General features: G+C 42.8%; 1 protein-coding gene across 2 annotated transcripts; it reads left to right on the forward strand.

The window, feature by feature from the left end:
- The first annotated feature begins 25,490 nt into the window (after window positions 1-25,490).
- Window positions 25,491-59,055, forward strand: GNA11 (G protein subunit alpha 11). Of its 2 annotated transcripts, none has more exons than XM_056518060.1 (7): window positions 25,491-25,512; window positions 49,142-49,326; window positions 52,196-52,350; window positions 52,719-52,847; window positions 54,602-54,731; window positions 54,989-55,142; window positions 56,608-59,055. In XM_056518060.1, the coding sequence occupies exons 2-7, from the start codon at window positions 49,180-49,182 to the stop codon at window positions 56,796-56,798; spliced, it is 906 nt and encodes a 301-aa protein (XP_056374035.1). In that variant the 5' UTR covers window positions 25,491-25,512; window positions 49,142-49,179; the 3' UTR covers window positions 56,799-59,055. The 2 variants fall into 2 exon arrangements, with proteins under 2 accessions (XP_056374035.1, XP_056374034.1); XM_056518059.1 differs by lacking the exon at window positions 25,491-25,512 and adding an exon at window positions 25,546-25,982.
- Window positions 59,056-72,089: the final 13,034 nt, after the last annotated feature.

Consider the following 72,089-nt stretch of genomic DNA (forward strand, 5'->3'; position numbering starts at 1 on the left):
GCCCATAAGTCCCAGCATGCCCATGCCCATAAGGGAATGCTGGGAGTTGTGGTGGTCTGCCTCCTGCTGTTGCATAACTACAGCTCCCAGCATGCCCTTTTTGCATGCTGGTAGCTGTTGCTAAGCAACAGCAGGAGGCTGTCACTCACCTCCTACTGCTGCTCCGGGACACAGGTCAGTCCCTCGCCGCCGTCGCTGCTCCTGGGGCCCCGATCCGAACATTGACGCCGGGGATCGGGGTCCCCAGCTCCCGGGGTCTTCTTCCCGCACCCGCTCACGTCCTCCGGAAGAGGGGCGGAGAGGGTTGCGGGAGTGACACCCGCAGCAGGTGCCCTGATTGGTTGGCTGGTAAACCGGCCGACAAATCAGGGCGATCGTGAGGTGGCACCAGTGCCACTTCACCCCTGCTGGCTAAGGCTGTTCGGGGCCGTCAGAGACGGCCCCGATCAGCCAGTATATCCGGGTCATCGGGTCACTGAAGTCCAGCGATCTGCGGCCATCGCCGACATGGGGGGTCCCTGGGCGATATGCCGTGATGCCTGCTGAACGATTTCAGCAGGCATCGGGCACCGGCTCCCCTCCGGCTAGCGGCGGGGTCGGGAATGGACAGGACGTACTCCTACGTCCTCGGTCCTTAAGGACTCGGAAACGGGGGCGTAGGAGTATGTCCATTGTCCTTAAGGGGTAAAACATGCTTTTTAATATTTGATTCCTTATGCCAAAAAAACTTTTGTAATTGGCTTCCATTAAAAAAAACAATGTTTTATGTAAGGCTTTTGACACTGTAACACATAGAAGACTTATCAATAAACTACAGTCATTGAGCTTGGACCCCCATATTGTTGAGTGGATTAGGCATTGGCTGAGTAACAGACAACAGAGGGTTGTAGTCAATGGAGAATATTCAGAGCAAGGTCATGTCACCAGTGGGATACCTCAGGGATCTGTACTGGGACCAATTTTGTTCATTATCTTCATTAGTGATATCGCAGAAGGTCTCGATGGTAAAGTGTGTCTTTTTGCTTATGGTACAAAGATATGTAACAGGGTTGATGTTCCTGGAGGGATACACCAAATGGAAAAGGATTTAGGAAAACAAGAAGAACATGGTCAGAACTCTGGCAACTGTGGATAAGTGCAAGATAATGCACCTGGGGCGTAAAAACCCTCGGGCAGAGTATAGAATATTTGAAGACAATGTAATAGGGCAGCAGGAAATGCTAGCAGAATGCTTGGATGTATAGGGAGAGGTATAAGCAGTAGAAAGAGAGAAGTGCTCATGCTGCTGTACAGAACACTGGTGAGACCTCACTTGGAGTATTGTGCGCAGTACTGGAGGCCGTATCTCCAGAAGGATATAGATACTCTAGAGAGAGTTCAGAGAAGATACTAAACTAGTACATGTATTGCAGGATAAAACTTACCAGGAAAGGTTAAAGGACCTTAACATGTATAGCTTGGAAGAAAGACGAGACAGAGGGGATATGATAGAAACCTTTAAATACATAAAGGGAATCAACACAGTAAAGGAGGAGACCATACTTAAAATTAGAAAAACTACCACAAAAGGGCATAGTTTGAAATTAGAGGGGCAAAAGCTTAAAGGGGTACTCCGCCCCTGGCATCTTATCCCCTATCCAAAGGATAGGGGATAAGATGTTAGATCGCCGCGGTCCCGCTGCTGGGGACCCCGGGGATTGCGCTGCGGCACCCCGCCATCATTACTGCACAGAGCGAGTTCGCTCTGTGCGTAATGACGAGCGATACAGGGGCCGGAGCAGCGTGACGTCATGGCTCCGCCCCTCATGACATCACGGCCCGTCCCCTTAATGCAAGTCTATGGCAGGGGGCGTGACGACCGCCACGCCCCCTCCCATAGACTTGTATTGACGGGGCGGGCTGTGACGTCACGAGGGGCGGAGCCGTGACGTAACGATGCTCCGGCCCCTGTATTGCCCGTCATTACGTGCAGGGCGATCTCGCTCTGCGCAGTAATGATAGTGGGGTGCTGCAGCAACGATCCCCGGGGTCCCCAGCAGTGGGACCCCGGCGATCTGACATCTTATCCCCTATCCTTTGGATAGGGGATAAGATGTCTAGTGGCGGAGTACCCCTTTAACACTAATATGAGGAAGTATTACATTACTGAGAGTGTAGTGGATGCATGGAATAGTCTTCCCGCAGAAGTGGTCGCTGCAAATACAGTGAAGGAGTTTAACTTGTTGGGGACGGAGGGCGTATGGATACGCCCTCACGTCCCGGTACTTAAGGACGGAGGGCGTATGTCACGATGCCGGCTGGCAGGTAGTGGATCCTCTGTGCCAGAGAGGGATTGGCGTGGACCGTGCTAGTGGACCGGTTCTAAGCCACTACTGGTTTTCACCAGAGCCCGCCGCAAAGCGGGATGGTCTTGCTGCGGCGGTAGTGACCAGGTCGTATCCACTAGCAACGGCTCACCTCTCTGGCTGCTGAAGATAGGCGCGGTACAAGGGAGTAGGCAAAAGCAAGGTCGGACGTAGCAGAAGGTCGGGGCAGGCAGCAAGGATCGTAGTCAGGGGCAACGGCAGAAGGTCTGGAAACACAGGCAAGGAACACACAAGGAACGCTTTCACTGGCACTAAGGCAACAAGATCCGGCAAGGGAGTGCAGGGGAAGTGAGGTGATATAGGGAAGTGCACAGGTGAACACACTGATTGGAACCACTGCGCCAATCAGCGGCGCAGTGGCCCTTTAAATCGCAGAGACCCGGCGCGCGCGCGCCCTAGGGAGCGGGGCCGCGCGCGCCGGGACAGAACAGACGGAGAGCGAGTCAGGTAGGGGAGCCGGGGTGCGCATCGCGAGCGGGCGCTACCCGCATCGCGAATCGCATCCCGGCAGGCAGCGGAATCGCAGCGCCCCGGGTCAGAGGACGTGACCGGAGCGCTGCCGCGGGGAGAGTGAAGCGAGCGCTCCGGGGAGGAGCGGGGACCCGGAGCGCTCGGCGTAACAGCGTACCTGTACGTCCTCCGCATTTCCGATCACCGCCGCTCGCTGCGGTGATCGGATCGGGATAACTGCTGATATCTATCAGCAGGCGTCCCGTGGCAATGCCTAGGAGGGTACTGAGACACCCCCCCCCCCCCCATGTCGGCGATTTGCCATGATCCGGGCCAATCGAGTCCCTGGTGACCTGATAGGAGCGAGGTGGCAGTGTTGCCAACCAATCCTATCGCCTGCCATTGATCGATCAGGCTGACGACCAATGGCAGTTGGGGGCGGGATTAGAGTTAATTTCCCCCGCTCTGCCCAGCGATCGAAGGGGGGGGGGGGACACGGGTGGCGAGGTGGGGAGCATGGCCAGCTTATCGAACCGCATCCTGGAGCAGCGGCAGCGTCGACGGCAGTAGGAGGAGTGTGGCCAGAAAGTGCAGCGTGGAGAAGGCTGCAGTGAAGATCGCAGTAAGTGATCTTCTCTGTGGCCTTCTAAAGGCTGCAAAACTACAACTCCCAGCAAGCCCAGGCAGCCAAAGGCTGTCTGGGCATGCTGGGAGTGGTAGTTTTGCAACATCAGGAGGGTCACAGTTTGGAGACCACTGTGTAGTGGTCTCTAAACTGTGGTCCTCCAGATGTTGCAAAACTACAACTTTCAGCATGCACTGATTGTCTGGGCATGCTGGGAGTTGTAGTTTTGCACAGTTTGGAGTGGCACAGTTTGGAGACCATTATACGGTGGTCTCCAAACTGTAGCCCTCCAGATATTGAAAAAGTACAAGTCCCAGCATGGCCAGACAGTCAGGGATGCTGGGCGTGTAGTTCTGCAATATCTGGCCCTTCATATGTTGCAGAATTACAACTCCCAGCATGCCTGGACAGTCTGGGCATGCTTGGAGTTGTAGTTTTGCAACATCTGGAGGGCTACACTTTGGAGACCACTACTTAGCGGTCTCCAAACTGTTCTTCCTCAGTTGTGTCATGACTACAACTCCTAGCATGCCCAGACTGTCCAGGCATGCTGGGAGTTGTAGTTGTGCAACATCTGAAGGCACACTGGTTGGGAAACTCTGAGCTAGAGTCTGTTTCCTAACTCAGTGATTCCAACCCGTGTGCCTCAAGCTATTGCAAAACTACAACTCCCAGAATGCACTGACAGACTGTACATGCTGGGAGTTGTAGTTTTGCAACAGCTGGAGGCACACGGGTTGGAATCACTGAGCTAGAGTCTGTTTTCTAACTCAGTGGTTCCCCACCAGTGTGCCTAGAGCTGTTGCAAAACTACAACTGTACGGTCTGTCAGTGCATTCTGGGAGTTGTCATTTTGCCACAGCTGAAGGTTTGGGGCGCCCGCCCCCCCTCCATGTGAATGTACAGGGTACATTCACATGGGCGGGTTTACAGTGGGTTTCCTTCTACAAGTTTGAGCTGCGGCAAATTTTCCTCTGCAGCTCAAACTCCCAGCGGAAAACTTACTGTGAAACCCCACCTGTGTAAATGTACCCTAAAATACTACACTACACTACCATATAATAAAAAGTAAAACACTACGCATACACCCCCTTACATGCCCCCCCCCCCCAATAAAAATGAAAACATCTCATACGGCAGTGTTTCCTAAACGGAGCCTCCAGCTGTTGCAAAACCACAACTCCCAGTATTGCCAGACAGCCATAGACTGTCCTGGTAGGCTGGGAGTCTTGCAACAGCTGGAGGCACCCTGTTTGGGAAACACTGCTGTAGGGTTTTGGTGGAGACAAGCCCCTATTGTAAATTCCTTATTTAGGCCTCAAATGCGCATGGTGCTCTCTCACTTTAGAGCCCTGTCGTATTTCAAGGCAACAGTTTAGGGCCACATATGGAGTATTTTCTTACTCGAGAGAAATTGCGTTACAAGTTTTGGGGGGATTTTTCTCCTTTTACCCCTAATGAAAAGGTAAAGTTGGGGGCAGCACCAGCATGTTATTATAAAAAAATTAAATTTTTTACACTAACATGCTGGTGTTGCCCCATACTTTTCATTTTCACAAGAGGTAAAAGGAGAAAAAGACCCCCAAAATTTCTAACACAATTTCTTCTGAGTACAGAAATACCCCATATGTGGGCGTAAAATGCTCTGTGGATGTACTACATGGCTCAGGAGTGAGAGAGTGCCATGTATATTTGAGGCCTAAATTGGTGATTTGCACAGGGGTGGCTGATCGTTACAGTAGTTCTGACATAAACGCAATAAATAAAACACCCACATGTGACCCCATTTTGGAAACTACACCCCTTACGGAACGTAACAAGGGGTATAGTAAGCCTTAACAACCCACAGGTCTTTGACAAATATTGGTTAAAGTTGGACATGAAAATTTTAAATTAGTTTTTTTCCCTGAAATGCTGGTGTTACCCCAAATTTTTCATTTTCACAAGGGGTAATAGGAAAAAAGTCCCCCAAAATTTGTAACAACATTTCTTATAAATACCCCATATGTGGATGTAAAGTGCTCTGCGGGCGAACTACAATGCTCAGAAGAGAAGGGGCGCCATTGGGCTTTTTGAGAGAGAATTAGGCTGGAATTGAAGGCTTTGTGTGTTTAGAAAGCCCCCATGGTGCCAGAACAGTGGACCCCCTCCACATGTGACCACATTTTGGAAACTACACCCCACATGGAATGTAACAAGGGGTGCAGTAAGCATTTACAACCCACAGGTGTCTGACAGATTTTTTGAACAGTCGTCCGTAAAAATGAAAAATTTTATTTTTCATTTGCACAGCCCACTGTTCCAAAGATCTGTCAAATGCCAGTGGGGTGTAAATGCTCACTGCACCCCTTATAAAATTCTGTGAGGGGTGTAGTCTCCAAAATAGTATGCCATGTGTTTGTTTTTTTTCTTTACTGTTCTGGCATCATGGGTGCTTCCTAAATGCAACATGCCCCCAAAAACCATTTCAGCAAAATTCGATCTCCAAAAGCCCAATGTCGCTCCTTCCCTTCCAAGCTGGCCTCAGAACACATAAAGAGGTATCAGACCATAACAAGAATTTAACCCGACCGGGGTTAACAAGACCTCTATATACTATGTGTCCAAACTAAAATGTATCTTTATTTAAATCAAATAATAAACGGTGAGAAACACACATTTAAAAACACAACCCCCTATGTGTCTCTATGAATTATAGGATTTAGAGTAGCCACTGGTAGCCTCAATGTAGTCTGAGAGCACTTGTTAGGTAGGTATTTATATATACACCATTGGATGAGGTTTTGGAGACATTTCATGCCTTCCCTATATAGTGCTCTCCTATGGGCTATAGATTTTATGCCATTCCCCTGCTGTGCACCGCAGGTCAAATACCAGTGTACTTTCAGCCTATCATTTGTGCATTATATAGGACACTTAGGGGTTGCACATTAAAAAGTAATACTGTCACAGTCCGACATGTTTCGCCACTATGTGGCTTTATCAAGGAGGACAACTGACAGCATGGTCAGTTGTCCTCCTTGATAAGACACATAGGGGGTTGTGTTTTTAAATGTGTGTTTCTCACTGTTTATTATTTGATTTAACTAAAGATACGTTTTAGTTTGGACACATAGTATATAGAGGTCTTGTTAACCCTGGTGGGGTTAAATTGTTGTTAAGGCTCACTGGACCCCTTGTTATGTGCCTTGAGGGGTGTAGTTTCCAAAATAGTATGCCATGTGTTTATTTTTTTTTGCTGTTCTGGCACCATAGGGGCTTCCTAAATGTGGCATGCCCCCCAAAAACCATTTCAGCAAAATTCACTTTCCAAAATCCCATTGCCGCTCCTTCCCTTCTGAGCCCTCTAGTGCACTCGCCGAACACTTGACATACACATATGAGGTATTTCCTTACGCGAGAGAAATTGGGTTACAAATTTTGTGGGGCTTTTTCTCCTATTACCCCTTGTAAAAATTCAAAAACTGGGTCTACAAGAACATGCGAGTGTAAAAAAAATTAAAATTTTGAATTTTCTCCTTCACTTTGTTGCTATTCCTGTGAGACACCTAAAGGGTTGACACACTTTCTGAATGTCATTTTGAATACTTTGAGGGGTGCAGTTTTTATAATGGGGTAATTTATGGGGTATTTCCAATATGAAGGCCCTTCAAATCCACTTCAAAACTGAACTGGTCCCTAAAAAATTCAGATTTTCAGTTCTACCCCCTTTACACTGCTTGTATATTGTACACTCTTGCTCAGAATTTACTAAGGCTGTGCACTCCTTTGATAAATCTTGTGCAAATATAGAAACCCCCCCCCCCCCTCACTCACTCTACCGTACACTCCTTCTCTACCTCACAGGAAAAGTGGATGTAGGGATTTTGTTCTATTCCTTTGAGGCCAGGATTCCATTGAGGTTTTTTGTCCATCATAAAAACGCCATAAAAACTGTCCCAGCTTTTTCCTGCGTTTTGTCAGTTTTTCTTGCATTTTTGCTTTGGAGACAAAAAAATGTACAAAACTTTTTGTTGTTTTTTTTCTTCAAAATTTAGATATGTGAATGCGCAGGACTATGTCAGATTTTGTGGATAGCGTTTTTTTTTTATGTCAATAAAAGGGTTAACAAGGGCTGTGGAGGGAGTGTTTTTTTAAATAAAATTTTTTTTTCAATGTGTTGTGTTTTTTTATAATTGAATTTTCAGGCTTAGTAGTGGAAGGCGTCTTGTAGACAGAATCTATTACTAGGCCACGGCTTAGCGTTAGCCCCCAAAACAGCTAATGCTAACCCCCAATTATTACCTCGGTACCCACCGCCACAGGGGTTCCGGGAAGAGCTGGTACCAACAGGCGGTAACAGGCTGGCATTATTTAGGCTGGGGAGGGCCAGTAACAATGGTCCTCGCCCACCCTGGTAACGTCAGGCTGTTGCTGCTTGGTTGGTATCTGGCTGATACTGAAAAAATTAGGGAACCACACTTTTTTATTTATTTATAAAAAAATAAAAATAAACGCATAGGGTTCCCCCTATTTTTAGTATTAGCCAGATACCAACCAAGCAGCAAAAGCCTAACGTTACCAGGGTGGGTGAGGACCATTGTTACTGGCCCTCCCCACCCTAAATAACTTCAGCCTGTTACCGCCTAGTTGGTACCTGCTCTTCCCGGCACCCCTGTGGCGGTGGGTACAGGGGTAATAATTGGGGGTTAGCGCTAGCTGATTTTGGGGCTAACGCTAAGCCCCGGCTTAGTAATGGATTCTGTCTAAAAGACGATTTCCACTACTAACCCTGAAAATTCAATAATAAAAAACAAGACACAGTGAAAAAAAAATTATTTAAAAAAATACTCCCCAACAGCCCTCGTTAACCATTTTATTGAAATAAAAAAAAATGCTGGTCATCGTCGCAGTCCACTGAATCTGATGTAGTCCTCCGCATTCACGTATCTGAAATGAAAAGAAAAACAAAAAATATGGGTTAGTACAATTTTTTTTTGCTCTCCCCTGGGAATAGTGCACATAATGCAGCGTGTTCCTAAACATGGAGCCTCAGATTGTTGCTAAACTACAACTCCCATCATGGGGGGGGGGGGGGGCTGTAGTTAAGCAACAGCTGGAGTCTCCCTGTTTGGGAACACACTGCCAGAAAGGCTCTGTTCCCATTATGCAAAATGAATAATGTGAACAGAGATATGTGCCTCTGACCTTGGACTACTACTCCTATCATAGGACAGAGTCTGTCCTATGATGGGAGTAGTTGTAGTACCGGAGCGCTGCTGAGGGATGGCACTTGCACATCCCCCAGCTGCGGCACTTTTAGGACTACTACTCCCATCATGGACAGACTCTGCCCATGATGGGAGTTATAGTCCAGGGGCTGTGGTGCAGATCGCACCAGGTCATTCTGCAGAGACCCGCTGCGATCCGCATTTCAGTTAACAAGACGGTGGTACATGTGGCTACACTGCGCTGCCGCCGGCATCTATGTACACCGCTCATAATTCATAATCCTCGGGGGAGCTCTGATTGGTGAATAGCTATTGACCAATCAGAGCTCCCCTCTCCCGGCGGTGGGGATTATGAATTATGGCAGTGTATATAGAAGCCGGTGGCAGCACAGTGTTGTCGCATGTACCGCCAGCTTGTTAACTTAATAAATGCGGATTGCAGCAGGTCTCTGCAGAATGACCTGGTGCATGATATGCACCTCAGCCCCTGGACTATAACTCCCATCATGGGCAGAGTCTTTCCATGATGGAATACTAGTCCTAAAAGTCCCTCAGCCGGGGGTTGTGCAAGTGCCATCCCTCAGCAACGCTGCGGTACTACAACTACTCCCATCATGGGATAGGCTCTGTCCCATAATAGGAGTAGTAGTCCAAGGCAGATCACTCTCCTGCGATCCGCATTTATTAACTATACAAGCCGGCGGTACATGCATCAACACTGTGCTGCCGCCGGCTCCTATATACAGCTCTTATAATTCATAATTCCCGCCGGGAGAGGGGAGCTCTGATTGGTGGATAGCTATTGACCAATCAAAGCTCCCGTGTTCCAGTGGCAGGGATTATGAATTATGACAGTGTATACAGGAGCCGGCATGCAGCGCAGTGTAGCCGCATGTACCGCCGGCTTGTATAGTTAATAAATGCGGATCGCAGCGGGTCTCTGGATAATGACCTGCTGCGATCTGCACCTCAATCCCTGGACTACAACTCCCATCATGGGCAGAGTCTGTCCATGATGGGGGTAGCAGTCCTTACTGTGTCAAAATAGACACTTTGGTAAGTGTCCTCGGAGGTGGTGAGCAAGAAAATGCAGTTTGCGCATTTTTTTTCCGGAAAAAAAAATGTAGTTAGTAAATTTGATTCTACAGTAGAAAGTGCTCTATGGTATACTTAACTGTAGACAAGGGGATGAAAAATTCTATCAAAATTTGGGCAAAAAAAAAGAAATTTTTGCGCAAAAAAATAGACATAAAACAGCTCTATATACAATGATAAATTCCCCCCATTGTATATGTGAATCAATATATAATTTATTTGGAATGTCTATTTTCCTTACAAGCAGAGAAAAGTTAGAAAAATGCGAAATTTTCTATTTTTTCATCAAATTTTGGAATTTTTCACCAAGAAATTATGCAAGTATCGACAAAAATTTACCACTAACATAAAGTAGAATATGTCACGAAAAAACAATCTTGGAATCAGAATGAAAAGTAAAAGCATCCCAGAGTTATTAATGCTTAAAGTGACAGTGGTCAGAATTGCAAAAATGCTCCCGTCCTTAGGGTTATAATTAGAGATGAGCGAACTTACAGTAAATTCGATTTGTCACAAACTTCTCGGCTCGGCAGTTGATGGCTTTTCCTGCATAAATTAGTTCAGCTTTCAGGTGCTCCGGTGGGCTGGAAAAGGTGGATACAGTCCTAGGAGACTCTTTCCTAGGAATGTATCCACCTTTTCCAGCCCACCGTGACAAATCGAATTTACTGTAAGTTCGCTCATCTCTAGTTATAATTGAAGGGTACAAGAGTCTTGATAGAATAATACAGATCTGTAATCTTGTATGATGTGTATCATAATTCTGTAATCTTGTATGATGTATATCTTAATTCTGCCTTTTGTAACCGCAAGGCTCGTACCGTACTTCTCGTTTTCTCTACTGCTGATTCCTAACTGTTGTGCACGTACATCCTGTTCTTGTGTTCTGCTGACTTGTAACTATTAAGCAACATGGTATATATATATGAACGTTGGCAAATAGTAAAACAGAGCGTACTTAGACGGCATCTTGTGTGCATGTATTTTTTTCACACCTGATAAGACGCTCTCCTGGCCAGTACAAGCCTTAAGCCAAATTGGACCTAGTACCAGGGGTACAGAAAAGACAGAGAACCAGTACCAGGGGTACTGAGTAGATTATTCAGCAATACCTTTCAGCTGGGGGCTCAGTCCGGGGTCGAGAGGGTCATCCTCCGGACCGGTAAGAACCATATCCTTGTGTGGTATTGTCGATCCGGGGGGCACTGGCCACGTCTCGATTCCAGTAAGTATAACAGTTACTTTAATTTCGTGTCTGGGACACAGTATTACAGTATTTGCCTTCTGTTCAGGGAACAGGGGACATGAGGAACTAAGAGTAATTTGACAATCCAGGGTGGTTGTCTTGTTTCAATTTGGCTTAACGCTTACAAAAATCTTCTTGTATTTCTGTTTAGTTCTGTTTAGTGTTTTACTTGTAACTTCCTTTTTTTCCCCTTACGCTTAAGAAGACACGTGAGTATACTAACATTGCTTTAATGTATAGAGTAAGGTGCATATAACTGTTATAATATTAATACTGATAATAATAAGTAATATTCTGCTGGTTCTCAAAACATCTGTAAGACGCCCCACCCTCCCGGCTAGAGGAAACTTGTTGACCCGGGATGTGGTGAAAGCCAGTGACAGTTTGTTCAGAGATACCGTGCATGCTCAGTGATTGGTGCAATTAAATCAGAGAATCCCTAATCTGTTGAGAGGAATCCAAATCCAGAGATTGTGGTTTTGCACCAATTACTGAACATGGGTTCCAAATCATCTAAGTCATATCCTCCTCCCCTTCCCAATGAAACATGTAAGGCTTATGTGGCCCGAGTTAGCCCTACAGGATGGGATTTAGTGAATCCGTGGGTAGATGATATAGTTGGTTGGTCAGAATTCATGAAGGACTCCAGCCCATTCCCAAGGGAGGGGGCCAATGATAAATACCACCTGACCCCCACTCTAACAACTACATTTGTAATCTCGAGAAGGGTAGAGAGCGTATATGGAGAGAATTAGAAGAGGAACCAAGTTTTCAAACAAAAATCATCACTGCCTATTGCTGTGGCATGCAAACAAAAACTAGGTGAAACTGTTACTGAATTTTGGGAAAGGTTCACAGCATGTTGGCGTTATGACGCAGGGCTGTGTAAATTGTTTGATAGGATTAGAGATTGTTGTCAGAAATAGAGACTCAAAGTTTTGGTGGAAAAGCAGGTGATTTGTGAAGGAGAAAGCATGTGAAGCAGTGTGAGGAATGTAGGATGAGCAGAGCTGAAATTGCTGGAATAAATGAAGTGAAGATGAGTGTTCAATGCTATGGAATGGAGTGATGTGGTAAATCGCTTGGAACGCCCTGTGTATGTGGTCATATGATGGCGTTTATAGGATGGTTCTTATGATATAAAGTATGTTATATATGTGTGAGGTGTATAGAATCAGGAGTGTATAGAAAATGACCAGTGAATGTTTTCCCTGTGAAGCTGTTTGTGTTGTAATGAAAATGGTGTTAAAAGAAAAATATATTCACGTGGTATTAAATTTAACTATTTGATGATATTTCATTAATTTCTTGCCTTCACAGTAACACAGGGTTGATGCCAAAAAAAATGAAATTTATCAGGAAATGCGATTAATTGTCTGATTATATTACAGGAGTAATAACAGAAGAAATTTGGCCAAGAAGATAAAATAAATATAAAAAGTGATCACTATTTAATTGATAAATATTACTTTAGGCATTTACAATCAAGCTAATGGTTTACTGGATTATAAACAATGCGCATTGGAGATAATTATTTTTCAAATTTTTGAGAGAGCTGTGTACACTTTTATTTTTATATCTTTGGTGAGAATGTGGGCCCTGTGTGTTGTACGTTAAGTATTTGTAAATGTCGGTATTGTTACATGTTATGTTTCTTGTATGTCTCTTGATGTTATGTAACACTGTCAGTAACACATGTGATAATAGATGTTTCATGGTGACTGACCAGAAATGGGGAAAGACAAGAAGCCAGACTCAAAGGGGCGGTGACTGGTGACACAGAGGTTTGGGAGGAGTAAGGCGGGGTTTACAGGGAGCATGACAGTCTCTTCCTCTTCTTCGGATCTGGAGTAGTTTTGTTTTTCAGGGGATATGTATGTATGTGCATGTATATATATATATATATATATATATATATATATATATATGCGTATATATATATGTCTACTGTTTGAAATTGAGTATGTTCATAGTACCTGTATACACAATGCCCCGAGGGTGACCATTTAACCTTCCCTTCCTTTCGCATCATACCTGAATGCCCTGTAAACCTCCTGAGAAGAGACCTCACATGTAAACTCAAATTACATATCACTTCATCCCAGTCCAGGTTACATGTCACGTCTGACCTCGCACCCATAGTCACACCTGCAGGGTACTAACATTATCCTGTTATGTCCCCGACCCAAGTCCCAACTGAGGTAGACCCCATTGTCTGGTCCCATGGAGACCATGATGTAGGACATATTGACTGTACACCATACAAGGCAAGACTCAAACCAGACATTCTCCCGGTCTACCATAAACAGTACCCCTTGTCATAGGAAACAAATCAAAGGTATCCGCCCTATAATCAAACATTTCCTACAAACTTGAGTTTTGGAACATACTGTCTCTAAACCCAATGGTACTGTCTGTTTTGTACCAGACCTGAGAGCCATCAACAGACTAATTGTGCCTATTGCCCCTATAGTTCCTGATGTCACCCAACTGTTGTCATCAATCCCAGCACAGGCAACTCATTTTTCTGTCCTCGATCTGAAGAATGCTTTCTTCTCGATCCCAGTGGACAAAGAGACCAGACTCCTTTTTGCTTTTTCCTTTGAGGGACTACAGTTAACCTGGTGTAGAATGCCCCAGGGGTATGCTGATTCACCAGTTGTGTTCAGCATTGTCCTCCAAGCCTTTTTACAATCATGGCACGCCCCCCAGGGTTCTGTTCTCCTCCAAAATGTTGATGATTTGTTAATGTGTAGTTTCTCTGAGGAGGCCTGCCTTGAGGATGGTGTTGTGAACAGGTTGAATATCTGGGTTTTGTTCTGCCAAAATGGAGTTGAGCAAGTCTAGAGTCCAGTCTGTAGCGGGCCTGGTCACCCCGCACGCCCAGAAGGAAATGCAATCTTTCTTGGGTATGATAAACTACTGCAGACAGTGGATTCCCGACTGCTCATAGAGATGCTACCCTATCAGGCAAACCAGATCTAATCAAATGGTCCTCATAAATGTACAAAGCTTTTAATGACAAGTCCAGGGCTAGGTCTCCCAGATTACAATTTGCCTTTCCACATGTATGCACGAGACAATTGTAAAACCATGGCGGGTGTGCTGACACAATTTCACGGAGGCAAACTGCGTCCTTGTGCCTTTTTTCTCAAAGGTGATGCCCGTCTCCGTACAGGGGATGCCGGCATGTCTGCGAGCTCTTGCTGCCTGTGCTATGATTGTTGAACAAGCTACCATCCTCACTTTAGGACATGACACTACCTTGTACACTTCTCATGATGTTATCTCTCTCCTTAAAGGCCTACATACACAACACATGTAAACACAACGGCTCTCTGGATATGAGGTAATTCTCCTCAGTAATCCATACTTGAAAATGGTGTATGCCTCCCCTACATCTGGCCCTGCGAACTAGTTGGCCTGAAAATTCATGATGATGTGATGTCGGACATCCCTACCATCACAATTAGTCATCATTCACTGCAGGACACACACACGTGGGACTGATCACATTTCAAAGGGCAATGCTCTAGCAGACCACACTGCCAAACTGGCTGCTACACAACAACCTACCTGTCTCACTGATGTTACCAGTTCTTACACCTCCTTCACTCGTAGACACACAACTTCTTCTCTCTCTTCAGTCCTCTGTTCCCAAACAAGAGGAATATGATTGGTGTTATCCAGTATTGCAGAAAAATCCTGTAACAGGATTGATCTGCAAAGAGGGGACACCATGCATACCCCAACACAGTGCCACAGTTTTATTGCTCATTTCCACGGAGTAGGCCACAGGGAGCACCTTTGAGAAGTGGAAACAAGTCCTTCCCATCATACTCTCAGAAATTAGAAAGTCCCCCATAAGACTTTAAAACTCTCCCCTTTTTGAGATTCTCATGGGTAGGCCTTTCCCGACTCCATGGGCCCAACAACCACTTATAACAGAAGAAGGGGACCTCAACCAGATAAGGGAACAATATGTCACAGACCTTATCCAAACCCTTGATAGAGTAGAACAAAAAGTTGTCTGTAATTCTCCTTCTCTCCCACAGGAACCAACACACCAGTTCCAGGAAGGCGACACTGTCCTGGTTAAGACTCTGTCGAAAGGAAAGAAGCCCGGAGACTTCACCTTTGGACCCCCAACCACAGTTGTTGCCGTGACGAAAACGGCGGTTCTCACGGAAGACAGCCCTTCTTGGATCCACGCCTCTCGGATCAAACTCGTTCAACATCACCCAAAGGAGGTAATAACGGGGGCAGACAGCCCTGACCTTGAAAGCCTACCGAAAGATGTACCCGCTGATGCCCTGGCCTTGTTCTGGCAGATGGTTGAAGAAACTAAGTCTCATGATGTTTGCATTAATGACTTTATTGACTTTGATTCACCCCACGGTGACTCTGCAGAATGAATTAGAGAGACACCCAAACAATAAGTTCCTGAAACACCATATAATGTTAGCACAAAACCTCACTGCAAAGGATTGTTGGATATGCACCCATGCCCCTGTGTCTGCCCAAAGCATGCCCTACTTTGCTATCCCTGTGCCCTCATATGTATTATTTCAGGGAGACTGTTTTGACATGCTTGCTGACAAGGAGACACCATATGCAAAGAATTGAAACACCTCAGTGGGTATTCCTATAGTAGGATGGGTGGGGCAGCCATGGTGGCAGGGAAACTTAAGCAGCCCAGGCCCAGGACCACACCAAATGTTGGTCTTCAAAGGGGGTTCCTGGGTAACTCGAGTGGTCACACATATACTAGACCTAGGAGTGATCCCCACAGAAGGAATAAAAGTTAGTTTTGACGGGACATCCGCAAGTGCTGATCTTCTTAAACCCAGCCAGATAGAAAGGTACTTACATGACCCAAGGTGGCCAAATAACACCCTCATTACTCAGGCTACTCAAGACGTAGACTGCTATAATATAACAGGACACCAACTATGCAATGACACCAACTTACTGATCCAATATGTAATAACCCAGATGTGGGCTACTGCGGTAGATTAGGGCAAATACCTTCCTGGTGTTACTTAACAAATGCCTCTAGACTCATTGACATAGTTAATAAACTTATCAATCAACATTCCTCTTTCTGGGAGCTCCCACGAGACATCTATTGGGTATGTGGTAGGGAAGCCTACAAGTGGTTGCCGGTAGGGGTCAAAGGCACATGCACCCTAGCTAGACTTACCCCCTCCACCTTTGTCATATCCAACGACGACATTGACATGAGAGCAGCTCCTAAACATATGTTATACCGAAGAGCAGCAGATAACAAAGAAAGGGAAAACGGTAGGCCACATGTTGTACAAATGGGAATAACCAACAAGCTTTTTAGCACCATTTTTATATATCCAATGGTGATGCGAATATGGGATAAGTTAGTCGAAGCCACTAACTACCTCGACGACCAAATATATGACATTTTAGAAATTACTAATACCTCTGTGTCCGTGCAAAATCAACTGATGATAGTGACTAACCAACATGCAATAGTCTTGGACTATCTCACAGCAGCTCAAGGAGGGATGTGTCAAATCATAGGTCCTACTTGTTGCCATTACATAGACACTTCAGGAACAATTCAGATGCACCACCAGCTTGAGAACATACAAAAATTGAGGGACAAATATGCCAAAGACAATGAAATCAACAGGGATAAGTGGTGGGGGGATACCTTTTCAATATTGAATCCCGCTACCTGGCTCAAGGGTGTAGGAGGATGGATAGGGGGCGTTCTGCAGCTCATAATACACATTACTGTCATTGCCCTCATAGTATATGTGTCAATAAAACTTCTTTTCTTATGTATGAAACGATGCAAGCCAAGACCTGCTGCAGATACTAAAATCCTCCTCTCCACCTCATCAGACACCCAAGTCCCTCTACTTCACCATCACTCAGCAGAAGGCTATACTGCCTACATATACTGCCTACATAAAGACTTTTCAAAAGAAAATAGAATACAAGAAAAACCAAGTTGTCTAAAGTGACAAATGGTTTTAAGAGGGGATTGAAGGGTACAAGAGTCTTGATAGAATAATACAGATCTGTAATCTTGTATGATGTGTATCATAATTCTGTAATCTTGTATGATGTATATCTTAATTCTGCCTTTTGTAACCGCAAGGCTCGTACCGTACTTCTCGTTTTCTCTACTGCTGATTCCTAACTGTTGTGCACGTACATCCTGTTCTTGTGTTCTGCTGACTTGTAACTATTAAGCAACATGGTATATATATATGAACGTTGGCAAATAGTAAAACAGAGCGTACTTAGACGGCATCTTGTGTGCATGTATTTTTTTCACACCTGATAAGACGCTCTCCTGGCCAGTACAAGCCTTAAGCCAAATTGGACCTAGTACCAGGGGTACAGAAAAGACAGAGAACCAGTACCAGGGGTACTGAGTAGATTATTCAGCAATACCTTTCAATAATGGGCTCTGTCCCCAAGGGGTTAAGCATTGATATGATAGGCATAAGGCTATCCTTCATATAAGATAGGGATAGGCATAAAGCTAATCTTCATATAAGATAGGGACAGGCATAAGACTATCCTTCATATAAGATAAGGATAGGCATAAGGCTATCCTTCATATAAGATAGAGATAGGCATAAGGCTATCCTTCACATAAGATAGGGATAGGCATAAGGCTATCCTTCATATAAGATAGGGATAGGCATAAGGCTATCCTTCATATAAGATAGAGATAGGTATAAGGCTATCATTCATATAAGATAGAGATAGGCATAAGGCTATCCTTCATATAAGATAGAGATAGGCATAAGGCTATCCTTCATATAAGATAGAGATAGGCATAAGGCTATCCTTCATATAAGATAGAGATGGGTATAAGGTTATCCTTCATATAAGATAGAGATAGGAATAAGGCTATCCTTCATATAAGATAGGGATAGGCATAAGGCTATCCTTCATATAAGATAAGGCTAGGCATAAGGCTATCCTTCATATAAAATAGGGCTAGGCATAAGGCTATCCTTCATATAAGATAGGGATAGGCATAAGGCTATCCTTCATATAAAATAGGGATAGGCATAAGGCTATCCTTCATATAAGATAGGGATAGGCATAAGGCTATCCTTTATTTAAGATAAGGATAGGCATAAGGCTATCCTTCATATAAGATAGAGATAGGCATAAGGCTATCCTTCATATAAGATGGGGTCAGGGACTATTGATAGGATTCAGATTATTGGGCAGACTAGATGGGCCAAATGGTTCTTATCTGCCGACACATCCTATGTTAGTTTTTTGGCTACATACTTCTGGCCACCAGGGGTCTCCCTTCTTGGCTAGAACACGTTTTGGTCAAAATCTCAGATTTTGTTCTCCTGCCTGTAATGGCAGGAGACCAAACTCAGGGATTGTTTCTCTGCACTGAGCTTTATTGACAGCTGCAAAGAGCCTCACTGACAGGTGCACAGACTGAAAGATGTAAAGAGCCTCACTGACAGCTGCACAGACTGAAAGATGTAAAGAGCCTCACTGAAAGCTGCTGCACAGACCAAAATCTGAACAGAACCTCACTGAAAGATACACAGACTGAAAGCTGCTGCACAGAGTCTGAGGTCTTCTATTTATCACAGCACTGCAACTATGTGAGGGTGGAAGTAGTCCCCCAGCAGGCTTCAGTGATGTCATGCCTGCTAGGAAATGCCCACTTTCTTCTGCTGGACCATTTCACTATGTGAGCAAGAATAAATGTAAGATACAGAGCTTTTTAAAGGAGCGTTAGGAGTAGTTAGGGAACAGTTTGAGATAGTTTAGAAAAGTTTATCTGGTGAAAGGTACTTTTTAAAGAAAAACCCTGACCCTGGCAAATGGGGGGTGGGTAAGGGTTAATTTGCCTATCCTATGTATGTAGTTGACAAATTAGTAACATGTGTACCAAGTGTCATGTTAATATCTTTAGGTGTCTGTAAGTGATGCTGGAACATACATACACAGATTTATAAAAACCTTTTCAGAGGAAAAGTTGCTCATAGCAACCAATCAGATCGCTTCTTAAATTTTTCACAAGGTCTCTGAAAAATCAAAGTGGTCTGATTGGTCGCTATGGGCAACTTAGCAAATTTTCCTCTGGACAGGTTCTAATAAATCTCCCCCATTGAGATATATATATATATATATATATATATAAATTAAAGGGAACCTTCCACAGATTTTACCATATATAACGCTTGGAAATGCGCTATATATACTAAAATTGTTATCCTCACCATCCCCGGGGGATGTTTGTGCCCCCAGGAATGGTGAAGATGATATGATTTGATTGATAATATGTTTTCCCTTATTCTCCTTCAGCAGCACAACATGGGGTGTTTCACGCCCCTGTGCGCCGACGGGACCTAGGAATTTTAATAGTAAAACCAATTAAGAGCCCCCTCCCCTCTAGCCCATATAACGGGCTCACTTACATACATCAGCAGAGTAATTATAAAGAAAAAAGGAAATAAGAAATAAAAATAAAGTCTAGGGGGGGGGGGGGGAGTCTTGTGCTGCTGAAGGAGACTAAGGGAAAACATATTATCAATCAAATCATATCTTCCCTAGCGTCTCCGTTCAGCAGCACAATATGGGGATATAGCAAGGAGAGTACCCCATAGGGAGGGTCTCAATGCTTGGCAACATTGATAACCGAGTTAGAAAAACTTGGCTGTTCAGACAGTCTGGACTGTATTCTATAAAATTAAAAAAAAATTAGTTGGACTAGCCCAAGTAGCGGCTAGACATATCTGTTCAATTGGAACAGAACATCTCTCTGCCCAGGACGGACCTACCGACCGAGTAGAATGAGCATTGCAAAAGGAAGGAGGGTCTAATCCCTCCAAAGTGTAACAAAAATGTATACAGCCAGATATCCACCTGGATATAGTGGGTTTAGATGCCTTCCTGCAATTATTAGAACCCTGGAAAGAAACAAATACATTCTCCTCCTTCCTGAATGGAAGTGTTCTTTCAAGATAGGTCTTGAGACATCGGACGACATCTAAATTCTTCAGAAGTTGGTCCGCTTTTTCTGGAAGAGTAGGTAGTGCAATCACCTGATTGGTGTTCTGGAAGGATGCACATTTTGGTCGAAAAGTAGTGAGAAATCTCAATAGGACCTTGTCCTCGAGAAAAATAGTATAAAGCTCCTTGGAAGATAAAGCCTGTAACTCACCTACTCTTTTAGCAGAGGTGATGGCTAATAAGAATGCTGTCTTCAAGAAAAGCAATTTTATATCAATATCCTGGATGGGTTCAAACGGGTGAAGAAACAACTTCTTTAAAACCAAAGGAAGATCCCAGGGAGCAACTGGTCTAGTAATTCTGGGTCTGAGACGAGACACAGCCCTAATAAAAGATTTGAATTCTGGTACAAAAAGAAGTCTCCTATGAAGAACCGCAGATAGAGCCGAAATCTGCACCTTTAATGTACTGGGTGAAAGTCCTTTATCGAAGCCATCCTGAAGGAAATCCAGGATTTCAGGATTGGAAAGGTTAGCAGAAGTAATGCCCTTAGACAAAGACCAAGTCTGAAATATCTTTCTAATTCTGGCGTAAGACCTGTTAGTAGCTTCACTCCTTGAGTGTGCTAAAGTGTCCAATACTCTTCCAGAATAGCCCCTGTTTCTTAATAGGGAGCAGTCAACCTCCAGGCTGTCAGATTGTATGATCTGAGGCTGTGACAGAACCGTGTTCCTTGTGTCACCAGATCTTGCCTGAGAGGAAGCGTCCAATAAATCCCTCGACTCATAGACATGAGTAGGGCAAATTAGGATCTCTTGGGCCAGAATGGCATTATTGCAATTACTGATACTTGATCCTTCTTGATCTTTCTCAATACCCTGGGAATCATTGATACAGGGGGAAACACATACGCTAGATGGTATATCCAGGGAATGGTCATGGCATCCACTACTGACGGATTGTCCTCCGGATATAGGGAGCAAAAAGTTTCGAGTTTCGCGTTGACTTTTGTGGCCATCAAGTCCACCTCTGGTAGTCCCCACATTCTGGTTAGTTGGAGAAAAACTGACGGGTTTAGTGACCATTCCCCTGGTAGAGTGGTGTCCCTGGATAGGCAGTCCGCAAGCACATTGTGCATCCCCTTGATGTGAACTGCAGATATCCGTGATAACCAGTTCTCCGCCCAAGACATGATCCTGTCTACTTCTCTTAGCAGGGTTCCTGATCTGGTGCCCCCTTGCTTGTTGATGTAATATACCGACGCTATGTTGTCGGTTCTGATCTTTACTCGCTTCTCCTTGAGGAGAGGGGCAAAGTGTAGGAGGGCCAAATAAATGGCTCTCAGTTCCCTGGCATTGGATGACATCATCCTTTCTGCTTGCTTCCAAGTTCCCTGAACTGTCTCCTGAAGCATATGGGCTCCCCATCCGGTGCCTGAGGCGTCGGTGGTAAGTATGATCCAGTTCGGCTCCTCTAAGTGCTCGCCATCTTGTAGGCGTGTTCAACAAGTTAGGGAGCCTCAAACTGACACTGACAGACTTATCTTCCTGTCTAGACTGGATAGAGATCTGTTCCATTGTTTGAGGACTTCGGACTGTAGTGGTCTCAGATGCCAGAGCGCCCAGGGAACTGCCTCTATAGAAGAGGACATCAGCCCTAGGACCCTCATTAAGGTTCTTATCGATATCTGGCGAAGTCTGAGTAAATGTTTTACAGCGGCTATTAGACGAACTTTCCTCTCTAATGACAGATAAAGCATCATCTGATCTGTGTTGATTCTGAATCCAAGAAAAGATCCCCTTGTAGATGGGTGAAGACAAGATTTTTCTTGATTTACTACCCAGCCTAGATTGTGAAGACATCTGAGAGTTATCTGAATATGCTCTATCAATAATTCTCTGGACTCTGCTAATAGCAGCTAATCGTCCAGATAAGGGACAACTTTTATTCCCCCTAAGCGAAGCACTGCCATCATGGCAGAGACTACCTTCGTAAAAATGAAGGGGGCTGTCGAGAATCCCGAAGGGTAGGACTCAAAACTGTAGATGCAACAGGGTTCCCTGAACCCACACTGCAATCCTTAAAAACTTATGAAAAGACCTGTGAATGGGGATGTGGAAGTATGCATCCCTCAAGTCCAGGGATGCTAGAAAATCACCCTGCTGAAGTATTGTGTTCACTGCGGATAGTCTCCATTCTGAATTTCTTCCTGACAATAAACTGGTTTAGATATCGGAGATCTATTATCAACCGATTTTTGCCTGAAGGTTTGGGAACTAAAAAGATGGGAGAGTACACTCCCCTTCCTACTTCGGAAGGGGAAACTGGTTCTACAGCTCTTAGGGCAAGAAGTTACAGAATGGACTCCTCCAGTATCTCTCTTTTTGGAGAACTCAACTGGGGAGAAAAAATTTACCTTTCTACAGGGCACTGATGGAGAAGAGGCAAATACCCATCTGAAATTATTGATAGGATGAACTTGTCCTGAATTAAACGTTCCCAGGCAGGAAAAAAAAAATTAAGACGGACCCCCCCCCCCCCCCAGGAAGACACAAAACATCAAAAGTCAGGTTTCTTGTTTCCCTCCTTAGAGGAGCCAGCTCCTCTTCACTGACCTCTAGAACCTCTCCCTCTGTAACTGTGCCGCCCACGTCTGGATCTGGGAGGTGAGTATTCTCTACTGGAGATCCTACGAGCGGGTCTTGCAAGGAGTAAGACTTTCCCCTTCCGGTTAGCCATACCCTCCATAAACTCATTTAACTGAGGGCCAAATAACTTCCCTGGGACAAAATCAAGATTGCAAAGTTGAAATTTGGAAGAATTGTCTGCCCCCCAGGGGCGTATCCACAAAGCCCTACAGGCAGCTGTAGCAAGGGCCATGGCTCTAGAGGTAAGGGTAATTTGTTGTGCGGCTGAATCAACCAAAAAATCTATGGCTAGGTTGACTTTCCTGAAGCTATCCAAGATATCGTCTCTTTTGACTCCAGAGTCAATATCATCTTGGGCCTGAGTTAGCCATCTTTTTAATGCTCTTGAGACTTCATGAGTGGCAGCAGCCACCATATTAGACCCTGAGGCCATAAAATAGGCTCTCTTTAAAGTAAGTTCCATGCGTCTATCCATGGGATCTTTCAAGTTCGATCCATCCTCAGTGGGAAGAATGGTCCTTTTAGATAATCTGGAAACTGCAAAGTCTACCTTGGGTGGCTCAACCCAGGAGGAGGTCTCCTCTTCAGAGAAGGGGAACAAAGTACGGAATCTTTTAGCTATAACTGGAGCCTTCTCAGGGTTTTTAAATTCTCTTTTCATAAAGGACCTTTTGGTCTCATCAAAAGAAAAGACCCTCGGACCCTTGGAAGTAGAAGGGGTCTCCTTGTCATCAGGCAGACCGTCAGTCTGCAACAATTTAATACATTTTTGGATCCTTTCAATAGGAAACAGACTCTGGGTTGAGAATCTCTCCTCCTCAGAATCAGTTGAAGGATATGCCACGTCAAGTACAGTATAATCCTCGCCTAGAGATGGAGCCACATCTCTTCTGGATTTCTTAGGCTTGGATGCGGAAAAGGCTAATTTGTCCTCTAGCTTCTTAAAAGAGTCCTGAACCCAAATCACAACATCCCTGACAGTGGGTTCGTCAGTGTCCATAGGATTGGGTTTACAGATACTGCACTCAGCATAAGGGTAATCGTCCGGAATTGGGTTGTCACATTTCCTGCATGAGAAATGTTTTCTCTTGGTGGTGGCCTTGCCGCCCCCAGCATTGCCGGAAGAATCCATGGCAACTAAAAACAAAAAAGGAAAAAAATTCCATTAGCAAGTATACTTAGAATCTAAAGAAAAAGCCTTAGAAGAAGCTAAAATATAAGGCATACATGCTTTAGCCAGAAAGGCAGAGAAAAAATATAAATTAATCTCTCAGATCTGCACAGAAAATCTGCAAGAAAATCTCTCCGTCCAGCTGACACAAGTGTCTTGACAGCAGAGGGAGAGAGGAAGTAATGGCAGGGCTTAAATAGGCTTGAAATTCCTGCCCTACACAAGCCCCGCCCCCTCCGAAATCACCTGACCAGAGTCAAGAGGAGGCAAGAAAAAAATACTGAGGGCTAATAAAATAAGGAAAGGAGATAAAGAAAAATCGCGCTATTATAGAGTAAAACAAAGCAAAAAAACTGCTAAAAGATAAACCGGAAGAAGCACAGTGTGTACTTCCGGTTTAATTTTCACGTGAGAGCGGTGCAGAGCACCGCCCACCCCCTGCAGCACTGCTACACGGGGGACGCAGGAGCCCATGACGCACAGCGGGACTAAGAAAAACTCTGCTGATGTATGTAAGTGAGCCCGTTATATGGGCTAGAGGGGAGGGGGCTCTTAATTGGTTTTCCTATTAAAATTTCTAGGTCCCGTCGGCGCACAGGGGCGTGAAACACCCCATATTATGCTGCTAAACGGAGACGCTAGGGAAATTAAGTTATAAAGTCCACAACCCGCCTCTCCCCCCCCCCCCCCCCCCCCCCCGGCTGTTGCTCTGCATTGCTCCGGCCGTGGCCCCGCCCTGACGGCTTGAATGAAGGCTCGCGTCATCGCTCTGCTCCCTAAGCAGATGGAGCAGAGCGGTGACGCAACCCGTCATTCAAGCCGGGAGGGACTTTAGAACTTAACATCTTCACCACCCCTGGGGCACAAATGACCCCCAGGGATGGTGAGGATTATGATTTTAGCATATATAATGCATTGTCAAGCATTATATATATATATATATATATATATATATATATATATACATACTAAAATCTGCTGATTGGTTCCCTTTAAGAGTACTTTCACATGAGAAGGGCTGCCATCACCACAATATTGGCATCAGGGGCCCGGGCCAAATGAAATATAAAAAGGTCACTGCATTTTACAGCTTTTGGTAAGGGGTCCCATAATTCCTGATGGTAACCCCCTGCCCATGAGCAGTGCTGCGCCACAGTAGCATGAGGGGGGCGGGGTAGCCCTGACATTCCCATTGATCTCTCCATCTCCCACTGACGTTAAAGCAACAGCGTGCATTTTTGGAAGCAGAAATTGGTGCTGTTTCCACATAAATAAAAACAAACACACGCTTTGCCTAATGCAACGTTTTCCAACTAAGGCGTCTCCAGCTGTTTCAAAACTACAACTCCCATCATACCTGTCCAGGTATGCTGAGAGTTGTAGTTTTGCTACAGCTGTTGGCACCCTTGTTTGGAAACACTGGCCTAACATTTATAAGGAAAAGGCCTATTCCTGAAGGAATGACAACTTCCTTTCTCACTGAGGTAGTTTGTGAAAAGCAGACAGGTATTATATGGGAGAAATCCAGTAACACAACCACTGACCAGGCAGAAACAAGAAGACCACACATAAGGACAGAAGGTGAGTTACTATTCAAACACAAAAGCTAAGCTAGGCCAGACTGCTAGGCCATGATTGCCATGGTAACCGAGTAAGTACAGCGCCATCATTACGCTACCCAGCATTCCCCGCGCCCACGCCCCAGCACCTACGGTAAGGGAACAACCAAGCCTGACGTGCAGGACGTCCCTCCCAGTCCGTGGACTCGGGACACCTGGCTCACTGATTGGTCGGCCCAACTGCCTGTCACGCAGTGTTTTCTGACACGCAAGTTAGGTTGTGACTGCTCCGGGGGCTCAGAAAGCGGAAACTCCGGTCACGGCCAGGCAGGGAGGGGTAGTGATTGGTGTCCGCCCCCCTCCCTCCTCCTGTATCCTCGGCTGGATGCTTGGCTCCCTGTGAGGAGGCTCGGAGACCTGGGCCGTAAGTAAGTGTGCCCCCCGGGTGGGAGAGGCCCCCGGTGCGGGCCGTGCTGCCGGGGGAAGGGATGACTCTGGACTCCATGATGGCCTGCTGTCTGAGCGAAGAGGTGAAGGAATCGAAGAGGATCAACGCTGAGATCGAGAAGAAGATCAAGAGGGACAAGAAGGAATCTCGGCGAGAACTGAAGCTGCTGCTGCTAGGTACTGGGGTGGAGGGGTGACATGTAGCGGGCATGTGGGAGATGGCACTGCTGGGTATGGCCAGGTAACGTGTCCTCTAGGTGTTGTGATGGGTGGGGACATAGCACTGTTATATACAGGGAACCATCTGTGTACATATGGGGGAAGATGTTCAATCCCTTACCGTATGGGACCCTACTGCAGCCCCATCCCTAAAAATAAACGTGCTCCCTGCATCTATTGCCATTGTGGTCCGTGTGATGGCTGACACCCCTAGTCTTCCTCACCTTTGGCATTGCCCGCCCTATAAATTGCCATTTGCAGATCAGGTTTCCTGTATTGGTTATGCTAGGGCAGTGCTCTCCAACCTGCGGACCTCCAGATGTTGCAAAACTACAACTCCCAGCATGCCCGGACAGCCAACGGCTGTCCGGGCATGCTGGGAGTTGTAGTTTTGCCACATCTGGAGGTCCGCAGGTTAGAGACCACTATGCACGCGTGTGTTTTATGTTAATATGGGGGCGTACTAGACTCTCTGTATAGGTAGGTAGGTATAGGTATACTAACTGTAACGGTAGTTTTGTTGGTGTGACCGTCCATCATGCTTCTTCTGAATGCCAGTGATCATTGTCCTTCCAGAGAGATGTATTCTGGCCAGAACTAGGACTCCTAGCTAGGAAATGATCGCTATTTCTGAAAACCAGGGATGTTTGTTTAGCAGACATGTGATGGACAGATGATCTATTCAGTTCTTCATTCTCTGTCTGGTCAAATCCCGCAAAATAAACAAATAACAAATGAAAACCCGTCAGATCCCATTGAAGTCAATGGGATCTCTCGGGATCCATTGGTGTCCAGAGCCCTAGTGTAAGTGTAAACCCAGTCCAAAGTAGCCGTCGGCTAAATCTCTGACCCACTTCTACTTCCCTCAATCTCCCAGCAAAGTGTTCAGTGAATTTGGAGAGCAAACTGGCTGTAGATTTCATTGAATACCAAATCAGAATTCACATTTTGGGGAAGAAAATAAAAAAAAATCTATGGGGATGAGGCCCATGACTTCCTGATACAGAGGAGAATCTGGTGAATAGTTGTTTAAAAAATATCTCTTCTTCTCAATAATAAAAGCAGCTATACAATTTGTATACATCCAACTAGAGATGAGCGAACTTACAGTAAATTTGATTCGTCACAAACTTCTCGGCTCGGCAGTTGATGACTTTTCCTGCATAAAGGAGTTCAGCTTTCAGGTGCTCCGGTGGGCTGGAAAAGGTGGATACATTCCTAGGAAAGAGTCCCCAGCCCACCGGAGCACCTGAAAGCTGAACTAATTTATGCAGGAAAAGTCATCAACTTCCGAGCCGAGAAGTTCGTGACGAATCAAATTTACTGTAAGTTCACTCATCTCTACATCCAACCATCAGTTATCCTGATGATATTTCTTGGGCTGCATTCACATCTCGTTTTTGCAAAACAGTTGCCGTATCCGGTTTCAGCAAAAAAACGTATTGAACCGTATGCATAGACATTACATTGACAACCGTAGAAACCGGTTGTGTATGTTTTGCTTAATTTACGGTTGTATGCGGGTTTTTTTCCGCACACAAAACCGTAGTCTACTACGGTTTGAAATCTGGTTGAAAACCCGTATCCAACCTGTATACGGTTATTTTAAAATGGAGTTCTATGGTAACCGTATCGAACCGTATGTGCGTACGGTTACATCCGGTTTACACAATACAGTTTTTATGTTTTTTGGGAAATTCAATAAAAAATTTTTTATTTAAAATGTTGACAAACATAAAAACCGTATCCGTTTATTTTTCTCAAGGAAAACGTATGCAAACAGACATCTGATTTCAAACCGTATACGGCTTAAAAACGTGGGGAGGCATATACGGTTGCATACGTTTCGGTCCGGTTTGGAGACATATGTTTTTTGTACAGAAACGGATACGGGACCCCTATTGCAAAAAGGAGATGTGAATGCAGCCCTAAAGGGGTTATCCAGGAAAAACCTTTTTTTATATATATCAACTGGCTCCAGAAAGTTAAACAGGTTTGGAAATTACTTCTATTAAAAAAATCTTAATCCTTTCAGTACTTATGAGCTTCTGAAGTTAAGGTTGTTCTTTTCTGTCTGAGTGCTCTCTGATGACACCTGTCTCAGGAACTGCCCAGTTTAGAAGAGGATTGCTATGGGGATTTGCTTCTAAACTGGGCGGTTCCAGAGACACGTGTCATCAGAGAGGACTTAGACAGAAAAGAACAACCTTAACTTCAGAAGCTCATAAGTACTGAAAGGATTAAGATTTTTTAATAGAAGTCATTTACAAATCTGTTTACCTTTCTGGAGCCAGTTGATATATAAAAAAAAGTTTTTTTCCTGGATAACCCCTTTTTAAAGGGAACTTCCATGTAATGCCTAAGACAGTGGTCTCCAGCCTGCGGACCTCCAGATGTTTCAAAACTACAACTCCCAGCATGCCCGGAGAGCCGTTGGCTGTCCGGGCATGCTGGGAGTTGTAGTTTTGCAACATCTGGGATGGAGACCCCTGGCCTAAGATGTCAGGTTTTGATTTTGTGCTGCAAGAGCCGTGCGCTAAGTGAGTGTCACATACTATCCTTCAGAAAAGAACAAGCTGAAACAACCTTTATACCTTTTAAATAGTCACTTCTAGGGCAGAGAAAACATCAGGAGAATTGGCCGCTTGTACGGTTAAGTGTCATTACAAGAAATGAGGTCTGGCCCAAAGGATATCCTAATTAGGCTATGGCAGGTATATGACACTTAGCCCTAGGGAACTGATTCTATCTCTGGTACTCCATATCGTACTACGCCCTATGCCTAGGAGTTAACTCCCTAAAAAGGGCTGCCCTGCTCCATAACCTTACCCCGAGGCAGGGTTCATACTGAGGAATTTCCGAATGCAATTCTGCTTAGAAACTACGCTTGGAAATTCAGGTGCAGCAGCATCTCATTGCAGCAGCATCTCATTGCAGCAGCATCTCATTGCAGCAGCATCTCATTGCAGCAGCATCTCATTGCAGGCAATTTGATTTTGCTCCACAGTCCGCACTTTGGAATTTCAGCCGCAGAGCTTCCACCTCTAAAATTCTGCCCTTTCTTTCAGTCTATGGGGACGCCAATGTCTGCGTGGTCCCAGCGCATACTGATTCAATTGGCACATGTTGCCCTCCGGCCATAGAATGTGCAGTGTGAACCTAGGCTAAGTCTGTGATGAAATGCCTGTTGCTTTTGGTTTCAGTAAACAGAAGTTATCTTTATCATTTGTTTTACCGAAAGTCCTTGGGGGAGGCGCCTGAATAAAGGTTTAATTTTTCCTACTGATTCACGTTATTCATTTAGTCACTTTCATCGGCTGACGTTTGTGAATCTAGTGGCTGCTGACCCACAATATATACTACATGCACTTGGGGGCGTTAAGCCCAGAGCACGACCACATCTGGTAGGGGCTGACTCGCTTACCTTCTGACACTAGTCCAGCGGCTTCACTTGGAGTGCACCACCTTTCCTCATTTTTTTGGTATATATCTTGGGGTGATAGTCTCATTTAAATACAATGTTCTGGTACTAGAATATCCCTTTAAAAATGGTGGGCATGGTTAGCACTACATTTTTATTCAAATCAAAAGGGCTGGGCTTATGTCTGTAATTTGGCAATGTTTTGCCATCTAAGACTGTATTCACACCACGTTTGGGGCATACAGCAGGGGAATTTCAAAACTGCCTAGTGCCGTACCCCATTCATTTTATTAAGGTTACTGGAGTCGGCTATAGAGTCTGGTTGGCTCATTTTCCCACCGTATCCGTTTAAAAAAAAAACTGGACTGAAAACCGTGGCCTTCTGCCAGATCTGGATGCCGCATGCCCCGGTTGTGGTGTGAATGCAGCCTAAGGGTAGGGTCACACATGCCGTATCTTGCTGCGTATTTGCTTCTGCGTATTTTCTTACCCATCCAAGTCATTGAGTAGCAAAATACACAGCTGATTTTTCTACTCACTGACTTCAGGTGGGTAGCAAATACACATAAAATACGGCATGTGTGACCCTACCCTAAATGAGGCTGTAATGTTATCCATGAGACTGCATTATAATGATCTGAAATGGGCTTAAAGTTCTTCCGTTTTAAAGAGCCGTTATAATGTTCCATTATGAACACTAGAGATGAGTGAAGTTACAGTGATTCGATTCATCACGAACTTCTCGGCTCGGCGGTTGCTGACTTTTCCTGCATAAATTAGTTCAGCTTTCAGGTGCTCCGGTGGCTGGAAAAGGTGGATACAGTTCTAGGAGAGTCTCCAGCCACCGGAGCACCTGAAAGCTGAACTCATTTATGCAGGATAAAGTCAGCAACTGCCGAGAAGTTTGTGACGAATCGAATTACTGTAACTTCGCTCATCTCTAATCAAAACCTTTAAAAACAGCCGTTAAAAAGCTGATTATTTATTGTGTGTTTTTAGGTAGTACTACTACTCCCAGCATGGAACACACTGTTCCATGATGGGAGTAGTAGTTACCTGTAGTAATTGACAGATCGCCCCAGGTCTGTTGTGATCCTCCTGTATAATGTATAGCTGCGGCTGGCTGCTCTTCTTCTATGATCCCCTGCACTGCAGTATATATTAGGGATCGACCGGTTATCGGTTTGGCCGATATTATCGGGCGATAATCACGATTTTGGGCATTATCGGTATCGGCAATTACCTTGCCTATAAGCCGATAATGCCCCACCGCCCGCACCGCGACAGCCCCACCCCCCGACCTGCCGCACCTTGTCGCACCCCCCACCGCACCGCTTCGGCCCCATTGCCTCCCCCATCCCCGGTTTTATTATTACCTGTTCCTGGGGCTCCTGCTGCGTCCTGCGTTACGCTGTGCGCAATGACGAGTGACGTGCATGACGTGACGTCACCGTCAGTGCGCACAGTGACAGCTCAGGAGGACGCCACCGGAGCCAGATGTAGAGTGGACCCGGGCACAGGTAATTATAAAACTGGGGATGGGGGAGGCAATGGGGCCGGGGGGGTGCGACGCGGCGGTGGGGGGAGTGGTGCGGGGGTGGCGGTGATAGGACCCCCGGACAGGCAGGGGGAGAGTAGCAGGTGGCGGCGGCGGTCTATGGCACCGCAAAAGCCACTGCAGTGCATTGATTTAAAGCGCCCGCTTTAAATCAATGATCTGCAGTGGTGTCCCGGGGGGATAAATAGCCGATAACCGGAATATCTGTATAAGTTATCGGCCCTAACCTCCACCGATTATCGGTATCGCCCTAAAAAAAACGATATCGTTCGAACCCTAGTATATATACACCTATTCATATTTACCGCAGAGCTGTGATTGGCCAGGTGGTTCCAGCCAATCATAGCTCTCTGCGGAAAATATGAATAGGTGTATATATACTGCAGTGCAGGGGATCATAGAAGAGCAGCCGCCGCATCTATACATTATACAGGAGGACCACAGCAGGTGTCAGGAGTGACATCCGCTGTGATCTTTCCTTAGCTGCAGGTACTACAGCTCCCAACATGGAACAGAATGTGCTCAATGTTGGGAATAGTAGTACCTGCAGTTAAGGACTCCTGACACCAGCTGCAATCATCCTTCATCCCTGAGATGCGGAGCGGCTTTCTCCAGCACTTGCATCTCTGCTCTGTACTCCGGCCGGCCACCCACTCACTCATTCATATTTCCCTCAGAGAGCGGTGATTGGTTGCAACGATCCAGCCAATCCCCACTCTGGGCGGAAAATATGAATGAGTGATGTTCTATTCACATCACTGGCCGGAGTATAGTGCAGAGATGCGAGCGCTGTATAGAGCCACTCCGCATCTCTGCTATATTATGGACGATCGCATCGGGTGTCAGGAGTGATACCCAGGGCGATATGTCTATTAGTACAGGAATTACCACTCCCATTATTGAACAGTCTGTTCCATGCTGGGAAATAATTGAAACACACACTACATTTTTATTATTGTCTGCTACATTATTAGTACCCTGCCCGCCCACATAATTTGATCCCTGTTGAAAAATTTATAAAAATGTAATTATAAAAAAAATATGAATTTTGTTAACCTTTTTTTCCATCACTACTGCATCCTCTCATTTTTTTTTTTTTTTTTTTTTTTGGTACCCAACAAATTTTGAAAAACGCCAAAGGGGCCAAAAATTTCCACTCAAATGAAAAAACACCAGACGCAGGAAATTGCTCTGGTGTTTTTTCAGTCGTTTTTTTTCACACAAAAAATGCAGGACAAAAGAACAAGTAGAAACTTAGCCTAAAGGGGATATTGAGGATTAAAAATGTAGTTGATTTCTTCTTACAGTTTCACACTTGTCCTTAGTTTGTGTGTGGTATTACCTACAAACTGAGGCAGAGTGTTGCTGTTCCTAAAACCAAGCACTTATGAATTTCTTATTCTGATAACCCCTTTAAAGGGGTTATTGAGGAAAAAAACTTTTTTTATATATCATCTGGCTCCAGAAAGTTAAACAGATTTGTAAATGACTTCTATTAAAAAAAAAAAAGCTTAATCCTTTCAGTACTTATGAGCTGCTGAAGTTGAGTTGTTCTTTTCTAAGTGCTCTCTGATGACACCTGTCTCAGGAACTGTCCAGAGTAGAAGCAAATCCCCATAGCAAACCTCTTCTACTCTGTGCAGTCCCCGAGACGAGCAGAGATGTCAGCAGAGAGCTCTGTTGCCAGACAGAAACTAATAACTCAACTTCAGCAGCTGATAATTACTGGAAGGATTAAGATTTTTTTTTAAAGAAGTAATTTACTAATCTGTGTAACTTTCTGGAGCCAGTTGATATATAAAGAAAAGTTTTTTTTCCTGGAATACCCATTTAAAGGGGTACTCCGGTGAAAACCTTTTTTCTTTTAAATCAACTGGTGGCAGAAAGTTAAACATATTTGTAAATTACTTCTTTAAAAAAAAATCTTAATCCTTCCTGTACTTATTAGCTGCTGAATACTACAGAGGAAATTATTTTCTTTTTGGAATGCTCTCTGATGATATCACGAGCACAGTTCTCTCTGCTGACGTTATTATAATAATAATAACACTTTATTTATTGTTGTCCTTAGTGGGAATTGAACCCATGGCCCCAGCTCTGCAAGGCAGCAGTGCTAACCACTGAGCCACCATGCTGCCCTTAGCATACATCTGCTATGCATGGTTGCTAAAATGGACAGAGATGTCAGCAGAGAGCACTGTGTTCGTGATGTCATCAGTGTTCCAAAAAGAAAGGAATTTCCTCTGTAGCATTTAGCAGCTAATAAGTACTGGAAGGATTAAGATTTTTTTAATAGAAGTAATTTACAAATATGTTTAACTTTCTGCCACCAGTTGATTTAAAAGAAAAAAAGGTTTTCACCGGAGTACCCCTTTAAGTATACTTGTAGGGTCCACTTTATTTTAAGGTAATTTTGGTCATAGGCCTTTTACTGTGGTAAAGAAAACAAGCCTAATAACACTGTATATAGAAACAATCTATTCTGCAGCGCCTCACAATTGGATGCATGACCTTGAGTACAGTTCATGCTGAGCATACAGACTCCTATTTGGCGGACCTAATAAAGGTAAATCTCACATTGGTGTGGTCGTTAGGATTCCATGGTAAGTCCCACCTCCAAAGAGGGAAAATGTGCTGAACTCCAAATATATCCTTTTAAAGTTTTGGATTTCCAGTTAGCGGTCGTTGAAACCTGTGTAGTATTAAAGTGATGCAATGCGTGCTGTAATACCTGTGCATGGTACTACCAAGAATGGAATTGCTGTATTTCTCTGCTTGGCACGCTTTAGGGACTACACCTGACTTGTTTCAGCAGGGCTTGTCCTCAGCAGTAGAATAACTAATGAATTCTTTTGTTGGTTGCTGGTTATGTGGGCACTTTATGACCTCCAACCAATTGTATGTACAGTGGTCCCTCAACATACGATGGTAATCCGTTCCAAATGGACCATCGTATGTAGAGGGATCCGTGCAATGGAACGTATAGGACAGTGGTCTACAACCTGCGGACCTCCAGATGTTGTAAAACTACAACACCCAGCATGCCTGGACTGCCAAATAGCCATGCCGCAACAAATTAATGATTAATTCACATCTTCAATATGTCTACTTTATGTTCCCATCATTTGATAAACATTCTTTGACTTTTTTTAGTATGTTTGAAGGTTTATAAGTTTAGCAGCAATTTTCCAGATTTTCAAGAACATTTTTTAAATCAGATTTTTCAGGGACCAGTTCAGTTCTGAAGTGGAATTGAGGGGCCTGTATGTTACCCCCCCATAAATCACCCCATTTTATAAACTTCACACCTTAAAGTAGTCAGAATGACATTAAAGAAGTTTATTAACCCTTTAGGCTTTTCACAGAAATAAAATCGGAATTTTAAAATAAAATTTTTTTGTAGATTTTTCATTTTTATCCATATTTTTTTCTGAAACACAGTAGGTGTTGACAAAGAAATAAAACTCAAGATTTATTCCCCGAATTCTGACGTATTTCAAAAATATCCCTAATGTGGCCTTTGTGCTCTATGTGTCTCCCACACAGGCCTCAGACATGAAGGTGTGCTGTGTGGATTTTGGGGCGTCCTTTTAGTTTATGATATTTTGTTAGGGGCCTTGGGGTGCAAAAATATTTTTGGGAGACAAGTTGACGCTTTCATTGGTACCATTCTGGGGTACATGTGACACTGATCGTTTTTTATTTAATTTTTTTATGGTATGAAAAAAAAAAATCTATTCTGCGGTTAATTTTTTAGGTCGTTCGTCATGCGGTATAAATGACATGTTAACGTTACTCTGCAGGTTTATACGATTACGGTGATACCAAATTTATATACTTTTTTGGGGGGGGGATTGTATTATACACATAATTATTTTTCTTTGCACATTTTTTTTTTTCACTTTAATTTTTTCCACTTTTTTTTTGCTCATGCTGCCATGACAATGTAAAGCCTCCGGTGGCCATGGCAACCATCGGTGCTCTGCTTTCACTTTGCAGAGCGCCGATCGGTGACAGAGGGAGCTCCCTCCCTCTGTTACCCTAATAGACGCTGCGGTCTTAGTGACCGCAGCGTCTAGTGTTAAATCAGGATCTGAACGCAGCTCCGATCCTGAGTGCCCGCGGCTGGCCTCCATAGATGGGGCCCCTCACCACCGATAACTTCCCACAGTGAAGTGACGGAGGAGAGGGGGAAGGAGGAGACCCGCACCAGATCCCTGCTATTGGTCTGTCTGCACTGACGGACCAATAGCAATGATCGCAGGCCGGGGACCTCTGCGATTAGTCCCTGGCCGGCTTCAGGGAGGCTCGGCTGTGCAGCCGACAGTTTAAATCCATCAGGTACATGTATGTGGTGTTGCGGGAAGTCGTCCCTAATCACCACGTACATGTACCTGATTTTGTGGGAAGGGGTTAATGTTATTTTTGGAATACACACAGCCCCTTTCAGTTGTGTTTACAATCCTTAAAAGATACAGTCATCTGTATTTACTCTTAGATTGATGCCTTTCTGACAAATTCCATTAAAGGAGCCTGACCTACCCCAATATAAGCCACAGTGTTGATGTGAACAGTGCCATAAGGTATGTTGTATAGTAACTGCCCAATCCTTTTGTTCTTGGAGAGAAATGCAACTGCTGGAGGAGTCTGACAGTGACTTTTCCCCTTCTCATTGGCGCCAAGCAGAACATTCATGTGTCCAAGGCATTAGGAGAGTTAGAGACCCTGCATGCTATGGGATTTTTGTTTGGAATTATTCTGATCGGAATTCTGCTTGCAGCAGAATCCCATTGATCTCAAAACTTCCATAGTGGACCTGAATTCCACCAAATAAATGAGCATGTTCATTCTTTTGGTGGAATTCTGCCCTGCACTACATTTCAGTCAATGGAGCGGCACTCAATAGCCTGGCAACCATTAAAGGGGTACTCCAATGGAAAACTTTTATTTTATCTTCGCTAGCAGCATCCTACGGCAGAATCGGAGAACATTTATTATTAATTATTATTATTTTAATCAACTGGTGCCAGAAAGTTAAACAGATTTGTAAATTACTTTTATATAAACATCTTAATCCTTCCAGTACTTATCAGTTGCTGTTATGATCCACAGGAAGTTATTTTCTTTTTGAATTTCCTTTTATGCCTGACCACAATGCTCTCTGCTGACACCTCTGTCCATTTTAGGAACTGTCCAGAGTAGGACCAAATACCCATAGAAAACCTATCCTGCTCTGGGCAGTTCCTAAAATGGAGTCTGTCAGTAGAGAGCACTGTGGTCAGACAGAAAGGAAATTCAAAAAGAAAAGCACTTTCTGTGGATCTTAACAGCACCTGATAAGTACTGGAAGGACTAAGATTTTTTAATAGAAGTAATTTATAAGTAGTTTAACTTTCTGGCACCAGTTGATTAAAATAATAATAATTAATAATAAATGTTCTCCGATTCTGCCGTAGGATGTTGCTAGCGAAGATTCTGAGCTTAATTTCCACAGTGTGCAAGGGCTCTTCTGGGTATATTCACACTTAGGAAATTCAGTAAGGAAAATGGAGGAGATTTCTATAACCATCAATAAGCTTCTTACACCTCTCTAACCTGGAATGTTGGACCACTCTTCCTTTGCAAACTGCTCCAGGTCTCTCTTATCGGAAGGGCGCCTTTTCCCAACAGGAATTTTAAGATCTTTCCACAGGTGTTTAATGGGAATTAGATCTGGACTCATTGCTGGACACTTCAGAACTCTCCAGTGCATTGTTGCCATCCATTTCTCAGTGCTTTTTGACATATGTTTGGGGTCCATTTCCTGCTGGAAGACCCAACATCTCAGACACAAACCCATCTTTCTGACACTGGGCTGTACAGGGCGACCCAAAATCCGTTGGTAATCCTCAGATTTCATGATGCCTTTCACACATTCAAGGCACCCAGTGATAGAGGCAGCAAAACAACCCCAAAACATCATTGAACCTCCACCATATTTCACTGTAGGTACTGTGTTCTTTTCTTTGTAGGCCTCATTCCATTTTCAGTAAACAGTAGAATGATGTGCTTTACCAAAAATCTCTATCTTGGTCTCATCTGTCCACAAGATGTTTTCCCAGAAGGATTTTGGCTTACTCAAGTTCATTTTGGCCAAAGGTAGTCTTGCTTTTTTATGTCTCTGTGTCAGCAGTGGGGTCCTCCTGGGTCTTCTGCCATAGCGTTTAATTTCATTTAAATGTCAACGGATAGTTTGCGTTGACACTGATGCTCCCTGAGCCTGCAGGACAGCTTTAATATCTTTGGAACTTGTTTGGGGCTGCTTATCCACCATCCAGACTTTCTTGCGTTGACACCTTTCATCAATTTTTCTCTTCTGTCCATGCCCAGGGAGATTAGCTACAGAGACATGGGTTGCAAACTTCTTGATAATGTTGCACATTGTGGACAAAGGCAAATCTAGATCTCTGGAGATGGACTTGTAACCTTGAGATTGTTGATATTTTTCCACAATTTTGGTTCTCAAGTCCTCAGACAGTTCTCTTCTCCTCTTTCTGTTGTCCATGCTTATTGTGGCACACACAGACACACAATGCAAAGACTAAGGGAACTTCTCTCCTTTTTATCTGCTTTCAAGTGTGATTTTTATATTGCCCACACCTGTTACTTGCCCCAGGTGAGTTTTTAAAGGAGCATCACATGCTTGAAACAATCTTATATTTCCACAATTTTGATTTTGTCCAGCCCATTTTTGGAGTTTGGTGTGACATTATGTCCAATTTGGTTTTTTCCCTCCCTTTATTTTCCATTTAGTTCCAATACACACAAAGGGAATAAACACGTGTTACTGCAATCCTTTTCTGTGAGAAATACTTAATTTTCTTGAAAAATTTCAGGGGTACCAGTAGAAATGAGTGAAGTTACAGTGATTCGATTGGTCATGAGCTTCTCGGCTCGGCAGTTGCTGACTTTAGTCTGCATGAATGAGTTCAGCTTTCAGGTGCTCCGGTGGGCTGGAAATTTATGCAGGCTAAAGTCAGCAACTGCCGAGCCGAGAAGTTCGTGACAAATCGAATCACTGTAACTTCGCTCATCTCTAGGTGCCAACATTGACGGCCATGACTGTTATCTATGTAAGTCATTACTTCTGGGTCACTGAAAATGATGCCGAATTTCTATTCATAATATTTTCAAATCACTGTTTCCTTTTGTGCCTCGGGTTTCATTGTTGTATAGAACCAGCCTTGACAAATATTAGCCAGGTCTGGAGCCAGCAATGACACACTCATAAGACTGAAGAACAGGATTTAGACACACCGGCAAAGAAGCATTTCAGGTGCATGTTACATACTGCGTGTGAGCGAGAGAAGCCTTCCTATGTATTTAGAAGGATAGAGAAGCATAGAGGTAAATCTGTAACCTCTGTCTTGTTTCATCTGGTGTAAATATGGTAGGGAATGATGCTTGTCACTGAACTCATATTGTAGGGTCCTCCAATAGTCAAAGCAGTAGGTACAGTTAACTTTTTCTGTGACATTTCATTTAGACTGTTTACATTTCCTGACCATGAAGTGTTCTTATTTCGATCACAAATTTATCATGTGCGACATTTTGTGAAAAGCTGTATGGGCCAGATATAGACGTTATTCAGGGCAATTCAACCCTGCCCAATATAACTCTATACGACAATTAATACAATTGTTGCTAGGGATGTAAGAAAAAATCGATTTGCGCGATTATCGCGATTTTTTTTCACTTGGGGATACTGAATCGATTCAAAATATTTTTGAATCGATTCTTTTAGGGATGTGGAATTTGTATCTCCTGACGCCCGGAACAGCATGTCCCGGGCATCAGGAGATACAAGTTCCACATTTGTGGAGCCGGGCAGGCCGGATCTGACGCGGCGGCACTCTGGGTGTATGGAGCAGGCTCCAACTCGTGCCCGCTCCGTACTCTGCGACCCCCCGGCTGATTTCAGTAGCCGGGGGCCGCTGATGCATCACCGCCGCTAGTATCCAGCATGCGGTGCTCTGCAGTGTGTATGGAGCGGGCTCCGGACTCCTGCCCGCTCCATACTCTGCAGCACCCAGTAGCCGGGGGCCGCCGCTAATAGCCGCGGCTGGCTATTAAAGGAGTAGTCCGGCGCACACTTTTTTCCTTTTATACTGTCCGGGCTGCAAAATAAAAGAAAACACACTTTCTCTTACCTGCCAACAAGCCCCCGGAGCTCCGGTACACTCCGGTACAGGTGTTTGGTCCCCGGGCTGTATTCTTCTTACTTCCGGTTAGCCCGGCACGTCACACGGAGCTTCAGCCTATCACCGGCTGCAGTGATGTTCCGCCTCGGCTGGTGATAGGCTGAAGCTCCGTGTGACGTGCCGGGCTAACAGGAAGTAAGAAGAATACAGCCCGGGGACCGAACACCTGTACCGGAGCTCCGGGGGCTTGTTAGCAGGTAAGAGAAAGTGTGTTTTCTTTTTTTTTGCAGCCCGGACGGGATAAAATGAGAAAAGTGCGCGTTGGACTACTAGATCGCCGCTGTCAAAGCTGACAGCGGCGTCTAAAGGGATCTGTGAATGCTCCCTGGTGGGCAATGTATCGGGATATATCGCGATGTATCGTCACCTAGACGGTATCGCGATATATTGAATCGCCACACTGGTATCGCGATTTGAATCGTATTGCCAAATTCTTGGCGATTCACACCACTAATTGTTGCATGGCTGCCACTCTCTGACATTTAAGGTAGATCCGTTCTGTTGTCGTTTAGCAATGTCAGTGCACCATTTGGTAAATATGTCGCACGACCACCACTAATTACGCAACTTTTCATCAAGAAAGTACAGATTTGATAAATGGCCCACATTATCCTCAGGTAGGACCACTTGTTTGCGGGATGTATTCAGAGCAGGGTGCACAATCAGTTTTCCCTGACTATTCCCTGCCCTGGAACGTTTCTTAATTGCCCTACACCTGTGGTGTATGTCAGCATACTGGCAGAACTGTATGCCTATGTATACTGCACCCCACCCAAGTCTGGCCCAGAGAGTTTAGTAGCCCAAACGAAAGTGGGAGGATAGAGGCGGGGCTATATATATTACAGGGAATAGGGCCACAGACTGAGTGCAAGTAAATAGGTGCCATTGATGTACAGGGGGAAAGTCAACTATTGGTGGGGCTACCTACAGGGAGATCTTAACTATAGGAGGAAAGCTACCAATGCGGGGGGGGGGGGGGGGTCTTGCCTATAGGGACTAGATACAGGAGGGTCTTGCCTAAAGGGGAAGCAAGTGGAAGGATGGGGGCTGAGCTACATTTTTACAGTGAATAGGGCCGCAAACTACCTGCAGGGAGGTAATTTACCTATAGTGGGCAAGTAACCCACTGGGGGCAGGGGTCCTACCTAAAGAGAAAAAAAAAACCTACCTACAGGGGGGTCTTACTTTTAGGGGACAAGCTACCTGTAGGGGGCAAGCTACATACAGAGGAGTCCTACATACAGGATAAATGGGTTAGTGTCGTATGTGTTACAATAACGGAACGTTGAAAACGTATTCATCCGTTATTAAACATCCGTTGTTAGAATACATAAACAGACGATTGATAACGGATGAATGTTCATAGTGTGAAAGCAGCCTTAGCTATGACTGGGGAAATATAGGGAAAAACATGTTTAACCATCCACATCTCAAACTAAAGAATTGTGCTGTTAAAAAAAAAAAAATCATGGCTGCTAACTTATTTATTTATTTTGCTGGCTTCTAGTTTCAAAACAAATTTGTCAAGCACTGCCTTAGGTTAATCTAAAATGATGTATAGCGAATTGAATGTGTGCCTATCCTTGTAAGAAAAGAAAAAAAGAAGAAAATCTTTGTGTCCTAGGGAGTGTATAGACCCCGACCACTCTGTCTATGTGAACAAGATTGTCCCATACACATACGTTATGAGACTGTCTCAGTCCGGAGCTGGGAGAGAACCTTTTAGACCCTGACCAATCCAAATTTAAATAGCAGTATATATATTTTTTGGCGCAGTAATATATATATAATTTTTTTTTTTTTTTTTTTTTTTTTTTTTTTTTTAGAAATGTCTCTAGCCCAGTTTTTCAGCCAGTTGTTTTGATACTTTGGGGGGGCTAAGTGGTTATTGAAATTATACTCTTTATTGCTTTAGGATCTATTTACACGTACAGTATCCTGCACATATTTGATGCACAGGATTTGAAGCTGCAGATTTGATGCGGTGTTCAGTCATTTATTTCTCAATGTAAACTTATAGACTGAACACAGCATCTAATCCTGTACTTCATATATGTGCAGAATACTGTATGTGTGAATACACCCTTAAAGAGGTTATAAAGTCTTATAAAATTGGTGGAATCTCAATATCAGATACTGTGTGCAGCTGGATTATCAAATAGCTGCTTATAATGCAAAGCTGTATAAGAAAGTGGCTTTAGTAATATTGGTTTATGATTTGTTTTTAATGGACTTTGGCCCCCACCCTCCTTTTGTAAATAAAACTCCACCCTTTGTAACAACAATACAAAGAGGTGTCAGCAGAGAGCACTGTGGTCAGACAGAAAGGAAATTCAAAAAGAAAATAACTTCCTGTGGAGTATACAACAGCTGATAAGTACAGGAAGGATTAAGATTTTTTTTTATAGAATCATTCTGGCCCCAGTTGATTTAACTCCTTAAGGATGCAGGGCGTACCTGTACGCCCTGAGTCTGCTCCCTTTCTATAACGCAGCGCCACAGCATGGCCGTGCGTTATAGCGGGTCAGGTCACGGTACCGCGCGCTATTAACCTTTTAGACGCGGCATTCAAAGTTGATCGCCGCATCTGAAATGAAACTAAAATGCTGCCGGTTAGCTCAGGGGGCAGTTAGTAACTGCAACTCCCAGCATTCCTTGACACAGCTTATGACTCATTTTCTGGGGAATACTTGTTGCAGCTCAGCCTCTACCTCCAGCGGCCCCTAGGTATTTTGAGTTTGAGACCCCTGGTTTAGAGGGTTTTTATGCAGAATAATGTGAAAAAGCTGCATTTTGGAACTTTTTTTTTTTACGTTTACGCCGTTCACCTTTGGGTGGGGGTCTGAATGTTTAAACTGCTGATCAGAAGGAGCCGGGAGAAGTCTGTGCTATGTGATCGAGGCATGCTCATATACTTACATTGAGAATTCGTTTAAGTCATGTGACACAGAGCAGGGAGAGAATGCAAATTACTCCTGTCTCGTTCTCTTGATCGGTGGAGGTCTGAACACTCAGACTCCCGCCAATCCAAACTTTTGACTACAGGATTGGACTTTGTATGGCTGTATTGCATTGCCATATTGCTGGGAAGTTGCCTTTTGACAGTAGGGGTCTTTGTGTGAGCACCTCTGTTCTTCTTCACCATTATTAAATATGCTGTTGGTTTACTGCCAACTTAAAAGCGTGCCAGTAATGTTTTACACTGTTCCCGATCATTTTTCCAAATTAGGTGTTGCTTTGTTTCTTGGCATTTATACTATATTTTTACTTTAAGGCGTTTAAGTAACGTGCGCAAAGATGTGAGGAAATGTAACATGACAGACGCCTGATGGAGTCTTTCTAAATCAATGCAGGGACAGTTTCTTGTTTTCAAAACCCCCCAAATTGTAGACCTTGTATAGAAAGAAATAAAAGGTTGCCATGGAAACCATACCATCAAAGTTCAGCTAAACTGCGCTGTCAGAAAAAAAAAAGTTGTACTCCTGTTAACAAGAACACTTTCTCGCTTGCATCTGTGCATAATGAGGTCTGGCCCATAGGGACATCATGTCATATGAGCAGGCCAGCCAATGACAAGCTGCTGTAGTGACATCAGGGTGGCAGCAGCCCCCATGATTGGCCAGGCCATGGAGAACTGAACAGCGGCATCGGGGGAACAGTGCAGAATTCCCGAGGAGAATATATTAAAAGGAGCTGTCATCTGTCTCATGCTGTTTGAGTTACAGACAGGCACTGAAAGGTTCCTTTGCAGTGCTGTAACGTTTCACATGCTGTAGAAGTCTATGGGACTCATGTAAATTCTTTTTATACCACTCACCTTAGCAGCGGAGAGCATGACAGGATTCAGTGCTGGGTGAACTGTACTCTTTACCACTGGGAATAGTGCTTTTGAGTCACTGAGGACATCCTAACTGGCTTCTCCCTGTCCTGCTCGATTGATAGATATCCTCTTATGCACAAATGGGGAGAGATCTGGGAATTGGTATTTCAGAAGGAATCACTAATAGTCATCATGGGGCTTCCAGAACCACAGACTACTATGGCATGGAACATCTTAGCTATGAGGAGCGATTAAAGGAGTTACAATTGTTTAGTCTTGAGAAGAGACGTTTAAGGGGGATATGATAAACGTATATAAGTATATTAATGGCCCATACAAAAAATATGGAGAAAAACTGTTCCAGGTTAAACCCCCCCAAAGGACGAGGGGGCACTCCCTCCGTCTGGAGAAGAAAAAGTTTAGTCTAAAGGGGCGACACGCCTTCTTTACCGTGAGGACTGTGAATTTATGGAACGGTCTACCTCAGGAACTGGTCACAGCAGGAACAATTAACAGCTTTAAAACAGGATTAGATACATTCCTGGAACAAAATAACATTAATGCTTATGCAGAATTATAAAACTACATCCCTTCCCATTATCCCCTTACACCCTTCACTTAAATTCCCTGGTTGGACTTGATGGACGTATGTCTTTTTTCAACCATACTAACTATGTAACTATGTGGTGTCCCGGTACTGGACATGGTCCTGTACCTTGTCGTAAGTCCCCATAGCCAGAGTTCCTTCATCCTGATAGGAGTCTCTTAAAGGAGAACTCCAGAACATAAAAATTGTCCCCCATAGTGCCGGCAGTAAAAAAAAATAAAGATGTACATACCTTCCTCCGCTCCTCCGGTTACCGGAGGCCCTGGGGGAGCTGCGGAAGGTATGTACATCTTTATTTTTTTACTGCCGGCAGTATGGGCGACAATTTTTATATTCCGGAGTTCTCCTTTAATGGAACAACCCCTAGTCACCTCTTCCTCCTTTAACCCCTTAAGGACTCAGCCCATTTTGGCCTTAAGGACTCAGACAATTTAATTTTTACGTTTTCATTTTTTCCTCCTCGCCTTCTAAAAATCATAACTCTTTTATATTTTCATCGCCAGACTAGTATGAGGGCTTGTTTTTTGCGCGACCAGTTGTCCTTTGTAATGACATCACTCATTATATCATAAAATATATGGCGCAACCAAAAAACACTATTTTTGTTGGGAAATTAAAACGAAAAACGCAATTTTGATAATTTTGGAAGGTTTTGTTTTCACGCCGTACAATTTATGGTAAAAATGACGTGTGTTCTTTATTCTGAGGGTCAATACGATTAAAATGATACCCATTATTACATACTTTTATATTATTGTTGCGCTTAAAAAAAAAAATCACAAACTTTTTAACCAAATTAGTACGTTTATAATCCCTTTATTTTGGTGACCTCTAACTTTTTTTATTTTTCCGTATAAGCGGCGGTATGGGGGCTCATTTTTTGCGCCATGATCTGTACTTTTTTTTGATACCACATTTGCATATAAAAAACTTTTAATATATTTTTTATAATTTTTTTTTTAAATAAAATGTATTAAAAAAGTAGGAATTTTGGACTTTTTTTTATTTTTTTCCGTTCACGCCGTTCACCGTACGGGATCATTAACATTTTATTTTAATAGTTCGGACATTTACGCACGCGGCGATACCAAATATGTCTATAAAAAATGTTTTTTACGCTTTTTGGGGGTAAAATAGGAAAAAACTGACGTTTTACTTTTTTATTGGGGGAGGGGATTTTTCACTTTTTTTTTACTTTTACTTTTACATTTTTTTACTTTTTTTTTTACACTTGAATAGTCCCCATAGGGGACTATTCATAGCAATACCATGATTGCTAATACTGATCTGTTCTATGTGTAGGACATAGAACAGATCAGTATTATCGGTCATCTCCTGCTCTGGTCTGCTCGATCACAGACCAGAGCAGGAGACGCCGGGAGCCGCACGGAGGAAGGAGAGGGGACCTCCGTGCGGCGTTATGAATGATCGGATCCCCGCAGCAGCGCTGCGGGCGATCCGATCGTTCATTTAAATCGCGAACTGCCGCAGATGCCGGGATCTGTATTGATCCCGGCACCTGAGGGGTTAATGGCGGACGCCCGCGAGATCGCGGGCGTCGGCCATTGCCGGCGGGTCCCTGGCTGCGATCAGCAGCCGGGATCAGCCGCGCATGACACGGGCATCGCTCCGATGCCCGCGGTTATGCTTAGGACGTAAATGTACGTCCTGGTGCGTTAAGTACCACCTCACCAGGACGTACATTTACGTCCTGCGTCCTTAAGGGGTTAATTTGATGTGTATATTGTATATATTTTATTATATAAAGGTTACTTCCAGGACCATGTGATCTACAGTAAATGTGTTGCTGAGGTTAAGGACCTCCCAGGTCACGTGATTGTGCTACCTGATGTACCACAATCCTTTGTAATAGGAATGACAGGTTTGGGGATCCAATAAGGTTTGAGCCTGCCCCCTTGCCGTATAAGGGCGCTGTTACACAATGATCGCTCTCTTTCCTCTCTTGGGTTCTGGACTAACAGAGAGAACACAACTCCATGCATACCTACAAGACAAATCTAGGCCTGAAGCCTATCTCTTTAGCATCTTGCTAACCGTGAGTTTATCCAACTCTCTCCTAAAATCCTACGTGACTACTGAACCTAAATCAAACCCCACAAGGTCCCAACCAACCTGTGAGGAGCCTAGGTACCTGTCCTCTGTATAGACTGTTTACTGCAGATTTTATGCAGGATAAAATCAGCAAAGTTATTTCCAGTTTACTACAATCCTGGTTGTGACAATCCTTTATTCCTCCCTATTGTTCCTGCGATGGGTGGCAGTAGGATATATTATAAATATGGAGGAACCCGCACCCTGGCGTCGCGACAGTTAAGGGTTAATGCAACACCCTTTCATCACAAGCTTACCATAACAGGTTCCCTGTTAAAAGTTTATTCATTTTTGTACTATATTCATTCATATTTTTTTACACTTTGGACAATCTTTTTAAGGGCAGGGTCACATGGAACGGATATATTTTACGATGCAGATCTGCTGACGACGGCCCCTACAGTGTGTCTCCAGCTGTGCCTGCCTGCTCGTATCGGCAATCTGCCGCTATGAGCAGACACAGTGATGTGCCGGTTGCCACGTGCACGCGTAGTGTACACAGACATCGGCCACTCCCTTAGCTAGGCCGAGTACAGCCGCTTTGTGTGCGAGTACACTGCGTATGCACGCGGCGACTTGCAGAACACTGTAGGGGAGGTTTATCCAAACGTGTAGAGGAAGAGTGGTGCAGTTGACAATCAGATCCCTTCTTTCATTTTGTATGCGTATGTTTTGGAAAGGGGGAGCAGCTATGGAGCGGGATTGTGATGTCATCCCACTCTGTACCGCACGACCCCGGCTGGAATCAACAGCCAGGGGCCGCAGCTAATAGCCTGCGAGGCTATTAACCCTTAAGATGCCATGATCAAAGCTGATCGCAAGACCTAAAGCCGGCAACTGAATGTTGACGACTGGTTGCTATGGGTGTTCAGGACCACCGCAGGGTAATCTTGTGGTCAATATCACCTTAACTGACGGCCGGAGGGTCCCTACCTTCCTCTCTGCCGTCGGATCTTTGGTCTGTGGCACCAGCCTGCTTTGGCAGGCTAGAGCAACAGACCACGGATAACACTGATCAATGCTGTGTAATAACACAACATTGATCAGTGTTAGGAATCAAGAAATTCTATGTTATAGTCCCCTATGGGGACTAAAAAAAAAAGGTAAAAGAGTAATAACGGTGTATACCCCCCCCCCTTATAAAAGGTTGAGTCACCCCCCTTTTATAAATAAAATAATGTAAAATAAAAACGAATAAAGAAGCACGTATGTGCACTCACCGCTCAGCAGAGATAGTAGCGTATTGGGGTCCGGTTACGGGAAGCTGGGTCTCAGCATCAGCGCAGGTAGAATGGCGCTTGTAGGCTATGTCGGCAGTTTTGCACGTGAGTGCATGCTTTTTCCGGCATGGAAGAACCACGCACTCACGTGCGAAACTGGCGACATAGCCTACGAGCTCCATTCCACCTGCGCTGATGCTGAGACCCAGCTTCCCGTAACCGGACCCCAATACGCTACTATCTCTGCTGAGCGGTGAGTGCACGTACATGCTTCTTTATTAGTTTATATTGATACTTCATACTTTGTGTATGTGCACCCCGCCGGAGATATAGAGTTGGTTTGCTGGGACCACGCTGCAATCCAGTACAGGTGAAGTTTGCCTCTTGTGTGCTCTCACTGCTGCAATGTAAAATAAAATTTAAAATAAATATGTGATATCACCACGTACATAAATGTCAGAATTATTAAAATATAATGTTAATTAAACCACACGGTAAATGGCGTAAACATAAAAAAATACCAAAGAATTGCACATTTTAGGTCACTTCACATAGCAGAAATGATATTAAATAGTCCATTAAAAAAACAAAAATGGTACCATTAAAAACTACAGATCATGGTGCAAAAAATGAGCCTTCACATAGCCTCGTATGCAGAAAAATAAACAAGTTATAGGGGTTACAAGGGGACAATTTTAAGCCTACTAATATTCTTACAAAAAGTGTGTATATATAAATAATTTTTATTTTTTTTACTAGCAAAATAAAACAAAACCTATATACTGTATTTATTGGCGTAAAACACAAATTTTTTCTATACTTTCAATTTTAAGCTTAAGTGGGCACTCTCATTAAAAAATTTTTTGCTATTACACTCCTTATGGTAATAAAAATCTTTCTAATGTACTTTGTTTAAAAAAAAAATAATTAAGTTTTCTATGTTTTATTTGTGTTTAGAAAAGCTGTCACTAGGTGTCTCCCTACTTGTCCAGAGGACATTTCCCCCTATCTCTTGCACAGACTTTGGACTCCTGCTGGCCTGGCAGTACTTCAAAATCAGGAAATGCAGTCTGGAGTCCTGAGGGGGGGGGGGGGGGTGCAGCCTTAGTCAATCATAGCTCACCTCACACATTGAACTGCTCTGGGCTGTGTGTAGTAGAGTGAGGGAGGAAGTTCTCCCCTGTATGACTTCAGATGATGTCATGCCGATGAGGAACGCCCCTTGATATTGCTCTGAGCAGAAGATACAGAGCAATATCAAGGTAGAGAACTAACAAATAACAAAAATAAAGGCAGGGGGTGGTTTATCATGATTGGGGCAGTGAACTGGGAGGATTCTAACATTTAACAGGATCATGAGAGGTACCCTTTAAAGTCTATCTGCGTGTTATACACCGATAAACTCTTTCTGGCCCGCTGAAGCCGCTGTAGTTCAAAGATGTAAAGCGCCTGCTTTAAATCATGTAACTCCAGCGGCTTCTTCCAGACCAGAGTATCGCTGCTGCCTGATTCGAATGTCCCTCCCCCTCCCCGGCTTTCATATTTACCTGTTCTGTGGGCACGCTCCGGTGGCGTCCTGTGCTGTTGCTGTGCACTATGCACTGATGAGTGACGTTGCGTTGAGGAAGTCACTCGTCGGTGTGCAGCGCACAGCTACAACTGCGTTAGTTTCGCTATGGGAACTGTCCATGTTATTGGTGGCCTTTGGGCTTATATGGTCAGTGTCACATCAGTACCTATGGTTTACAAGCTTCCAAATCTCACACCCAGTCTGCACTGTTATAACAGACAGTTCTCATCAGTCTATCTTGGTTGGTGGTGTTGGGGTGCACAATTGGTAACAATATGACACATTTCAATAAAGGTGGTTATGAGGGTGATGTGTACCATATTATGGAAAGTATTGTGTTTATGTATTACAACTTGTACAGCTGACAATGATGCTATTATGTTCACTATGAGGGAATTGTATGGACAGCCATAAAGTGAGGCATGCAACGTGTGCCTAATATGCTGTATCTAATTTCTCTACGATAACTAGGGCATATGTCAGAACAAGCCAGTTATGTAGAGAACTGGTGGCCTGACCGTGTCCATGGTCAGGTATATGTTTAACTCTTTTCATTGTTTGTGTTTTAGGTACAGGAGAAAGTGGGAAGAGTACTTTCATTAAACAGATGAGAATAATTCATGGCTCTGGCTATTCAGAAGAAGACAAAAAGGGCTTTACTAAGCTTGTCTATCAGAATATCTTTACTGCCATGCAGTCTATGATACGTGCCATGGAAACATTAAAAATCCCCTATAAGTGTGAGCAGAACAAGGTAAGATATGAGTGACGTAGTGTATTTACGCGGGTGCTCTTACACCGTGTATTAATGGCAGCCGCTAGTGTTCGTGATGTTTCGTCTTGCACCTAGGCTTGCAATTTAACAGTGGAAAGGGTAAAAAGATAATCCACTGCATTAAATATTATATAACACGTTACCAGCAGCATTTCCACAGTACGCGCTGCATATGGCCAACTGTAATGCAACGGCTGCAATTATCAGTACATCATGTTCACTAGTTACAGCAGCTACTGTTCAGGTAAGAGCACCCTAACTTCCAACCAGGTAGAACTCTTTCATCAATCTGCTCTAATATTATGGTATATTGTCAAAGGACAGAAATGCAGTAGATCTGCACTACATATTGCAAAATTTGTTAATGGGTTTCCAACAGAAGGTTAAAGGGGTACTCCGGTGAAAAAATATTTTTTTATCAACTGGTGCCAGTAAATTAAACAGATTTGTAAATTATTTCTATTTAAAAATCTTAATCCTTCCAGTACTTATCAGATGCTGTATACTACAGAGGAAGTTGTATAGTTCTTTTCTGTCTGATCACAGTGCTCTATGCTGACACCTCTGTCCATGTCAGGAACTGTCCAGAGCAGGAGAGGTTTACTATGGGGATTTGCTCCTTCTCTGGACAGTTCCTCATGGACAGAGGTGTCAGCAGAGAGCACTGTAGTCAGACAGAAAAGAACAACTCAACTTCCTCTGTAGCATACAGCAGCTGATACGTACTGGAAGGATTAAGATTTTTAAATAGAAGTAATTTACAAATCGGTTTAACGTTCTGGCACCAGTTGATTTAAACAAAAATTGTTTTTCACCGGAGTACCCCTTTTAAGGTTATATTTACACTGGCAGATCTTTCGCAATTTTCCCATGCAGGTTTAGCTGTGGTGGATTTTCTGCAACTGAAAAACGTCAGCAGATCCCATTAAAGTCCAAACCTGCTGTAGCTAAACCCACAGTGGGAAACTCGCACATTGGGGAAGATAAATCTTTGATCTGTTGAAAGCATAACAAAAATTGGGCTAGGTCTGACAGGGTTCAAATTGTGAAGGCCAAACTACTGGGTTACAGCGTTAAAGGGAAACTCCGGTGGGTAAAACATATAATTCTTTTTTTTTTAAATCAACTGGTGCAAGAAAGTTAAACAGATTTGAAAATCACTTCTATTTAAAAATCTAAACCCTTCTAGTACTTATCAGCTGCTGTATACTACAGATATACTACAGAGAGATATGTGAAGTTCTTTCTAGCCTGACAACAGTGCTCTCTACTGACATCTCTGTTCGTGTCAGGAACTGTCCAGCGCAGGAGAGGTTTTCTATGGGGATATGATTCTAATCTGCCCAGTTCCTGACATGAACAGAGGTGTCAGCAGAGAGCAATGTTGTCAGACAGAAAAGAAATTCTCAAATGTCTCTGTAGCATACAGCAGCTAATAAGTACTGGAAGGATTACGATTTTTTTAATAGAAGTAATTTACAAATATCATTAACTTACTGGATTTTTCTACTTGTTTCCACCAGAGTTCCCCTTTAATAAAACAGCAGGTCTTGTGTTGGGTTTTCCTGGTATGCAGTCGTTACTATTAATCAGAAGTGTTAAAAGAATGTACACATGGAACCACAAAGTCTTCAATTCCATTCATCTGTACAAGTTGTAGCGGATGAAAGAAGACAAAGGTCCGAATAAATTACTTTGTCTGAGCAGTCTGCTGGTATATTCTTAAATTGCACCTGTCACCATCAATAAAATGCAATATATTTATAGATTAGCCTATTTGAATTTCTTCTCTAATATATGTCTTATTAAAATTTTGTAGCTTTGTGTTAAATTAACCCATAAAATTTTGGTCACCAGGTGTCCTCCTTCTGGTCCTGCCTACAGGTTCTCTCCTGCAGCAGCCTGGCAAAAGTCAGTAAATACAGATAGGACCTTAAGGGTGGGTTCCCACTTGGCGTATACGCAGCGTATTTCACGCTGCGCAAAATTTACGGCAGCAGCGGGAAATACGCTGCATATTCCTTGCTCACTATACACACAGGGCTTTCCAGTGGCAGCCCTATGTGTGTAGTGAGTTTTGGAGTCGGGGCTGTGTGCCGGCGTGACTGTGACACATGGCTCTGCCTCCAAAACACATTGCACACACATGGCTGCTGCCGGAAAGCCCTGTGTGTATAGTGAGCAAGGAATACGCTGCGTATTTCCCATTGCTGCCGTAAATTTTACGCAGCGTGAAATACGCTGCGTATACGCCCGGTGGGAATGCAACCTAACTCAGCACAGTTTATAGAGCCAAAGATTGTCCAGGCATGCTGGGAGTTGTCGTTTTGCAACAGCAGAAGGGGCCCTGGTTAGGAAACACTGCTGTAGAGTCCCTTTGAAAACTGCTGGGCAGAGCTGACACACTGTAAAGTTCATTGCACAGAGCTGACGGGGAGTGGGGTGGAGGTCTCAGCCAGTCACAGTCCATCACACACTGAACTACTCTAGCCTGTTTTTTCAAAGCAGCATTGCAGAGTAAAGGAGGAAGTTCTCCCCAGCAGGGCTTCAGATGATGTCACGCCTGCTGGGGAACGCCTCTTCCCAGTTTGTGGAGCTGACTGAGCAGAAGATACACAACAATATCAAGGTAGAAAACTAAAAAAAAAAGAAAAAAAAAGGCAGGTGGTGGTTTATCATAATGGGGGGGAGTGAACTGGGAGGGTTAAAAAAATGTATCAAGATCATGACAGGTACTCTTTAATTATTCTCATTCATTGTGTAACCTGTGCTCATATTAGGATACAGAGTTCAAAGTGTCACAAGTCCTATGTGTTAAGCACCCCCTCATACTTATTGTTCTCTCCAGGCTAATGCCCTCCTTGTGCGAGAAGTGGATGTGGAAAGGGTCTGCACGTTTGAGCAGCCATATATCAGTGCAATCAAAACCCTGTGGAATGACCCAGGTATCCAGGAATGCTATGATCGGCGACGGGAATACCAACTGTCAGATTCAGCCAAATAGTACGTTCTTGTAGGGTTTTCTATGTATGTTGACCTACTTCCTTTTTGATATTACTTATCGGAGTATCCTACTGTAACATCTGTTTCTCAATTCCCAAATGTAAGTGTTTTAAATGATGGAGCCCCAAATGCCCTGTAAGATCTATAGGACATTTTGTATGATTATTTAACTCAGTCGAGTGTTTCTTATCTTAAGATTTTGGTCTTTCATGTGCATTTGACTTGACTAGCTGTAAAACTGTTTGGGTATATAGCGTGGTTTTTTATTTATTTTTTCCCAAACTGTGTTTTCGTTCTCTAGCCAACCAGAACAAAGACAGCCCATTGACTACATTGTAGCTAGCATTAATGCTTGTTTTTTTCTTAAGTTACTTGACAGATGTGGACCGCATTTCCAAGCCAGGCTACCTACCCACCCAACAAGATGTTCTGAGAGTCAGAGTGCCGACTACTGGTATCATTGAGTACCCTTTTGACTTGGAAAACATTATTTTTAGGTGAATGCAACATTGCCTGTTCCTGTCTTGTATGGTTTTGTTATTTATTTAAATTGCTTGTATTAAGTTTTTCTTTTTTATCTTAACCTAGAGATCTGAACACTTTCAGCAATTTTCTCATGTTGCCTTGTGAATCTAAAAAACAAAAAACTGCTCTGTTCTGAAATGAGTAAACCCTTGGATTTAGTAGGACATAAAAAAAAAAAAAATGCTTTCTTAAAGGGGTTGTCCAGTGACATATTTTTATTAGCAAAAGTGGCCAGTTTAAATAAAAAAAACAAAGCCTACCGTATTTTTCGCCATATAAGACGCACTTTTTCTTCTTGGGGGGGGGGGAAGTTGGTGCGTCTTATACGGCGAATACACACCTATCGGGTCGGTCCCTGCGGCCATCAACGGCCAGGATCCACGGCTAATACAGGACATCACCGATCGTGGTGATGCCCTGTATTAACCATTCAGATGTGGCGATCAAAGCTGACCGCCGCGTCTGAAGCGAAAGTGACAGTAACCCGGCTGTCCGGGACCACCGCGGTGAAATCGCAGCATCCCGAACAGCTTACAGGACACCGGGAGGGACCATACCTGCCTCCTCGGCGTCTGCTCCTTGCCAGGATCCACTGCATGGCGGCGCTCTCCTTTGACGTCATCACGTCGGCGCGCACGCCGTCCCGTCATCCAATAGGAGCGGCGTGCGTAGCGACGTCATGACGGCTGTCCGGGCATGCTGGGAGTTGTAGTTTTGCAGCATCTGGAGGTCCGCAGGTTGAAGATCACTGTTGGGTGCAGAATCTTTTTTTTTTCTAGATTTTGCACCTTTAAAATTGGGTGCGTCTTATATGCCGGTGCGTCCTATAGGGCGAAAAATACGGTAAACGGTATTCATCTGCCATCATACCGCTTCCTAGTCACTATCTCTACACAAGAAAGTGGTCACAGCCAAACAGTGGTAACCACAGTGGCCAGTGATGGGAAGAGCAGCCACTTGTCTAGATGTCACAGCAGGGACTGGGCACTGTTGTTACCACAGCAGCAGTGGGAAATGACAGGACATTTAGAAGTAAAAGTGTTTTGCCAGCCAACTTTTTAAAGATATATGCTAAAAATTAGAATCTCTGGCCATATTTATTTTTTGTCAATCTTTGCTTTCCTTCATACAGTGTCAGTCTTTTCTCCGGTATAGATGAGCCTGTGGGGCAGTATCCTCTCTTTCCTTTTTACTGCATGGGGTCTTTGTACTGTCCTATAGCTGGCTGTGAGATATTCGGAGGAATGCCACATAAATATGGATTTTTGTTTGCATTTTTTGTTTAATTTGAAAAACACTTCTCTCTGCCAGATATTAGCCAAATGTTCTCTGTTGCTGCATTTTTCTTTACTTGGGGTGTGTTTTGGGGTCAATGGCAGTGTTTTATATAAAGAAAAAAAAGTACTTCTAGGTTTGCCATTTTGGGGTGTTATATGCAGTTTGTTTTTCTCCATAGTCCTGGTAATGTTTGTTTATATGAAAAAAAAATGGGAAAAACACAACAAAAAATGCATTTATTCAAACATGCTCATTTGAAGAAAAAAAAAACACCATAAACAGTGCGTGGGGCACAAAATAATCAGTAATTTTACCAATGCTGTGCTAATTTTTTTAATGTAGTACTTTGTGGAGTACTAAACATATTGGACCTTTGTTGAAAACATCGAGTATTAGTGAAGTTGTTTGCACTTTAGTCTAATGTATTAATTTTTTTTTTTTTATAAAGAATGGTGGATGTTGGAGGACAGAGATCAGAGAGGAGGAAGTGGATACACTGCTTTGAGAATGTGACATCCATCATGTTCCTTGTAGCGCTGAGTGAATATGACCAAGTCCTTGTGGAGTCTGATAATGAGGTATGTGTTCCTACGTGTTACCTGCTGCTGAAAAAGCGACACCGCCTTGTTAGTCCTATCTTATGAACTGCACAGCACTGTTATAGAGTCATGTGATCAAGCACATCCATCAGTTACCTGCCTTTTTAAAAGCAGCTCATTGGAGCACATTCAGTTTTTCGTCATGTGTAGTCTAGATTGTGGTCAAGAAAAAAAAATGAAAATTCATATCAATTCAAAGTTACTGATGTTATGTTAATGTTTGTTCTTTTTGGTAGAACCGGATGGAGGAGAGCAAGGCTCTTTTTAGAACTATAATTACCTACCCATGGTTCCAGAACTCCTCGGTCATCCTTTTCCTAAACAAGAAGGACCTTCTTGAAGATAAGATTATGTACTCTCACCTTGTAGATTACTTCCCTGAGTTTGATGGTAGGTAGCTGTGAACATCAGCAGCATTCCCAAAATTGGGATTAAAGGAAAACTGTCAGCAAGTTCACCCACACTAAACCCAATACATTGGTTTATATTGTGGGCGAACAGGAGTCTGTAACATGCTCACTTAGTAAAGTTTTGTTTTGGCCGAGTTTGCGTCCTGTAAAGTGCCCGCCATCCAACACTGTTTTGCGCGCAGCAGGCGGGTCCCCCATCGGCAATCTTACTTTGCCTTCCAGAGGCAGTCCTTCCAGTACTTATTAACTGCTAAATACTACAGAAGAAATTATTTTCTCTTTGGAACTCAGAGCTCGCTGCTGACATCTCTGTCCATTTTAAGAACGGTCCAGAGTAGGAGAAAATCCCCATAGAAAACATATGCTGCTCTGGACAGTTCCTAAAATGAACAGATGTCAGCAGAGAGCTCTGTGTTCCAAAAAGAAAACTATTTCCCTAAAAAGTCCTGGAAAGATTAAGATATTTTAATAGAAGTAATTTACAAATCTGTTTTAACTTTCTGGCACCAGTTGATTTAAAAAAAAAAAGTTTTCCTCGGTAGTACCCCAGGGGTACTTTGCCAGAAAACATCAAGAACATTTATAGAGGACAGTTTATTACCTTCCTGATCGCTGTCTACACTCTGCTCGGTAGCTTCCTGCTTCCCGTTATGGCGATCGTGTGATCCCTGGGTATCTCCAGACCTATTCTGCATGGATTTTTGGGCGGCTCTATTCCCTTTGTAACTGTGGCTAACATATCAGCTCAAGTTACAGGGGCAATAAAAAAAATATTGCAATGGTAACTGCCCCCAAAAGGTAAAGTTTGAGCTTCTTTATAATTTTTATTTATAATAATATATATATTATTATTAATAAATAAAAATTGTAAAGGAGCCCAAACTATGCTTTTTGCCCTCTATTTACATCTCCTGTATACATTTTATCAGGAAGAGGACACAATTTTAGTGTTTAGCTGCCATTTATGCTGTTAATAAAATGTATTAAAATTAAGTGATCTAAAAATTAAGCCAACTGTATAACTATGAAAAAACTGCTAAATTATTGGAACTAAAAAAAAAGTCTGATCAAGAAGGGAGTAATGAGCTTTGGATAGGGGATAAGATGTCTAGGGGCGGAGTACCCCTTTAAGGGGGCGCGGCGGGAAGCAGTTTATAATTTCATATCTTCACTATCCCCACAGGCAGGGACATCCCCCGGGGATGGTGAGGATAAAGATTTTACCCTAAATAATGCTTTGCCAAGCATTATATAGGGTAAAAGCTTCTGATTAGTTCCCTTTTAAAGACTGTTAATTTTGATATTTTTACAGTATGCACAGCATAGTCTGTCCAGCAAACTAGGCATCTTTAACAAATTCTGTGCAGCAATTATATCATTGTTTAAATGTTTTTTTGTGTTTTTTTGATATTCTTGTTTGCATTTTATTTCTCTTCGTGCTCCAGGCCCCCAGCGAGATGCAACAACTGCTCGTGAATTTATTCTGAAAATGTTTGTGGATCTGAATCCTGATAGCGATAAGATAATCTACTCACACTTCACCTGTGCCACAGACACAGAGAACATCCGCTTTGTTTTTGCTGCTGTCAAAGACACCATCCTACAGCTAAATCTTAAAGAGTACAACCTGGTGTGACCTGACACCCCTGCATAACCCATCCCCTATAGGGCATAGTAACTTCTCTTTACTACCAGATATTGACTTTTTCTTTTTTTCTTTGTTTTTTCCCCTTTTTTTTTTTTTTTTTTTTTTTGTAAAATTGGTGTTCTTTTATTTTTAAATTTTAATTTTTTTTTAAATTTATTTTTTTTTTGCCAAATTTGTGAAAATGCAGCATAATGCTGCAAGTCTGCCTTTGATAGAAGTCGTAAAACTAAGTGATTTTTTTTTTAATATATATATATATAAATATATATACATATATGTATTTTAAATTGTTTCTACGGAAATGTGTCTACATCTTTTACAATACGTGAATGAGCAGAGGCAATGGGACAGTTCCTCTAGTCTATATGTACTTTGTTTTATACCTGCCTTCACAGCCGCAGTTCTTTTGGCTTGAGGTTTATTTTACTGGGTTGCTCCCTGACCATTCCTCACCGAAATGATTTTATTCTGTCAAAGCTGTTAAATTGCTTTGTAGGTTGTAACTGATGATACAAATGACAGGGCTAACATGTAAACTTTCTAGGGATTATGAAATCGGTTGTGTGTGTATGTGTTTGTATATTATATCCCATTTTTCATATTTTCTTCCTTTACAATAACGAATATTTTCCCAGTAATTGTTAACCTTGCTTTTTCCAAAGGTGCCTTTAAAGAAGCACTCCGGAAAAATGTTTTTGCTTATATAGTGCAGCATAGGCTATTAGAGAATTATGTAGAGATTCTTGTGTATGCCTTGTGCTTAACTGTTTCAGCTGATGTGGCATGCATGGATTTTCAGTCATACAGATTTGTCTTTACACACTGAAATGATTTTCTAATACTGCCTACATTACCCAGGAATCCACTGACTTTGCAAAGAGAGGGGGAAGGGGGGATCTCATCACTGTAGTACCCCTAAGATCACCCGGTAATCTAGTCACCGGACTAGATTTCAGCAGCCTAGAATGCTGAGACCTAAGTGGGTTAGGTTCAGTTCATATTATGTGCAGTTTTGATGCGTGTTTTATTTTATTTTTTTGTCTTAGAGAAATATTACCATGAAGAGAGAGTAATTTGATCCATAATCACAATTAAGGTGTTTTATGAAGATTTTATGAAGAGTCTATGTTCACACACACCATTTTTACTGCATTTTTCACACATTTTTACTGGGTTTTAACTGTGTCTTTGCTGTAATTTTTCCAGATCACAGTAAAACTGGGGGAATAAAACTGGAGTGCTTCTTTAAGGAACACCATGTCACAGTTTGGTGTTACAAAAAAATAAAATAAATAAAAAAAAGTGTAATATACTCTGTATAGTAAATAGTGCAAGCCAAAAGTGGAGAATTTGCACTTAGCGATAAATTCCAATCTTCCATCGTCCTCATGGACGTGGCAGTATTATGGCTCTGTATCACCTGTAATGCAACACCCATAGAAGTGTATAGTTCCCTATTGTACCTTCCAATGCCTCAGATTGCATAGTGAGGTTTATTTATTTGTGTGTCAGACTCTGTATGAATCAGAGAAAAGTTTGTGCCACGTTCCATTGGATGCCATATTACTGAAGTATTCTTGCCTGCAAAAAATACTTTAAAACACTGCACCTACAGTATGGAGCTGCAGGGACTCTGTATACAGCTTTTGTTGTGTCGTGAAGCTTTAGGAAAATGAGCTGTATTGGTTGCTATGGACAAAACCATCACTTGTTATTTACACCATATTTTATTTTTAGATATGGCCGCCTAAGCCTAATTTACCTCAAAGCCCTGCCTTTGGAGCCCCTTTATATTGTTATATTAGTGCACTACATTGATTGTTTGCTAGTAAGGGATTTTCTCCCTTTTACAGTAGCTTTCCTCACTTGACTGTAGTAATCTGCCTGACTTCTGCAGGGATATAGTCCTAGCATCGCTGCCAACTCCAGCTTCCATAGAATGTTGATTTAATGATACATTTATACATTATTTTTTTTCTGTAATATTGAAATAGCACTACAAACTGTAAAGTGAAGATCCATTTTGGATTAGCTTTGGCTCTGTAGTCATCACTTATTATATCTATCGTCTTTAGAGATCAGTAAGCTGCTGTTAACATAAAAGATCAGCTAACAGCTTGCTGGTGGCTTCTGGATGTCAAGTGTCTTACTCAGCATATGTTTATCAAAGGTGGAGCCTAACTTCGACAAGAAAACAAGCACTCCATAGGGTTAAACCAAACTACACCAGGTGTGGAATAATGGCTCACCCTGGGAGGTAGGTTGTGTAAGCTCACACACAACAATGGTATAGGCATGAAGTAATAAGTAATAGTCTGCTGCCCTCTGGCTGGGATAAGGAAACCAAACGGAGAAAGACTTCAATGGATACAGCCAGGTCACCACGGCGCTAAGGAACCCAGATGGACACACTAGGGAGGATCAGATGTACTTTAATGACTAAGATGCAACGCGTTTCGCTGCGCATGCGCAGCGAAACGCGTTGCATCTTAGTCATTAAAGTACATCTGATCCTCCTTAGTGTGTCCATCTGGGTTCGTCAGCGCCGTGGTGACCTGGCTGTTTCCATTGAAGTCTTTCTCTGTTTGGTTAACTTCAAGTGGTGTCATACTAAAAATAAAAAAATAAAGCATTTGCTTCACTCCTCATTTTATGAAATAAACGGGCTGCCCAGGATTGAAAATACAAAACAAAAACCAGCGCCACACCTCTTCTCAGGTTGTGTGTGGTATTACAAATGGGCTCCATTCACTTTAATGTTACTGAAATGCAATACCACACACTAGGACAAGGGTGGTGCTGTTTGTCGGGGAAGAAAAAGCAGCTCTGTTTTTTCTAACCCTGAGTAACCTATTTAAGAAAGGTAATAGATACAAGTGGCTTAAAGCAACCTTCTGGTTTTCCATCTGAAAAAAGTCCATGGGGCCCTCGCTTTTTGTTTTTGTGCCACACTTCCTCTGACTCCATGTCCTTTCTTTATTTAGGCAAAATAGGCCTCCTGCTACCCAGACTTTCCTCTGTGGTGTGCTTGGGTAGTTGTGCCCCCTCCCTTCTGAAGTATTAATTGGGAGAGTGAATTTAAAGGAAAAGTGAAGGGTCACCTTAAAGGGGTATTCCAGGCCAAAACTTTTTTTTTTATATATGTCAACTGGCTCCGGAAAGTTAAACAGATTTGTAAATTACTTCTATTAAAAAATCTTAATCCTTCCAGTAGTTATTAGCTTCTGAAGTTGAGTTGTTGTTTTCTGTCTAACTGCTCTCTGATGACTCACGTCCCGGGAGCTGTGCAGTTCCTATGGGGATATTCTCCCATCATGCACAGCTCCCGGGACGTGACATCATCATTGAGCAGTTAGACAGAAAACTTCAGAAGCTAATAACTATTGGAAGGATTAAGATTTTTTAATAGAAGTCATTTACAAATCTGTTTAACTTTCCGGAGCCAGTTGATATATAAAAAAAAGTTTTTGCCTGGAATAGCCCTTTAAGCCTTGTGTGGTGTAAAATGATTAAAGCCCTTGTATTGTAGATGTACATGACGTTTATTTTTCAGTTCTCTTGTATTTTTATGAAGCTTTATCCTGAAGTTGGGAAGCCGAATGTATTGCATAAGCACTCCCCCTGACCAGTGAAGGATTTTAGAGACACTACATTTATATAGAAGATAATGTGCTCATTGCTAAATAGCATAAGGATGTTAAGTTGTCAAAGCATTCCCTGATATGTACGAGCACAAGATCTTAGATGGCTTTAATACCTTTTATTTGCAGTAATGTGTGCATTATTCCTTTAAAGTTAACACTATCGATCTAACAGTGGCTGAATAGTCATTGGCCTTTTGGTATTCCACAAGTTGTTTAAATGTAAAACGCGTCTGCGTCATTGACAAATTCAGCCCTGTTACATTTTTGTTTGTTCATCTATGTACAGTTGTGTGTATACATATACACAAATTCAAATCCTGCTCCTCACCATCTGCTGGCTTGTACTGTAATCTCCCAACTGCTTCTTCTGCCAGCCTGCAGTCTCTGCAAGGTCTCATGGTGGCATATTGACCCGCCTGCCATTAAACAGAGGCTGTAACATGGAGTGTAGATCTTGCAGAAGGAATTAAAATATGTAACAAGCTAGATACATATCGTTGTTTCCAAAAGAGAGCGAAATAAAGAAGCGGTTCACTCACCAATCCAATGCTGTGCTGTTTATTCGGTATAGTAGTTACATCGGCAACATACGGTCAGATGGAACGGCAGGGCAAGAGGTGTAGCAGAACCACATCCGAAGCGACGGCGCCGTTTCACGCCCTCTATGAAGTTCCAGGACTGGGCTCTGCTACACCTCTTGCCCTGCCATTCCATCTGACCGTATGTTGCCAATGTGACTACTATACCGAATAAACAGCACAGCATTGGATTGGTGAGTGAACCGCTTCTTTATTTCGCTCTCTTTTGGAAACAATGTTTAATTGCACTCTCATAGCGTGAGCACCACCGTATATCCAGCTCAAGTGACTTGAGCGCTACACTAACGGACGGCAGCACACAGATTTAGTCCCTGGGAGCAGTGCCAGGTGTCTCTTGTTTCAGAAGTATTCTATAGATACATATTGTGCTACGTGCACTTTCTTAACATTTACAGTAACACTAACAGACAATGTTCATAAACCACGCAGTAATGTCAGATTGCAACACTACATTCAGTATCCTAGAAATCCGGAGGGAGGTGTTCTCATCTTTTTGTCTTCTGTTTCACCTTTCATATGGAATAGCTGCCAGTGGCTAGGGGCCGAGTTTTCAACTTTAACATTCGCAAAAACTCTATTTGCACTAAATAGAAATTCTTATTCACATTCTTATTATGGAGATCTTACCATGCCTATTGTTGAGTGACCTTAACGGTATGTGTTGTGCCATACCACAACTGAGAAACCGAATACTTATTTAAAGTATGTAGGCTACAAAAATGTAACTCCCTCCAAGTAGCTGTATTTCCTAAGCCAGCCTGCTGGCTCCATAGTTGGTACTCCTCTCTCCTCACATGGAGTACTGGAGACCTGCATACACACACTAGTCTACAGCCCACTATTAGTTGCTGTTTTAATACCATTCTAATATTGGTATACAATAGAAAAATGGGGAAAAAAAGTCAGCTCACCCACTTGTAGATAGTGTCCAAATCCAAGGAAAAAGCTGTCCGACCAGGTGCTAGGGCATTGCAGCCAGTTTGCAAGTCAATGTAGTAGAGACGATATCCCAAAGGGAGGATCCCAGCACTTCCAATCCAAGGCTCTTAAAAACTGTTAAAAACATATCAGCTTTATTTATACATGTTGAAAATATATAGAGGTGCCATAAAAATTGAAATAAAATAAAAGCCTACGCATTTTGGTAGACTATCTTTATCAAGGCATGAACAGTTCAGTAACTCTTCATGCTTTGTTAGAGGTAGTCTACCGAAATGCGTCAGTTTTTTCTATTTTTATGGCACCTCTATATTTCTAACATGTATAAATAAAGCTGATATGTTTTAAGCAATTTTTCTGAACCTTGGATTGGAAGTGCTGGGATCCCCCCTTTGGGATATCTTCGCTAACTTGTTAGAGAAAGGTCAGTTCTATACCAATATTAGTAAAGTGTTTTTTATTTTAATTTTATCTTTTTTGAAGAATTTGGTCAGAATATTTTTTTCAAGGTTTTGATGTGCCTTATAAATATGATTAGAAACGGTCTTATTCCCTAGAAAAGTCGGTTTTTGTTTAACAAGTAAGAGGGCAGAACTGTGTGGTCAGATGTAGTTCTGCACCACAGTATGGTAGCTTCCATTTGTTGACATGGGAGCATGTTTAAATGGTACTTGGAAGGCCTATTTTATTTTAAATTTTTTCAACTATTCTGTCTGGACTTTAAGTATCAGTATTTCTGCCATTTTCATGTAAATGCTCAATTGGATGTCAATTTGGTTAGCCAGTATTAAGAGTATCTTTGTTCCAGTCAACCTTCTAAATGTATTGTCTGTGCTGGTTGATGTCTGAAGCAGTGTTTTTTCAATCTACTTATTGGAAAACTGCATCTTTTAACTATAAAAGGTTTTTGTGCCACTCCCCTCCTGGAGCACATCCAGGATACCTGTAGACAATTTATAGGGCAAATCTTAAAAGTGGATAGATTTCTGCCTGAGGTGTTTATTGTTCATAACAGGTACCATTTTCAGAAGGAAGACCACCTAATGTTCTTGCTTGTTTTATGCCTGTTATGGTTTTTCTTTTATTTATTTGAAGCCATTACTTGCAGACAATGCACCATATTCAGCATGTACCTATTTGGGAATGATATCCATTAATATGTGCATCTTGTGGCCAATGATAAATTGTGATCAGTTTTGTTGTGAAAGTTTCACATTCAAAAGGTAATTCAAGAAAAAAAAAATTAGCTTTCTTCTGAAAACGGCACCCCACCTGGCCTCAGTTTTTGTGTGGTAATACAACTGCAGTACCATAAATAAACATGAGGACATGGGTGGTGCTGTTTAAGGAAGAAAGCAGCCATGTTGTCTAATTCTGAATAATTGTTTTAATTTTAGTTTTGTTAAATGGAATCTGTCACCAGACTTATGTTTCCCTACCTGAGTGCAGCAAAGAACTTGAGTAACATACGAACTATATATATATATATATATATATATATATATATATATATCATTTTTTTATTGTTGGCATAATTCTGATAAAACCCCTGTTCTTCACCACGGGCCGCTAAGTGAGCACATGCATATTTATGAGCTGCCTCTCTGACCCGCCCACCTGGCAGTGATGCGGTGTTTAATACTGGGCAAAGGCAGAATGCTGCCAGTCAGTGACGGGTGGCGAGTCAGAGCAGCAGCTCATGCATATGGCGGACTACTGAGTGTGCACTTTCACTAGTTCGCAGTGATGAACATGGATTTTATCAGAAGTACGGCAACAATAAGTAAAACTAATATGGTATCTTACTCGGAGTCCCTGTTGCCAGGATTATGCTACCCTCAGGTACTATAGATCTGGTGACCGATTCTCTTTAAAGTGTTGCGGTCATTTATATAAATGTCTGACATGTTGTCCAGACATAAGCAAAAGTTAAGATTTAGCTCATTTTATTCCGGAGCACTACTCCTGGCGCTTAGGACTGAGACCCGGTGCAATCTAAAGTTTTGACTACATGAGGGCATGGCAGAAGTTTATATAAATGATACTAACAGCCATGATAATATTTTAACACTAAAAATGCCGCCAATTTGATCACTATGCTCACAGTTGTTTTTAAAGTATGTTTGTAGAACTTGCCTCTCTGCCCATTTGCACTATTTGGGCTTTGACATCACATTTTGTCTTATAAGTTTTCTCTGTTTCACAGCTGTTTTATATGATGTACATTATATATACATATATATATATATATATATATATATATATATATATATAATATATATGTTTTTTAATATGCACTTGTAATTATTGTGACATGCCAGCCCCCTTCCCTTCCACATTGCAGTTTTGTGTTGCACTGTGTAAAGAAATGATGAACTAATAAATACGGTATCCAGTCTTCATCCCTGTTTGTGCATGAGAGTGATGTCTGTCATAGGAGGAGGTTCATATGCTCAAAGGCAAAGCTTTTCTATAGAATGTTAAATTATTATTTAACTAGCTCTTTTTTTTTTTTATTTGGTGTCCTCATCAATTTCTTTATTCATTGCTACATTTTGCTATTGCTTCTTTTTATTTCTTTAGCAGAAGTGCCAAAGTCTTGGTTATTGTGGGTTTTACCATCCAACCTATAATTCATCATTCCTGCTATTTTCTTTGTGTGTCATAAACAATTTCATTTTATTTTACACTGGTAAATATATTGCTACGCTGCTATGTTCAGGATTGTGATGTAACATAGATTCACAACTGGTATTTTCATTATTTGAATAAATACATGTATTCCAAGATGTGTGAGGATTAGAGGTCAATGAGGGTTTCTGGATGCTCCTAAACATTCCTTGTTATAAAAGGTCCAACTCTCTCTTTTTGTCTTAGCTGGATCATGTGACACAATCTAATCTTACTTTTTATTCTTAAAAGCAACAGTTCTAACCTATATCCTCCCTGAGATGTCTTATTGTAGTTATGTTTTAATTAGAATTTTGGTGTGTTTCCCGTATATATTTTTATTTTTAAAACCATTCATGGAAATTTTCCTTTTTATGTATTAAAACCAGTGGTTCAGGGTTGGCACAGGTTGAGGAAGATATGAAACTTAAATATGGGCGTTCTCATTGAAGAATATCAGTTACTTTATGGATTTCATGAAAATATTGGAATACTGTTACTTGTAACAGGGCACAAGGCTAAATACCCACTGTAAACCAGGGTGAAATATTGGTGTATTGTGGAGTATACATATGTGATACGGGTCACTTGTTTAATCTACAACAGATTTGAAGCTGCCTCCATTTAAAGACTGTGAGAAATTTCAGCCTGAGACAAAGCTGATACGTAACCTACAAAAAAAATACACAAAGGACTTTTCTTGGCATGAACTTTCACAAATTTCTTCCTTTTGAGCATAAAACAATTGAATTTTGCTGCTTGTCTAATCTAACGCATACAGGTTTTATCTTTGTTAGCCACTTGATAAAGTAATTTTTTTTCTTCCTACCTTGTATTCTATTTCCTAAATGCTTTGGCTCGTGTCCCTTGTGCTCCCCTATTGCTTGAATGCACACTGGAATTTGAGTTTCATACTGTGCTCCTTTAAAATAAATCGTTTGAAATTGGAATATACAGTATTTGTTCCTATAGTGTTGTGTCAGATTTTTGTTGTGGGTTTTGGAAAAGTGTTTAACATGGTATGCATCCCCAATTAAAACATGTTACAAAGAAAAGCTCGACTAAATCTTGCCTAGCCCCCCTCGACTCTGCCTGTTCCATTGTTTGACCTTTAAAAAAAAAAAGTCTTTCTGAAAGGATAAAATGAACTTTAGCGTATCCGATTATCCAAATCAGATACCTGAGGCAAGGCTATTTCTGAATTATTTTTTTTGTACCTTTATCAGCATGGAATAAGGTTCTGTACCTCTTGCGAGGCACCCCCACTGAACTCCAAAACAGTACTGTCTGCAAATGGACATCTCTCGTAGGGGCGAAAATTTGAATCCTAACTTGGTATCCTATAAATGGCACTATAAAGATTACTACAAACATAGTAATATTGACCTATAGAGCTCTGATGCCCTTCCCAAGGCTCTTCTGTTGGGAGTGTTTGTACTTGAACCTACAAGTCCGTTGTCGTGCAGCATCTGGGCAGAGATTCATTTACCTATTAATGATCTATCTAAATAACATAAAAAAAAAAAAAAATCTTCAAGTTACATGACATCATGTTCAGAGCTATACATATTTATTACCATAAGCATGAAAAAGCATAAAAACTTCTGATGTTAACTTGCAGTGGTGTGTGTGTGTGTGTATATATATATATATATATATGTATATATAATATAGATATATGCTTGCGTGCTGTACCTGATCATATCAGGGAAATGCTGTGCTCAGTGCCTGGAACTACATACAGTCATGGCCATAAATGTTGGCACCCCTGAAATTTTTCTAGAAAATGAAGTATTTCTCACAGAAAAGGATTGCAGTAACACATGTTTTGCTATACACATGTTTATTCCCTTTGTGTGTATTGGAACTAAACCAAAAAAGGGAAGAAAAAAGCAAATTGGACACAATGTCACACCAAACTCCAAAAATGGGCTGGACAAAATTATTGGCACCCTTTCAAAATTTCAAGCATGTGATGCTCCTTTAAATTCACCGGGGGGCAAGTAACAGGGGTGGGCAATATAAAAAATCACACCTGAAAGCAGATAAGGAGAGAAGTTCACTTAGTCTTTGCATTGTGTGTCTGTGTGTGCCACAATAAGCATGGACAACAGAAAGAGGAGAAGAGAACTGTCTGAGGACTTGAGAACCAAAATTGTGGGAAAATATCAACAATCTCAAGGTTACAAGTCCATCTCCAGAGATCTAGAATTGCCTTTGTTAACAGTGCGCAAAATTATCAAGAAGTTTACAACCCATGGCACTGTAGCTAATCTTCCTGGGTATGGATGGAAGAGAAAAATTGATGAAAGGTGTCAACACAGGATAGTCTGGATGGTGGATAAGCAGCTCCAAACAAGTTCTAAAGATATTCAAGCTGTCCTGCAGGCTCAGGGAGGGAGCATCAGTGTCAGCGCAAACTATCCATCGACATTTAAATGAAATGAAACGCTATGACAGGAGACCCAGGAGGACCCCACTGCTGACACAGAGACATATAAAAGTAAGACTACATTTTGCCAAAATGAACTTGAGTAAGCCAAAATCCTTCTGGGAAAACGTCTTGTGGACAGATGAGACCAAGTTAGAGCTTTTTGGTAAAGCACATCATTCTACTGTTTACCGAAAACAGAATGAGGCCTACATAGAACACAGTACCTACAGTGAAATATGGTGGAGGTTCAATGATGTTTTGGGGTTGTTTTGCTGCCTCTATCACTGAGTGCCTTGAATGTGTGCAAGGCATCATGAAATCTGAGGATTACTAATGGATTTTGGGTCTCACTGTACAGCCCAGTGTCAGAAAGCTGGGTTTGCGTCCGAGATCTTGGGTCTTCCAGCAGAACAATGACCCCAAACATATGTCAAAAAGCACCCAGAAATAAATGGCAACAAATCGCTGGAGAATTCTGAAGTGTCCAGCAATGAGTCCAGATCTAAATCCCATTGAACACCTGTGGAGAGATCTTAAAATTGCTGTTGGGAAAAGGCGTCCTTCCGATAAGACACCTGGAGCAGTTTGCAAAGAAAGAGTGGTCCAACATTCCTGCTGAGAGGTGTAAGAAGCTTATTGATGGTTATAGGAAGTGACTGATTTCAGTTATTTTTTCCAAAGGTTGTGCAACCAAATATTAAGTTAAGGGTGCCAATAATTTTGTCCAGCCCATTTTTGGAGTTTGGTGTGACATTATGTCCAATTTGCTTTTTTTTCCCTCCCTTTTTTGGTTTAGTTCCAATACACACAAAGGGAATAAACATGTTACTGCAATCCTTTTCTGTGAGAAATACTTCATTTTCTAGAAGAATATCTGCAATTGCTAAACAGAATTGTGGAATTCTGCCGAAATTTTAAACCCCACTGACGTCAATGGGATTCTGGTGTGGAATCCCGCAAAATAAAAAAAGGGCTTTATATTTTTCAGAATGTGAAAATGCCACTGTGTAAATGGGACAGCGGAATCCCATTAAAGTCTACGGCAATAAATTTTGTCTGAATTCTGCACAAATTCTGCTGTGTGAACATGGCCATAGGGTATGTTCACAGGTACATAATCTGCTGTGGACTTCCCGCAACGGAAAATCCACAACTGGTTTATGTTGCTCCCCACTCACTTCAGTGAGTCCGCAGCAAATCTCCTGCTGATTTTTCACTGCATTAAATTTGCATGTGGAATTTCTGCTGCAGAAAATCCACAGGGGATTGTGTGCTTGAGAATATACCTCTATATGGCACATGCAAATTGCGCCATACCATGGGAAAATTCCTTGCCTATTCCATATATCACATTTAATGTTCCAGCAATCTCACTTTTAACTTCCATAACTTTTAGTATATTTTTCAGTATCCAGGCCCCTTTTATTGATTTTGTGTAAATGGTCTCAAACAAAAGGTTATTCAAACAACTTACGTAGGTATGATAGCTCTTGTAATATTTGTAAATCACTTCCTTACCCAGGAAAGAAAAGCAAAAACGTCTTGGCCACTAGATGTATCACACTTCCTGCTGTCCACTGCAGAATGACCAGTAAGGAACACAAACTGGGGTGGAATTTCTTTAATCACGCCCCCTCCTAATTTAGCCTTTAATGAACAAAAGCAGTTCTCTGCGTAGACCAGGGCTGCTCTTGTGGTGTAACCCCTGCCTTGCTGTTATGGTTATTTTCAGCACATATTTTACCCATTGTGCTGTGGAGTGGATACACTACCCTACAATTCAGTTTTTTCTCGTACAGATATGACATACTTTGGTGGGGTGCTCTTTGGGCTCTTTTTTTTTTGAGCAACTGTAGGTTGGACAGGCCTTCCTGCCCTATTTGCCCAGCTACAGGCTTCTTTTCTCTACTGGAGTCTCTGGCCAAGCTGGGACTCCATTAGATTATAAAATCTTTGTCGGAAAGTTGGTAGCAGCATGTTGTTCCCAAAGGACTTCTTGGGCACCTTCTGATTACAATCTGGCATCAATTTGTAGGGGGTTGGAGACTGAGTACACAAGTGGAGGATAGGGGTTTTACTAAGCCCCCAGCCTGGTGGTCCTACCAATGCCAGTCCCCAGACTATTTCAGCTGCAATTCACATTAGTTATGTCCTCAATCGTTGTGGTCCTAACATTTCTGAACCAGCAAAAGAAGATGCTGAATGCACAGAATCTACAAGATCTTTCAGGCCTGTACTACTTCAGTGAATGGGGATGAAGTATTATTTACACCTATGGTCGCAATTAGAGATGAGCGAACTTACAGTAAATTCGATTCGTCACAAACTTCTCGGCTCGGCAGTTGATGACTTTTCCTGCGTAAATTAGTTCAGCCTTCAGGTGCTCTGGTGGGCTGGAAAAGGTGGATACATTCCTAGGAAAGAGTCTCCTAGGACTGTATCCACCTTCTCCAGCCCACCGGAGCACCTGAATGCTAAACTCATTTATGCAGGAAAAGTCATCAACTGCCGAGCCGAAAAGTTTGTGACGAATCGAATTTACGATAAGTTCGCTCATCTCTAGTCGCAATCTGCAGAGAAGAATCATAGGAAGCCTAACTATACCGGTGTTCCAAGCATCTATCATTATTAGACTCGAAGCTGTATTTGTTGGTAAAATGTGAAGCAGTTTATTGTACGCAATAAAAATTATATTCTGGCAGATATAATGCCGTTTATAGCAAAAAAAACAACAAATTATATTAAATAACAAGTTTGTAAGGCAACTCTGATCTTAGGCATAATATCGTTCTTGTTTTTTTTCTAAGCCATAAAAAAAAGCATCATATCTGCAAGAATGACATTTTGTCCTCACACTAAGTGCAATAAACCTAACTTGCCACTAGATGTCTCAGCTGTAATGTTTATTCTTTCTTTTATAGATTTGTGATCTACAATATACTTCGTGTTTTTATTATAATAATGTATGTGAAGTTTTGTTATTGGTTTTATGCATTTGGTCTAAGGGTATATTCACACGTATCGTATCAGCCGTGGATTTTCTGACGCATTCAGCTAATTATTTTTATTTATTTATTAGCATGAAATCGGAAGCAGATACAGTACACATGAATGGGACTTTCATGAGCATGGGAGCCTTATGGACATGGGGGGCCGCCTCCTTAGCCTGGACCATCTTAGAGGTGGACCATCTAAGAGACCGTGAGCACAAGAGCACAATGTTTGCATATGATGTGCTGTTGTTTGTCATCCTTTCCTCTAATCACTATCTAATATATATATAAAATTTTTAATGTTTTTGGCAATGCACCTCAAGGCCAATGACTCAAAATTCATGACTTTGAATATCAATTTACCAGAGCAACTGGTTGAACTTTAAAAAATATTACGGTCATTAAAAACAACTTTTGCCATTTCTGAGAGACGCTGTAGTTGTGAGTTATTAGCCGGGGAAGCGGGCAGCATTGTTCTCCACTCCCTGGCCTGTGTTTAATTAAACAAATAGCATCTCTACCTGGGTTTAATACACTGCTCAAAAAAATAAAGGGAACACTTAAACAACACAATGTAACTCCAAGTCAATCACACTTCTGTGAAATCACACTGTCCACTCAGGAAGCAACACTGATTGACAATCAATTTCACATGCTGTTGTGCAAATGGAATAGATAACAGATGGAAATTATAGGCAATTAGCAAGACACCCCCAATAAAGGAGTGGTTCTGCAGGTGGTGACCACAGACCACTTCCCAGTTCCTATGCTTCCTGGCTGATGTTTTGGTCACTTTTGAATGCTGGCGGTGCTTTCAAGTGGCTCAGGAAAGTCCAGCTCATCCAGGATGGCACATCAATGCGAGCTGTGGCAAGAAGGTTTGCTGTGTCTGTCAGCCTAGTGTCCAGAGCATGGAGGCGCTACCAGAAGACGTGGAGGACGAGCAGGACCGCTACCTCCACCTTTGTGAAAGGAGGAGCACTGCCAGAGCCCTGCAAAATGACCTCCAGCAGGCCATAAATGTGCATGTGTCCACTCAAACGGTCAGAAACAGGCTCCATGAGGGTGGTATGAGGGCTTGATGTCCACAGGTGGGGGTTGTGCTTACAGCCCAACACCGTGCAGATTGTTTGGCATTTGCCAGAGAAAACCAAGATTGTCAAATTCGCCACTGGCGCCCTGTGCTCTTCACAGAGGAAAGCAGGTTCACACTGAGCACATGTGACAGTGTCTGGAGATGCCTTGGAGAACATTCTGCTGCCTGCAACATCCTCCAGCATGACCGGTTTGGCGGTTGGTCAGTAATGGTGTATGGTCGCATTTCTTTGGGGGCCGCACAGCCCTCCGTGTGCTTGCAAGAGGTAGTCTGACTGCCATTAGGTACCGAGATGAGATTCTGAGACCACATGCTGGTGAGGTTGGCCCTGGGTTCCTCCTAATGCAAAACAATGCTAGACCTCATGTGGCTGGAACATGTCAGCAGTTCCTGCAAGAGGAAGGCATTGATGCTATGGACTGGCCCACCCTTTCCTCAGACCTGAATCAGATTGAACACATCTGGGACATCATGTCTTATCATGCTTTAGTGCAGGTCTGGAAGGACATCCCTCAGGAGACCATCCACTATCAGGAGCATGCCCAAGTATTGTAGGGGGGTCATACAGGCATGTGGAGGCCACACACACTACTGAGCCTCATTTTGACTTGTTTTAAGGACATTACATCAAAGTTGGATCAGCCTGTAGTGTGGTTTTCCACTTTGATTTTGAGTGTGACTCCATATCCAGACCTCCATGGGTTAATAAATTTTGATTTCCATTGATAATTTTGTGTGATTTTGTTGTCAGCACATTCAACTATGTAAAGGTAAAGGTATATCATACAATTAGTTCATTCAGATCTAGGATGCGTTATCTTAGTGTTCCCTTTATTTTTTGAGCAGTGTATAAATATGCATTAAAAGCATTCAGAGTAAGCATGGAATAGGCATCTTAGGCCTA

Source organism: Hyla sarda, chromosome 1, assembly GCF_029499605.1.
Source record: "Hyla sarda isolate aHylSar1 chromosome 1, aHylSar1.hap1, whole genome shotgun sequence".
NCBI lineage: Eukaryota > Metazoa > Chordata > Amphibia > Anura > Hylidae > Hyla > Hyla sarda.

What these genes read in the sequence shown, in the direction of transcription:
- GNA11 (XM_056518059.1), top strand. Translation starts at nt 25,847, where the DNA reads ATGACTCTGGACTCCATGATGGCCTGCTGTCTGAGCGAAGAGGTGAAG. An exon ending in ACTGAAGCTGCTGCTGCTAG is followed by an intron (nt 25,983 to 49,141) that starts GTACTGGGGTGG and finishes TTTGTGTTTTAG; the next exon opens with GTACAGGAGAAAGTGGGAAG. An exon ending in TTGTGGAGTCTGATAATGAG is followed by an intron (nt 54,732 to 54,988) that starts GTATGTGTTCCT and finishes TCTTTTTGGTAG; the next exon opens with AACCGGATGGAGGAGAGCAA.